The 72,089-nt window shown below is 35.0% G+C and overlaps 1 protein-coding gene and 2 long non-coding RNA genes across 3 annotated transcripts; 1 reads left to right on the top strand and 2 right to left on the bottom strand.

Annotated features, from left to right (window-relative positions):
* Window positions 1-3,594: 3,594 nt before the first annotated feature.
* Window positions 3,595-13,175, bottom strand: LOC149415084 (uncharacterized). The gene is made up of 5 exons (XM_089642990.1): window positions 13,086-13,175; window positions 8,663-8,815; window positions 5,491-5,628; window positions 5,021-5,394; window positions 3,595-4,414 (listed from the first exon to the last, which is right to left on the bottom strand). Exons 2-5 carry the CDS (start codon window positions 8,730-8,732, stop codon window positions 4,169-4,171), a joined length of 828 nt encoding a protein of 275 aa, XP_089499116.1. The 5' UTR covers window positions 8,733-8,815; window positions 13,086-13,175; the 3' UTR covers window positions 3,595-4,168.
* Window positions 13,176-18,788: 5,613 nt separating this feature from the next.
* Window positions 18,789-22,252, top strand: LOC149415085 (uncharacterized). Its single transcript, XR_016303926.1, has 4 exons — window positions 18,789-19,069; window positions 19,767-19,910; window positions 20,692-20,841; window positions 20,941-22,252. It is a non-coding gene; the product is annotated as an uncharacterized LOC149415085 (long non-coding RNA).
* A 13,467-nt stretch (window positions 22,253-35,719) lies between these two features.
* Window positions 35,720-41,190, bottom strand: LOC149415086 (uncharacterized). Its single transcript, XR_016303927.1, has 3 exons — window positions 41,114-41,190; window positions 36,197-36,346; window positions 35,720-36,105 (listed from the first exon to the last, which is right to left on the bottom strand). It is a non-coding gene; the product is annotated as an uncharacterized LOC149415086 (long non-coding RNA).
* Between the last annotated feature and the right edge of the window lie 30,899 nt (window positions 41,191-72,089).

Genomic DNA, 72,089 nt, shown 5'->3' on the forward strand with positions numbered 1-72,089 from the left:
CTGGAGTTGCGGTTTGTCCAACTAACCCTCTAACATCTGCGCATTGTTTATTGTTATAATTCTAATCATGTACCTAAAAAACCCTGGATAGAGCATAAGTGCGATTTTTGAATTATTTTATATGCCATTGAAGCAAAATAGGGGATGTTGTCAGGCAGCCACCTTGTATAGCAAACTTTTGAAATGATTTGTATGTAAGGCGGTGCATATTGAACTGTTATTTTATTTTTGTGTTGTTAATGCAGTTATAACGATCGGCTTATGATTTTTGGGGTGTTTGATGAGACGGGAAACGGGACATGTAATTAAAAAATTAAGTACGTTAAGTCATTTTGCATACATCTTCCCCCTTTCCCCGCGGCTTCTAATTGTTTTCGAATAGCTCCATTCAGGGCTTTTAAGGTTCACGGTTTTAATAGTTAAAATATTGCCAAAACGCACCAAATCGTCACCAGGAGCTTAATTAAATTTCGACAGGGTAAATTCAGTTATTACTCAGTTTAGTACCGAGACGTTTTTTATAAAAAAATAAACAGATTTTAATTAAAGAACACCATGTAAAATGTGTTCTGACATCTCGTCACTACCGTCATTGAATTGTAACAATGCGTTAAAATAAAACCATTTCCACACTCAATTAAATTTTTCCGTTTAGTTAACTTATCGGGTATTATTGTATACTTTACAGCAACGTTTCCCAACAACTGCCGGTCCGCAGAGAATTCCTGTCCGTCCGCGAAAAATATGGCCCGTCAGATAATCAAACACTGACTAGCTTCGTGCAGACAGCCTGCACAACGCACGTGATCAACTCTCAACAATTAGCTCATAAATAATTATAGGAAAAAGAGTTGCAAGATGATATGTTAATTGTGATTTTGAAATATGAAATCAATCAGCTCAAATAAATAGATTTTTTCCGAACGTTTCCGGAAACTAAACACTGTTTTAGAAGGGATATGAAAAACGCATTCAAACTTTATTTTAAGAAAAAACTAATCATTTTTTAAATATTAAAATTTTAAATCCTAACTAAAAAGTTTTAGAACTCGCTTACATTGCGTTTATTCGAACTAAATTACTGATAACGAAAAAGAAGAAAAACACGCACTTTTTATTTGACAAACGTATCATCAACGTTATTGTTAACTCACTTATTTGTCGTTTTATATAAACATAATTAATAAAACATCCACAAAGTTAAAATTTTTTTCTAAATTGCGGTCGGAAACATAGATTTTACTGAGGTGCACGAATTGATTCTTCTGGATTTGAGGTGGTTAACTTCTAGATTTGAACATAAAGCGTGGCGTTTTTTCTTTCTACCGGTACACGGTTTAGATCATATTTCTCACCATGACAGTAAGAGAGACAACGAGAGCTGTTCCCAAAAACAAACAATTTAGCCGAGGGGATAAAATTTGCTTTGTCAAAAGCTTATGAAAAGTGAGAATATATTGAATCTACTTTTGTACGAGACGAATATAGGCTATTATAATAAAATAATGGTTGTGGCAGATAGGCCAGTTACAAAACCGTGTTGTTCTGGAATAATCAGTTCCATGATAACTCAACAGATTGACAATTCAACACACTTTGAAAAAGTGATGTAAAGTCATTAGAAACGATGAATTTTTTTTTAACCTAACCTAACGTAAGTACATCTCTACATCCACAATCTGCCAAAACAGTCAAAAACAAACAGTCGCGATCATTCTTTATAACGCCTGTAAACAGGGAGGAAATTATTAAAATCATCGCAAAACTGAAAAATAAAAGCAGTGTCGGCACTGACAAAATCCCTATAAAAATTATAAAAGCATGTGCAGAAGCGTTAAGTTACCCGTTGGAAATATTAATTAACAAATCTTTTGAATCAGGAACCTTCCCAGAACAATTAAAACAATCTATTATTGTACCTTTGTATAAGAAGGGTCCTAAACAGGAAATCTCAAACTACAGACCGATATCCTTATTACCAAACTTTTCAAAAATATTTGAAAGAGCCATGTACAATCGCATTTATAACTTTCTCGAAAACTTTGAGATAATATGTCCACAACAATTTGGATTCCGTAAAGGCCGTTCAACAACACAGGCAGTTTTCAATTTTTTGAACAAAATTCTAGAAAATATTAATATTAGTAAAAAAACTGTAGGTATCTTTCTCGACCTCTCAAAAGCATTCGACAATGTTGATCATGAGCTTCTTCTAACTAAACTTGAACATGTGGGTATTAGAGGTTTAGCATTAAAATTGTTTGAATCGTACTTAAAAAATCGTCAGCAGAAAGTTCAAATTTCAAATATCAATGAAAAAATGGTCCAGTACATGGTAGAATCCAAATGGAGAACAATAAACAAGGGTGTGCCACAAGGAAGCATTCTTGGGCCTCTCCTCTTCCTTATCTATATAAACGAACTTCCAATAATTGCTGGCACAGAATGTTCAATGTTTGCTGATGACACCGCTTTGTTGTTTGAATGTAATGGAGACGTTGACGAATTTAACAAACAAGTTAACGAGACTTGCCAATTAATAGCAAATTGGCTGTTATCGCAACATCTATCACTCAACACAAACAAAACCCAAATTTTAAAATTTTGTCCAGTGCAAGCTACACCTATAAATATAAATGTAAACATTAATAATAATATTATCGAACCTTCCCAAACCTGTTCACTACTGGGAATGGAATTAGATATAAACGTAAACTGGAAAGAACATGTCTCAAAATTGTAGCAAAAATCAGTAGTTTTTCTTATGTTCTGGGTACCTTGAGAAAAATATTAAACACCGAATCAGTAATAGCCGCATACTATGGTTAGGTATACTCAATAATAAAATACGGTATTATTTTTTGGGGAAACTCGGTAAACGCTAAAGATGTTTTCATCATACAAAAGAGATGCATAAGAAAAACAAACTCTGATCGTTTAGATTCATGTAGACCTATGTTTAAAAATCTGAAAATTCTGACAGTCACAGACATATATATATATATATATATATTATACATATATATATTGGAGTTATGCATGTTAGTGCGATCATCTACAGACAAGTTCCCACTAAAAAACTCAACACATAAATACGCTACAAGGCTCACAGAAAACTTACTAATACCAAAAGCAAACAAAACTATATTCCAAAAAGGACCATACTACATGGCCATTAAAGTATATAACAACCTACCACATAACATTAAACAAATACAAGATACACACAAATTCAAATCGTTACTAAACACTTTCCTTGTTAATAAATGTCACTACACGTTGAGTGAATACCTCACGTAAATGAAACGCCTATTTTTATTGGTATATATATATATGTATTTTTTTTATTTTTTCATTGGTATATTGTTATTTTATCTGTATAAACATTGTAATTAAATAAATGTGGTTAGCTGGAAGAAATGGGGTCTACCCATAAGCTATACCTTTTGTTATTTTAATTTTACAATAAATAATTTTTGATTTGATTTGATTTGATTTTAAGCTACTTAACCCAGTTAATAAAGTTTTTGTTTCATCACTTTCCATGACTTTTTAAAGATGTGATGAATTATCATTGTGATGATTTATCCGGTCACCGGAATAATCATATGCCTAATTTAAACAGCAATGTTATCTAAGACAATAATTTTTTCGGGATGGTAGACAGTATAAAAATTGGTCTTTAATTTAAAACACAAATTTTATCGCCCGATTAAACACAAATATGTTTTCAAGAGGAACATACAATGAATACATTCCTTTATGAATTCCGGTGGAATTTTGTCAAAACGTAATCCCATTTTATATTGTAGAATTTTTTTTTCTTAATAACACCTAGAGAAATGTGACGTGTTGTATATTGAAGATTGAATTTCAGGTATTATTACAATATCACAATTTTGTTCATAAGCACTTAAAAAATACTAAGTAATGAGGTCAACTATTTCCTGATCATTGTCTTCATGCTTACGCCCCGAGTACATTGATCTAGGACACACATTGTGTTCTTTGAGACAATTTACATAGTTATAAATATATTTTGGATCGGACATTTTTAATCTACGCTTTCGTAAACAAAAATCAGATTTAAAGAAGTAGTGACAATGAGATTTTCTCCACTATGAATGCGTAAGTGAACTATAAATGTGTTTTTTTTTATCAGGAGTAGTTACAGAGGGGACACTTCTCGAGTATGGATGAGAATGTGACTTTTTAAATTTACTTTTTGAGAATATGAATAGCTGCAGTAGGAACATGCATAAGGTTTTATTCCAGTATGGGTTCGTAAGTGCACGGTTAAACGTGATTTTTCTGAGCAGGAGTAGTTACAATAGGTACATAAATAAGGTTTTTCTCCAGTATGTATGCGTAAGTGCACTGTTAAATATGACCTGTTTGAGCAGGAATAGTTACAATGGGGACATGAAAAAGGTTTTTCTCCAGTATGTCTGCGTAAGTGTATTATTAAACGTGATTTGTCTGCGCAGGAGTAGTTACAATGGGAACATAAATGAGGTTTTTCTCCGGTATGGGTGCGTAAGTGCATTGTTAATCGTGATTTGTCTGAGCAGGCGTAGTTACAATGAGAACATGAATGAGGTTGTCCTCCAGCATGGGTGCGTAAGTGCATTGTTAATCGTGATTTGTCTGAGCAGGAGTAGTTACAATGGGAACATAAATGAGGTTTTTCTCCAGTATGGGTGCGTAAGTGCCTAGTTAAACTTGATTTCTCTGAGCAAGAGTAGTTACAATGGGAACATGAATGAGGGTTTTCTCCAGTATGGGTGCGTAAGTGCATTGTTAAACGTGATTTGTCTGTGCAGGAGTAGTTACAATGGGAACATGAATGAGGTTTTTCTCCAGTATGGGTGCGTAAGTGCCTAGTTAAACTTGATTTGTCTTTGCAGGAGTAGTTACAATGGGAACATAAATGAGGTTTTTCTCCAGTATGGGTGCGTAAGTGCCTAGTTAAACTTGATTTGTATGAGCAAGAGTAGTTACAATGGGAACATGAATGAGGTTTTTCTCCAGTATGGGTGCGTAAGTGCATTGTCAAACGTGATTTGTCTGTGCAGGAGTAGTTACAATGGGAACATGAATGAGGTTTTTCTCCAGTATGGGTGCGTAAGTGCATGGTCAAACGTGATTTATCTGAGTAGGAGTAGTTACAATGGGAACATAAATGAGGTTTTTCTCCAGTATGGGTGCGTAAGTGCCTAGTTAAACTTGATTTGTATGAGCAAGAGTAGCTACAATGCGAACATGAATGAGTTTTTTCTTCAGTATGGGTGCGTAAGTGCCTCGTTAAACGTAATTTTTCCGAGCAGGAGTAGTTGCAATGAGAACATGAATGAAGTTTTTCTCCAGGATGCGTTTTCAGGTCCGTTAGCATGTCTAAAAAAGATGGTTGAAAAAGTTCAATAAGTAGGTATCTAAAATGAAGACAGAAAATTATGAAAACGAATTAAGACAAATAAAAATATATTTTACCTGCAGCAGTCTCGGTAATATTATCATATTGCTCTAAGCATTCCTTTTTAATATCCGGCACATCTATGTCTATTTCCGTATAAGAGATTCCACCTCCATCTTCTTCTGGGGGTGTCTTGATGGGTACACTCTCCACACCTGGAACAACAAAACAATGTGTATTCATAACTTTCAGTGATTTTAAGTCTGTAGATTGTATGAAAACGCTCTATATTTCATTTCATAAAAGTCAAGTGGAATATAATTCAATTATTTGGTCTCATTTATGTAAAGTTTACTCTAACAATAAACGACGAGTTCAGCACAAATTTCTTATATAAGTACAAAAATTTTGAGCTCAAAATTCCAATTGAATACATTTATTAGTTTGAGGCCCCAATTGTATCTAAAAACGTTGTCTGAATTATGGATGTTAACATGTCTGGTTGTAACACAGAAGAGTCATTAACAACTTAATTGACAGCCATGCCACCGTCCCCATTATTAAATGCCATGTACCGACTAGGAATACAGCCATGCTATCGTCCCCATTATTAAATTCCATGTACCGACTAGGAATTCAAGGCAAAATGAAACATTCTTCTTGCAATACATACACAACCAACTATGAGACACACTCAATAACCAATAGGATGCATGACCAAGGCAACAAGTTTGGAGTTCTATTGTTATATTTTCTGAGACCATTTTTAGAACCAAGCGTTATCCAAACAAGCACTTTGTTAAATGCTACTATTATAGTAGCGTTTTTAATGTACTTTGATTTTTCTTATATGTTGTATTGTTCAAGTTACTGTTACACGTTTTACTGATATTGTTTAATGTTATTTTATGCTTTAAAACCATTGTGTATAGTTTTCGATAGCTCATTAGGTATATTTTGATTTCATAATACATATTAGAGCCTAGCTCGGCGAAAAACTAAATAAAATAAAGACTTGCTTGCATTACACTAAAAATTCGTGTTGGGTTGGTTCTATGTGCATGTGTTTATTTGTATTTTTTGTTGGATTGAATTTTATTGTTAAACAAAGCTCCTCCTGAAAAACTACTTGCAGTTGGGTGTCTTAGATAATATTGTATACAAAACAAAATATTGGACAGGTATAATAATATCGACATAAATTTATACTAAATGATTTATTTAGAAATAATACCAGGATTATTAATTAAATGCATAATTTTAACACAATCAGTCTTCATTTTTGGGTAAAATCAATTTGCAGGTATGTCATGTATTTATAGGCAGTTCAATAAGTCAGACAGTGTAATAAACGTTAGCAACCCCTTCATGGGTTCACTGAGGAACAGGCTACACCTGTATCGATCGTCCGAACGAAAAGTAATATGTTCCGTTTCACTCTCTGAGTTAGCTGATCTTTGAAGCGAATAAAAAGTGTATAATTATAATTCTTCCGGATTTTAATGTTCGTATAGATGTTGCCAAGCCTTTGGTTGTATATATTCAAGTCATTAAATGTAAATAATTATTTTTCCATTAGTTTGGTGATGTCGTGTATTTTGTTTGATTGTGTCTTTTGTGAAGTTGATAGAATAATGGCATGTGATGGTAGTCTCAAATATTACAGGTAGGTGGTGTTTTTTTTAATCGTTATTTTTTTATGCGGTTGAGGCACCTATTTAGTATTCACTTTTTTTTAATGTGCAAAAATGTTAACAATTTCTTTGTTATTCATTTTTTTCTACTAACGGACTACTGTTCAATTATGCAATACATATAACACGAAATGATAAAAAATAAAAGTTACAGAAAGTGAAGGGTATATACCCAATCAATGAATGAAGCAAAGCAAAAGTATTTATTTAAAATATATATATATATATATATATATCATTTATACCCGCTAAACTGCCAAAGCAGTTTGTCAGCAGAGCAGTTTGTCAGCAGGACATATTATTTATAAATTACAGAGAATAATCAAGTAAGAGCCTAAATATAGTTGCGTTAGATGTAATCACAGTAGAAAACATTATTCAGTAAATAAAATCTCAATTAATTTGATTTTAGTAAATATTTGTTACTTTGTTTAAAAATGAAAACAAATCTTTTACCACAAGATTCAGGATAAATTGTAGAAAATCAAAAGGGTCCACAATTTTTAACATTTTAATTTTGAATGCTGGTGGCTTTCTAGTGTTACTTCAAACTTTTGAGACCTAGAAACAGTTTCGAGACATTCTGTTGATGATTCCGTATGTGTATTACCAAAGCACGTTACACTGACATTACGTTGACTGAAGGTGAATAGTTACATATAGAGGATAAAACAAGTCTTCTGAGATTAAGCATACGACGCTTTGAAGATAACTTTAGAGTGAAAATGAATAGATGCAGTCAGGACATGAAAACGGTTTTTGAAAACATGAAAACTCATGAAAACTGTGGGTAAAAATCAAAGTCGGGAATGCTAAAATATCTGAATAAAAAAAACATCGTGCATCAAAAAGAAAAATTCTCTACTGTGAGTCAGTAAATGATTTTTATAAACCACTTTGAGAACATGAGAAGTTGTAGTTCGAAGACGAAAAATGTTTTTCTCTACCGTGAATCTGCATTTGTTTTTTTAAACCTCACCTTTGAGAACAAGAACAGTTGCATTCGGAACATGAAGACGGTTTTTCTTCACTTGGAATCGGCATTAGTTTCTTTGAATTTCCCCTTTAAGAACAAGAAAAGTCGCAGTCTGGACATGAAAAAAGTTTTTTACATATGTATATGTGAATTTTTAAGTATCCCTTCCCACAACATGAAAATTTATAGTCGGTCCACGAAAAAGGTTTTTCACTACTGTGGGTAAGTATGTGGCTTTTTGAGAACACAGAACAGTTGCAGACGAGACACGAAAGAGGTTTAGCTCGACTGCGAGTCAGCATGTGAAGCCGTGTTTCTAGCACATGAAGATGTACAGTTGGATTATGAAAAAGGTTTTCTTCTAGTATGCGAACGCAAGTGCTGTTCTAACGTTAGTTTATGAGAGCTAAATTAATTACAATGGCGACGAGAGTATCGTTTTTCCCCAGGATGCTTCATCAAGTTTGTTAATAAGTCTGAAAAGGATAACAGATAAGCACAAGTACAGTGGATTTACATAAACGCTAAAATTGGGAAAGCGCGCATTATTAATTTAAATAAACAAAAAATCTGTTTTACCTGGTGTCTGGATAATTCTTTCAGAGCGCTCTAAGAATTCCTTTTTAACATCCGAGAGTTCTATGTCCATTTCCGTAAAAGGAATACTAACTTCACCCTTTACACGGCTACCTGGTTCTGCTTTGATCGGAACATTCTCCAGATAAATGCTACCTGAAAAAATAAAAGAATAATACTTTATTGAAATACCGAGTCGAACTATGCATTACATTAAAAATTACAGTTGTTTCTCTCCGAGAAAGTATAGTTATACCACATTGTTTTAATTAAAAAAACTTGCTTCGCGATCGATCGGTTTTAACTGAAGGCTGATCATGCATAAGAGCATTCAACAGGATTAAATCATAGTTAACACGCGGAGCAAGCAAATAAAAGTGCGCTTTACTAATAAAGTATTCGTGCAATTACAGCCGTGTAGCAGCATAAGTGATCAAATATATTTTTGGTTTTATTTGGTTTTTTGCTCAGCTAGACTTTTAATAGTACGTTGTAAAAAAACATGCACAGGCAACCTTCGACTTCCAGCTATTAGCAAATATTTACGAGCCATTTGAACAATTATATCCACATCGTCTATAATAGAATAGAAGATATTTTTAAAAAATATCCAGGAGAGGCTCGAAGGTCTTGGCGTGAAGTGTAAAACTTCCCTTTGAGTAGCCTATTACTACTAATGAAACGTCTAAGCTATTCGTGTTTTTTTACATTAACTCTAAAAAGGATGGAAATTATTTTCCCCGGGCCTATGTCATATTTAGGGATGCTATGTAGTGGGTCTTGAGGACAGAAGAGTAATATATATTTTGATTAAACTTTTATTTAAACCTGTAGCTAATACTGTAAATACGAGTTAACAAAAATATTATTGAGGAAATTTGGCTTATCCATCGTTTCATGAATTCTTTCAGAAGGCTTAAAGCTAGTTCCTTTTTAATACAAGGAACCTTGAGATCCATTTCAGAATATGAAATTTCAGTTGGTTTGTTAGTGACCACCTTGAGATTTGAAGGCTCCGTTGAACTCCAATTCACCTGTATAGAGACAATCTGGTAGCAATTTTGTGAAAAGAAAAGGTTACTAATGAAGTGTACTTATTGATGCAGTTAAGACGAGAATAGACTAAAACAAAAGTAGATGATAATTGATGAAAATATTTATAAACACTTGGAAGTAAATTAAAAACATCATACAGAACCAATCGAATACGTAGAATACTTTTTTGTAATAAATTAATCGTTAATAACAAAATAATCACAAACAACGTAGAGATATGCAACCAGTTTATTAATTTAAATTGTAACATTGGCTCCTCCTCAGCTGACAATATAGGTACATAGCAAAATCACATGATAGTATTGAATCGTTATATCTTCAACCTTAAATAATAAAATCCATAAAAAATGTAGGTTCTGGTCTCTCGACAGAATTTGTTCATATTTTATCAAAATTAATTAATCAGTGTTAGATATTAAATTGAGAAGGAACTTTTCCTTTTTGAGGGAAGGTAATATCAATTCAAAAATATGGGTCCAAAACGAATACCTCAAACTCCAATTCGAAGGAATAACACAATTCGTTTGCATCCAATAATCAAAATAGCAAGCACCTTCCAATAAACTATGGAGTTCCGCAAGGATCAATTCTAGGACCACTATTGTTCCAAATGTATATAAATGATATCTCCCAATTAGATTATTAAATAGGCTGTGCATTGATACACACTTAACATTTAACCAGCATATTTAAGATATTAAAGATAAAACTAAAATGTAACTAACCGTCACGCCGTTTCGCCGAAGGGGTAGACAGAGAGAACAGACCTCCAAACAACTCACACACCTCTTGCCTCATTCACATTCATATATCTTCTCATACATACTCTTCTATTATTCTGACTCTTGACATGGCACGACTCAAGTATCTAATTCACTCAATCGTGCCATGTCTTCCTCGGACGTTCCCGACTTCTGCAACCATATAAAGATAAAATCTGCCTGCTAGCCGGTTATAATATATGTTACCAAATAAAATTTTAAAATGACTATATTATAGCTTCGTACATTAACATTTAAAATACTTGATTGAAATTTGAGAATGAAACATAAATGAACTACAGGTAACACAAAACAAAGTAAACAAAAAGCAATTTCTGTCTCCTTAAATACAAAATAAATAATAAACACATACATACAAATACAGAATGCATTAAAACGTCCCAAATACATACACACTTTACACGGCAACAGTATTGGTTACGAGGTGGGCGACATATATAATTGCCTTTCAGACAAAATCAAAAACGAAATAGTGTAGGTACATTTAAAAGAAAATTGTTCACTTTTATTCACAATAAGCAAACAATTGAAGTGAAAAATTACTGTTATTTAATCTGTTTACGTGTGAAGTAGTTTAAACATATTTATTTTAGTTATTTATAGTTAAATAAGTGAAAATGTATTTTTCTTTCTAAATGCGATGAAACTCAAACAGTGCTCCTCACGAGACCCGGAAACAAGCTCAAAGGAAGGAGGAAAAATGGCAAAAGCACAATGGACACATGGTGAGTGCTCGCGTAAACTATATATATACTGACTCCGCTTTGAAATAATCAAATACATCAACGAATGCAGACCTCCTCAAGGTAGGCATTAAAGAAGTCCCTACCACCACACTCTTCCCAAACCCCCTTCAAAACGTTGCTCAACTTTAGGTTAGAGAGTCTCCCGTCTGCCTAGCGCACAGAAAAGGCGTTCCCGTGAGATGTCAGGTTTATATCATAAAACTAAAATAACATAACCCAGCAGAACAGCGAATTTTGTAGAATCTAATTATAGGTATGAGCAATACGAGAATGCAGATACGGCCTGAAAATAAAATACACGAAAGTAACATAATCCAGTAGAATAGCGTATTATGAAGAATCGAGATGTAGGTATGAACATGATGATACGTAAAAAAAACCTGCAGTTTTATTTGCAATTGAATTTTGGGTCTGTATAACAATAATTGTTGTGTTCCAAAAAAAGACAATTAAATACCTGAATTCGTTTCGGTAATGGATTCCGGGCTTTCTTTTTTCATTAAAGGATAGTCTTTATCGATTTTCGTATATATCATAGCAACACTTTCTTCGGCACTTGTGCCTGGCTCTAACTTGAGGGCGGTGGAATTCATGATTTTAACCCTAGAACCGTACCCTGGGGTACAAATTTAAAAAAAAATTGAAAATTTGCGATAACTTTTTCGTTTCACAACGGACCTTTTCTTGCCGCCGCGTATTTGCAAGTGGGGGGGAGTCGCTTCGAAGCATCAGTCGAGCGGGAGTCCTGCTAGTGTGTGGTCGTGGCAAAACGTGCGTGGGGCGCTCCAGTACCCCAGGGTACGGTTAAGGTAATTATTTTCATTACTATGATTTTAATGTTTTTGCGAAATAAAGCATGTTATTGTGCTATTTGATACGTGTTTCTTTATTTGAATGTTATTTTTATTTGCATAATAACCTTACACATAACTTTGTTTTGGAAAAAATGTGTAATTATTTATTATATTTAGGTATTTTGCATTTAGTTGCGTGTAACTTGAATAATTCTTTTTTTTAGATGGCTTTACGTCAAAATCTATCGCGAGATGAAATTTATCGCCTTCTTCTGTATGCTGATGATGAAGAAGATGTGATTCTTGGGGATGAATTGGAAGATGAACCTGATGAAATTATTGCTGACTTTTTGAATACATCAAAGTTTGCTTTTCATAACGAACTTACTTTACTATCATATGTGCCTCCAAAGCTAAACAAAAGAAAAAAGAAAAACGTGCTTATGCTTTCCACTACACCAAGAAAAATCTGTTGATTTACTAGAAATAATAAGTTTTTACAACCAAACCAAGGGGGGTGTGGATACGTTTGATCAACTTTGTCATACATACAGTGTGTCTCGTAAAACTCGTCGCTGGAGCCTTTGTGTCTTCTATGGAATTTTGAATATCGTCGGAATCAATTCTATGATATTACTGCATTCATCTAACGCTACCGGAAAACAAGTTTTCAAGAATAGACGAACTTATCTGAAGACTTTAGCTTTTGACCTTATAAAACCTCACTTGGAAGATCGATTTTTATACAAGACATTGTCGATGCATCTCCAAGAAAGTATTAGCGGAATAAAAAAGCGGTCTTATGATGCTACAACCCCTTCAAAATCAAAATCTGGAAGATGTTCATTTTGTCCCAGGTCAAAAGATCGTAAGTCACGCGCTCAATGTCAGAAATGTAAACGTTTCATATGTTTAGAGCAACAAACAAAGATTTGCCAAAATTGTTAAGAAAAGTTACTTTTAATTAAGCCTTATTGTATGATGTAAGACTGAAATAAGTGCCATAACAGTCTATGTAAGTTTATTTTGAATAAATGTTTTTTCTCACCTAAAAAAGATGTTTTATTTGACGGGGTACTCCAGTACCCCTGGGTACTGGGTTTACTTTAACTTTAATGAGGATTTCTTGAGAATAGGGTTCATTGTTTCAGGTCAAGACGTACAAATTGATTAAAGGAAGAAAACTAAATGACATAACCAACAAAAAAATGACAAGCATTCAACGGAAGTAGTTCCATAGATAATACGGAAAAGAAAATAATTTTTGGGATTATGGTGAAATCTAAGTGTTGCCATATCTTCAGTAATATTCAAGTATTTTTTTTGAAGAATTTTTTTACGCACGTACGTTTTCGTACGTAGAATTCATTTGCAATTTTCGTCGGCGGCATTTATTTTTACTCGGGAGATATTTTCAATTTGTATTGATATTACAGGCGACTAATTATTGCTGATAATAATTTATAATACAAATGAAGTTAATACAAATAAATAAATAATGGAATACAAATAATATGAGAATACAAAAATTTATAAAAAAATAATGTAAAAAACTTGCCCTAGAACCTTTCTTAAGTTTATTTTATTTCCAGAACTCTGACAAACTAGTTAAGTGCCTACTAACTAGTAATGTGCAGCACCGAAACATTTACATGTTTGACCCCCTTGCGGTGATTTTGCACAAAAACGGCGCTATACAAATCATCCAAATATTATTATGTTTATTATTATTATTATATTGAGAACGAAACATCAAAAGAATCGAGTGATTAATTGATGTAATCGCACGGGGTTCAGTAGCTGTGGACAGAGGCTGCTCTTTTTGTTCTCGGAAGATGGTGGGGGGGATATAAATATTGTACATCCATTGGGCCGCATTTTGGTAATAATGTTCTTAATAAAATTAGTTTGTAATAAATGGGAAAAAGCAATGTTTTCATACTGACAATGATATTTTTATTGTTTACTCTGTATGACCATTTTCTTAGACTATGAATTAAAATAATAATATTTCAGTGAAATCAATAGTCGATAAAAGAAATACTATAATGTTTCGTCTCCACGGACATAACCCAATATCAAATGAATATATCGGGCTGATGACCGAGGTTTTTCACAACATTTACTAAAATACGTACTAACTCAATCTAGTTCTTCATGCTTTTTTCGTTTTTTCTAAGAAACGTTACTATATATTGAAATTATCGATTTATTTGATCAAACATCGATGATTCATACACATAGATTCTAATACACATAGATTAAATCGTAAAAATGTCTCTTCTAGACAGTGATGCACTATTTCAAAAATAAATAAAAACATGTTTCTCGTAAGCTTTTTACTAAGCATTTAAATAAGAAAACAACCGTAGGTACCTGAGCATATTATCTATATTTTTTTATTAATAAACAGCTATTTCTTTTTAATAACAGGAAAAAACAATAAATCACCACACCAATAAAATCATTAAAAATATATAATCGCTAAAGGCTCGTTCGCATTGGTCGAGTAGTTTAGTCAAGTAGCTCGCTACTCGCCATTTGACTGACCAAAAAGCGTTCGCATTGGTCGAGTAGATTTCACGAGTGAAGTGTCAAATTTTAAGATGAACGGGCTGCAACGCAACAAAGTAAATAGGCTAATTAAGCTGATTGTAATGGATATTTTAGAAGAGGTGGAGGAAGAAATTAGTGAGACGAAAGTGAAAAAACTATGGATACGAAAATGGATTAATAGAAGAGATGCATTAGGAGCTACAAATTCTCTTCTGAAGGAAATGGCATTTGAAGATCCGAAAGAATACTTCGCGACTTTGAGAATGACTGAAAGCTGTTTTAATTTCCTTCTAATGAAAGTGCAGTCACAAATTCAACGCACGGATACCCTTTTCAGAAGTGCAATTCCCGCAAAAACCAAATTACAGGCAGTTCTCTACTTTTTTGCTACAGGATGTAGTTTAAGGACAATCACACATCTCTTTCGACTTGGAAAATCAACTGTTTCGGAATTCATTATAGAAGTTTGTGAAGCTATCTATGAATCATTAAAGGAATTTATCAAGGTAAGATTAAGAGCTGTTTCACACAGCTACAAATATAGTAGATGGCTTATTTCAGCATATCATTCGCCATAAATTCCCAATGGAACGACCACTGAAATAGCCACTAAAATAGGCCATCCCGCTATAATTATAGCTGTATCTAAAACGGTTCTAAATAAATTATAAATATAATTTGAGAAACATTTATTAATTTTCACATGGTTTAAATATTAAAATTTACATTAAAGTTATTCGATGTCATGGTTTTCATGTGTTTCAATTTCATATGTGTCTTCTGGGGGCTCATCTAAATAAATTACATCATCATAATACGAAGTATTACTACATGGAGAGTCTTGCGAATCATTTGATACTGGTGTGACTATCCTGGTGAATCTATTTTGCTCAGTTGAACTTTGAAGGTGTTGGCGTCGAATTCTGTTCATGTACAGTTGAATATATTCCTGGGTTTCAAGTGCCAATAGCAAGGGCAAAGATTTCAGTTGTAAGCCGACGTGTCTGCCGAAGACCTCAAACTCGTCTTCTTCTGTAGAGTTGGCAACCTCAGTTATCTCCTTTAGTTGACTCACCATACTCGAAAGTTGGGAAAGCCGCTTTTTTTTTGTAGGGGGTTTAGATACGGGTTCACGAAAAGAATTCATAGTAATTCTGCTTTCCTCAGTATCTGTATCCGTGTGTATGATGTCTTCCTGAAAATAAAGTAGAATTTTGTTTATATCGAATGTATACATTATTATAAATATTTTTTCAGGTTCCCGCCACCACAGACTGGAATATCATTGAGAACGGATTTCGAAAATAATGGAACTTTCCTGGATGCTGTGGAGCAATCGACGGCAAACATGTCGTCATTAAAGCACCTCCTGAATCAGGAAGTTTATACTACAATTATAAAGAGACAAACAGCATTGTCTTAATGGCAGTTGTAGATCATAAATATTGCTTCAGTTATATAGACATTGGATGTAATGGGCGGGTTTCTGATGGAGGCGTATTTCGAAACTGTAGTTTGTATCAAGCATTAGAAAACGGTATTCTGCCAGAAGGGCATGTACTAGTTGGAGATAATGCATTTCCCTTGAAAGAATACCTTTTAAAACCTTTCTCAGGAAATCGATTAACATCAAAGCAAAAAATTTTTAATTATCGATTGTCTCGGGCCAGAAGAATAGTTGAAAATGCTTTCGGTATACTAGCTGCCAGATTCAGAGTGTTTGAGAAACCGATGCCCTACAGTCCTGAGAAGGTTGTTTGCATTGTAAAGGCGTGTTGCGCTTTACATAATTGGCTCAGAGAGACAAAATTACAGAACAAGCAGTTGGAATATACAGTAGACAAAGACAATTTTGATTCAGGAACTGTTATCCCTGGTAATTGGAGGGTGGAGCCAGAGCCTCAAGGATTGGAACCACTACCAAGTTGTCTGTCCAATCGTTCATCCCGAAGGTCTACAGATCTTCGAGAAAGATATGCAGATTATTTTGTGAACGATGGATCGGTACCTTGGCAGACAAGAATGGTACATTAAAAACTGATGTATAAACGATAGAATAGAATTGAAATGTACTTGCCAAGTTGCTTTCACTTTCTGTTAACATTGTATTAATGTTTCTGAGGGATCCATCTAATAGATTGAACCATTTGACTGATGGTGAATATACTGCGTCAGTTCCGGCACCGGAGGGTTTTGACTCCTTTATTTTTTTTAACTCCTGTGAGTAGGTAGATCTGAAAAGAAATTATTAATGATTAATGACTCTGCTACTACTTTAACATAAATTTATAATAATACAGGCACTTGTAATATACCATATAAATAAAAAAAACTTCACTAACCTGATGCTTTTAATTTTCGCTCTTATCTCCCTATCACCAAATCCAGGAATATTCATCCCTTTTTCTAATTCAGCGTATGCTGATTCCCTGATTTGTTTGATCTTATATCGGGGCGACTTTATATTCCACAAGCATTCGTGTTGTAAATATAACGTCACGAATTTGACAGTAGCGTTTTCGCTCCAACGACAAGACATTTTGGCGTGTTTTGACGGCTACTAATGCTATACTCGCTATACTGATCACTGACTTATGCAGCCAGTGACAATAGACCATCGATAAACTCTATAAATCTGCCATAGACACATGATGAGGGACGCTACTCGCCCGAAAAAATAGAACAGAATGGATTGACTTGACTAAATCGCTGACTAAACTACTCTACTAAATTTATGGTGTTCGCACGTGTCCAGTTACTAAATTACTCGCTACTTGACTAAACTACTCGACCAATGCGAACGGGCCTTAAAGGCCCGTTTATAATAGGAATAAGCGGTAAGAATAAGCCGTAAAGCCTTAGGCCGTAGAAGTTGGAAGATCGGAAACCTGTGTATCTGTTTATAATAGATGGCAATAATCTCTTATTTTTTTCCATAACCGAAAAGATGGTCCAACTTTATCTTTTACGGTTACGGATTACAAAAAGTTGAGATATATACCGAGATTTATGTATTTTCGATCGATACTCTATGGTATCTATTATTTGACAAGAGTGGTTATTTTATGTATTTGACAATCGAACAATAATATTTGTGTTGTAGAAGTCCGAACAATTTATAGAAATTGGTCTTTGACATTCTTGTATATTTCTTAAATTGATCGTTATCTACCGTCGTCATGTCTTTAAACAAATTATGGAAAAAAAAAATTGGGTTTTAGGCATTGCACCCTGAAATTATGGAAATGTCCTGTTTTCTTCCTTTATGGTTAATGGGACGCACACTCCAACGTCGTTTTTTTTTTTTTTTTTTATTTTTCCTTATTTACTATATTTTTCGTCAACTGTGTGTCTCCTATTGCAGCGTATGCTAGCCTCATAATTGACAAAAACATTCTACATGCAACAATATCTGATGAATCCATCGTTTCAATATTTATTTATATAAAACAATATTACTTTTATAAGATGGAAGAAGAATATACTCTCGGTTGACAGTTGACATAGACAAGTGACAGCCGCATAGTCACTTCTATGGACGTTTTCTATTCTATTCCTATTTCAATTATAAACGACGATCTAAAATATTACGGATAACGGATTACGGCACCGGCCTATTCTTACCGCTTATTCCTATTATAAACGGGCCTTAAGCTCCCAGGTGTAGTTTATTTATGCATGTTTCATAAACGTTTTCCCAGGTTTCAATCAAGGAGTTTAAATGTGAATGTACGAGGCAAAACTATAGACCTTTTTTTAAATTTCATTTGGTAACAGATATGATTACTGGCTAAGTACGCTTATTAGGGGGGTGATTATTTTATTTATAATATGCTGTTTTAATGTAAGATGTTTATCAATGCACATCCCAAGATATTTTTCCAGTATCAGGATTTGCAAGTTGTTATATTTAATTAAAAGATTAAACGACGAGCAACGTCGTTTAATCGTTTTTAACATTCATAGTTAGAATATTTGATGGGAGGCAACTGTTATTTTTTTCTAGTACACATCTGCCAGGCGTCCCGTGACAGCTTTATATTTAATTATGTGAGATATTAGTTTCGTTACAAAAAATCATCATTGTATATCTTCAGGCCAAATCAATAACACAGTGGAAGATTTAAATTGGCAACACTGAGATTTTATCACAAACTCGAAGATTATTTTCTGCAGTATCTATGGGTAACTTTTTCCGAATGCTTGCTGTCATCTTTTGATGGTTATGTTATTTGGCTCTATTATTTTCACCATTTTGTTGACCTTCGACAAACGCAATCTATTCTTCTCCCAAGAAATACATCAATCTCCTTAAAGTAAAACAGAAATACCAGATCCTTACTTAAAATATGGATTCCACCGCCATCAAGTTAGAACCTGGCACAAGTGCAGAAGAGAGTGTTGCTGTGATATTCGATATAGACTATCCTTTTATCAAAAAAGATTGTCCGGAATCCATTAACGAAAACAATTCAGGTATTCTTTTGTCTTTTTTGAACATAACTGTAATACATTCACAAATTTTAATCATATTTGCTTGGCTGTATAGACATGCTCATACCTACATATCGATCCTTCATACGCAATTCTGCTTGTTTGTGTTACCTTTATGATTTTTATGTGATACGCGAAACTTTACGACAGCGCCCATTAATGTGCAGTGTGCAGACAAGTGAACTATCGAACCCTTAATCTGGGTGACCGTGAGATATTAATACAGTAACTCAAAATACTTTATTTGGGTTTTCGATGATATTTTGCTACTCTATAACCCCGTTTATTGGTTCCAATTTATTATTTATAATAATAATGTTTGGATCATACCTATAGCGCTGAGAAAAATTTCCTCGATTGCGCTTCAATTTAACCACTCGAACGAGAGTGTTTTCCTTGTTTTCGGTTAATTAATATCATACCTCCATTTGTACGGAAACATAAATATAAACTCCTTACTGCAGGTTACTGCCAATGAATCCATTTGGATTTTACTGCTAATCCTATATTTTTAGGTTTTATAAAAAATAACATGTAAAAAATCGTTAAATTTATAATTTACTTTAATTCATATAAATCACCTTCCTTAATATGGGTAGCCATCGTTCGAGCGGTTAATTTCTATATTATAACCTAGTCATATCAGTAAAACTTATTAGCAAGTATTTTCTCCTAACAGGTAGAATGGGTTTACCGGAAACTTCAACGCAAGGGATTGTCACAATCGAAGCAAGTGAAATTTCTTATTCTAAAAGTACTATTGAGGATCCTGGTATTAGAAAGGAAACCTTTGAACCCTCTGAAAGAATTCACCAAACGACGGGTAAGCCAAATTTCCTTGATGTATTTTTTTATAAACTCGCATAACCAGTACTCTGCAAGTGAAGGTACGTCCCGCGTGAATTGGCGCACACGAGAAAATTTACTTGCGAGCAACAGGGTGATCCGTTTGACACTTTCCCACCACAGACGTCAGGTGGGAATGCTGTCTTTGTACGTTGAATTTTCTAATTGATGTGTTATTTTTAATTTTTGAAATAACTTAAAGAGTAAAACCTCAAATATTCATCCCAGAGAAGTAAAAAGATATATCATATATTATTCGTTCATGACACTATCCAGATTGAATTTAGTTCGAGAAGAGTCTTGCAATCATACATAAAAAGATAGCAGCCTACATAAATGTGCGTTAAGAAAAATTATGATATTGTTGGTACTTTTAGGTACTGTTAGGTCGAAGTATGGTACGGTTTAAAATATTACCGAAGGAAAAAGGGTCGGATTAGTTTACTGGTAGAGCAGCGCCCCGGCAAGGCTAAGGTCCTATGGTCAATTACAAAAATGTTTTGATTTTATTTTTTTTATATTTCTATTTGGAAAAAGGTCAAAAAGTCCCCAACTCTTTCTTTGAAGTATATTTATTTTTTGCATTTTTTTTATTAAATAAAAATTTTGTACCCGATAATGCTTAGCTATTGCAAGAAGCAGGAGCTTGGTTAAATAATTTTATGTTATCAAACAATAACTTCAAAATAGCATACCGACGACGATGATTTTTTATGCCATACCCATGATGTCGAGATATATCTATTTTGTTATTTCAGGTAGCATTTATGTGGAGACTGTACCCATCAAGACAGAACCGGGACCCCAAGCAGAAGATGGCGGGATTCCTTATATGGAAATAGAGATAGACCTGCCAGATGTTAAAAAGGAATGTCTAGCGCACTCTCAAAGTGCTATCCAGACTGCAGGTAAAATCGATGTTGAATTGTTTGCATTCGTTAAATTTTTCATAATTCATCGTAAATACATATTTATACTTATCGAGCTTTATCCGCTGTACTTTTCAGACTCGATAACGGACCTGAATAAGCAACTTGGAAAAAACATCTTTTCATGTCCCGTCTGCAACTATTCATGTTCTCAAAGGGGAAAATTAAAACTTCACATACGTACACACACCGGAGAAAAACCTTTTTCATGTTCTTACTGTAGCTATTCATCTTCTCAAAATCAACATTTAAAACGTCACATGCTTACTCACACTCGAGAAAAAGCTTATTCATGTGCAGACTGCAGCTATTCATGTTCTAGAAAAGTATATTTAAAACGGCACATGCGTAACCATACCGGAGAAAAACCTTTTTCGTGTTCCATCTGCAGCTGTTCGTGTTCTCAATCGGGACATTTAAAAAGTCACATGCTTACCCATACTGGAGAAAAACCTTATTCATGTTCATACTGCAAGTATTCATGTTCTCAAAGGGGATCTTTAAAACTTCACATACTTACCCACACTGGAGAAAAACCTTTATCATGTTCTTACTGTAGCTATACATGTTCTCGAAATCAATATTTAAAACGTCACATGCTTACTCACACTGGAGAAAAAGCTTATTCATGTTCATACTGCAGGTATTCATGTTCTCGAAGGGGAACTTTAAAACTTCACATACTTACCCACACTGGAGAAAAACCTTTATCATGTTCTTACTGCAACTATTCATGTTATCAAAAGGGAAATTTGAAACAACACATGCTTATCCATACTTGAGAAAAACGTCTGTCGTGTTTCGTCTGCAGTTATTCGTTTTCTCAAAAGGGTACTTTAAAACGTCATATTCTTACCCACACTGGAAAAAAACCTTATACCTGTTTGTTTTGTAGTTTTTCATGTTCTCAACAGGCGACTTTAAAACTTCACACGCTTACCCATACCGGAGAAAAACCGATTTCATGTTCTGATTGCAACTATTCATGTTCCCAAAAGGAATATTTAAAAAATCACTTGCTTACTCACAAAAATAAACAGCCTTTCGTGTGATTGATTCATTTGCTTCGAAACCTTTCAATGTAAGAACTTAAATCTCAACATACGAATTTATGTTTAGTTGATGAAGGACGCGTAAAAACCGTATAACTAATTCATATCGGAGTTATGAGACGTATTCCATAGGAAAGAAATGCATATTCAAAAATAAATCAAATAAGAATTTGTTTGTACTAATATTAGTTTCGTTACTAAAACTTCTTCTTTCTTATATCTTATCAATAATTCTGTGGAAGATTTAAAATGGCTACACTGAGATTTCATCGTAAAATCGAAAATTATTTTCTGCATTCTTGTTTTTTTAACTTCGTTATTTATCCTCTCCACCTAATACCAACTAATCCTTGACTTACGCAAGCTTTAAACGTTATTATCTCGGTTTTTAATAACTATTTACGTACCAAAGCAATTTTTTATGAATGTTATAATTGTCAATACTCTGTATATGTTTCACACATTTAATAAATTGATAAATTACCACGAATTGATCTTTTTTATTCTTCATTACATTACATTACCCGCCAAACTACCAAATGTTCATAAGAGTTTGTATGCAAATCTTTCATGTGAACTAACTCAATAAATAATTTTAAAAAATACGATAAGAGTTCTTGGTATTTTTTGGGGCATAATATCATAATTAAACAACCTATTTTTGTCATTTTACAGATTTGTTGTTTAAAGTTTTATTTTAGAGTTCAAATAATGATACCTACCTCTATAAAGTTGAACCATAACTATTTATTCAACAATTTTAATAAATGGTGGTTAAAACAAAATTATTTTTTCTTATAAATATTATTTGACATTTTGATTGAGCAGCTTCCTCGTTCGTGACTCCAGAAGCCTCCAGTCAGGTTGTAAGGCTGATCGGCTTGTGTTGGCTTCTTTCGTTTCACGCCAAGTATTGGCTTGCCGTTGAGATAGATTGAGATTCGCTTCTCATTAAAACACTTGTGTTTTTTGTTGATACGTTTAACATGTCACACAGAAGAGGGTAGACATTTAAACTTAGAGAGAGAAGCGAGAGTTGGTTGATAATGAATGTTGAAGAATACTAATGTAGAATTGAATTGTATCTCGATCACAACAAGCTATTTATAAACAAACATAGATTTCATGTGACTACAGACACAAGATATTATAGACGCGAAATTATGACAATATTACACTATGACGTGCCATAAACAAAAATATTTAAAATAAAAGGTGGCATAGACAGAAAAAGATAATGTAAAAGACTCTACACATCGAGATTATAAATTGAAAAAGTGAAAGAGTTTGGGCTTGACTTAAATAAAACAGGACAATCACAAGATACGACACGCAACATACTCCCGGCTTTGACAAACTAAGTTTGTTAACAAAATCATGATGAAGTCGATGAAAGTAAAGTTCACTGGGTTTCACTGTGGGGAATGTCACTGGAGAGTCATTGCATAAATTTCACTGGAGAAAGTTATTATAGGAATTCACTGGAGAAGTTATTGTAGGAAAGTCACTAAGGTGACAGAGATGATGATGATGACGATGTTGTCTGGTCAACGGGTAGTAGACAGAGCCGGTTGACAGCCCTTGTTAATGTTGATTTAGAGGTAGCGACAGTAGCTGCTCGTGTGATGCCATCAGTGCCAGGGTATAATGTCAGAATGCGACCAAGAGCCCACTTGGTAGGAGGTAAGTTGTCCTCAAAGAGCAGCACCAAGGAGCCTGGTTGCAGCACGTCTGGCTTTTGGTCCTCCATTTAGCTCGTTCCTGCAAGAGAGAGAGATACTCCTTAGACCACCTTTGCCAGAAATGTTGAACGAGCTGAGTGGTTCGTTCAAATCTGGAGAGCCTTCCAGAATTCGTAGCGGTCAGGTCCAGTTGAGGTGCAGCAACCAAAGATTCGCCAATAAGGAAGTGACCCGGGGTGTGAGGAGTGAGGTCAGATGGATCGGTGGAAAAGGGAGTGAGCGGAAGAGAATTGAGGCATGCCTCGACCTGCGTTAAGACAGTATACAGCTCCTCAAAAGTCAATGACAAGTTACGGAGAACTCTAGTCAAATGATGCTTTGCTGACTTCACTGCGCTTTCCCATAATCCGCCAAAATGAGGAGATCTAGCTGGAATAAAGTGCCATAGAATAGAATGAGAACCAAAAAAATCCGAAAATTCATTCTGAGTCGAAGAGATATGCAAAAAAGAGGTTAAGGACTTGAGATCATTTGAAGCTCCTGCAAAATTCCCAGCATTGTCTGAGTAGATATGAGCACATTTTCCACGTCGTGCGATAAAGCGATTGACACATTTGAGGAAACCCGTAGTAGATAAATCCGTAGCAAGCTCAAGATGAACTGCCTTGGTAGAAAATACACAAAGATACACAAATAAACCTTGAGAGTTGTTTTACTACGAATATTTCCAGATTTAATGTAATAAGGTCCTGCGTAATCAACACCACACGTAAGAAACGGGCGCGGGCGTGTTGGTTGCAGTCTAGACTGCGGTTGGTTCCCCATTAATGGTTGAATTGTTGTAGGTTTTGACCTGAAACAAACTATACATTTACGAAGAACACTGCGTATGGTGCGTCTTCCACAGAGTGGCCAAAATTGTAAACGAATGGATACGAGTAAAGCTTGCGGTCCAGCATGTAATAATTGACGATGAAAATGATTTATAATTAGGTTAGTAAACTGGTGATTGGAAGGTAAAACTACAGGATGTTTTTGATTATAGGTGAGGTTTGCATTTGATTGACGTCCGCCAACGCGCAGTACGTTCTCCGAGTCTAAAAATGGGTTCAATGAAAGAAGTTTACTATTTGACAAAAGACATTTTGATTTTGACTGTAATGCCTTTATATCTGATGCAAAGCATTGCCTTTGAACTATTTTTACAAGCGTTGTCATTGCAGTAGTTAGTTCAAGTACAGTTAGTGCGGTTGTTTGAGATTCAAACTTGCGGAGAGCATTAGTTTTGAAACGAATACAATAAGCTACTACTCTTTGCAATTTATGTAAAGTAGAATAACGATCAAAGATGTCAGTGTTATGTATTTGTGTTATGAATGCTTGAGTAGTGGTTTTCTGTTCCGGAAGTTCTGGTAAATCTGGGATGACGGTAGTTGGCCAATGTGTTTCATTTTGAGATAGCCATAGAGGACCATTCCACCAAAGGTTGCAAGATGCAAGATCCATTGGAGAAACGCCTCTAGATATGAGATCAGCAGGGTTTAGTTTGGTTGAAACATGTCTCCATTGTCCATGAGAGGTTGTGTCTTGAATCTCCGATACACGATTGGCGACAAAGGTTTTCCATCGTGCGGGCGATGCGGCGATCCAAGCGAGAGTTATCGTAGAATCGCACCAGTAAGAGGTGGATCCTTGAAATGATAATGAGTCTGTTACCTTCTTCATGAGTTGAGATAATAAAAGAGCTCCTGATAGTTCTAATCTAGGTAAGGAGATTTTTTTCAGAGGCGCCACTCTTGAGCGAGCGCATAGCAATCTGCAGATCCAGATGCCGTTTTCGAATGTCCGTATGTAAATACATTCTCCATATGCGCGTTCTGACGAATCGCAGAATCCGTGTTATTCAGAATATTCCTTAATTGTAGGTACATGTCTAGGTATAGATATTAGATTAATGTCTTTCAACTGATGTTGAAAGTTGAGCCATGAAGTTTGAATATGACTTGGAACGTCTGAATCCCAGTCAATTTTTATTTGCCATAAATCCTGGATGAATAATTTTGCAGTGATATTTATTGGAGCAATTAGACCGAGAGGGTCGAATAGTTTCGCGATTTGTGACAAAAGATTTCTTTTAGTTATAGATGAATTTACAGATGATGTAGCAGGTTGATATCTAAGGACGGGTTGTTTCGGAGAATTTGAACAATTCATCAAATTTCAATGTTCATTTTCAAGTTCTGTGAAAGATTTTTTCAAGTTCTGTTTTTATTTCAGTTTTGTCGAGCAACTAGCCTACAATGATATAATAACAGAACTTGAATAAGTCTTTCACAGAACCCGAAAATGAACGTTGAAATTTGATGAATTGTTCAAATTCTCCGAAACAACCCGTCCTTAGTGTATCCAGAGTAGAATTCCAACTCAGACCGAGTGTTTTAGAGGTTTCAGATTTTCCCAGTAATGTCGAATCGACAGACTGATTGAGGGATTTTTCGGCTGCGATGAGATTGTTGTCATTGGATTTCCATTTTCGTAGATTCATACAGGCAGAACTTAATATAGAATTAATACTATACTTGAGTTTTAGCGTTGTCTCAAAATCATTACTTCCTGTAAGGAGATCGTCGACGTAAAAGTCATGTAGGAGGTGCTGACTTGCGTCTGGCGACGATTCTTGTGAATCCAGTGCTAGTTGCCGTAGACATCTTGTCGCTAAATACGGAGCTGATGCCGTACCGTACTTAACTGTGTTGAGTCTGAAATGAGACAATTTGTTTGAAGATGGGTTTGACCAAACAATTCTTTGTAAATCACGATGTTTGGGAGTTATTAAGATCTGACGGTACATTTTTTCTATGTCCGCGGATATTACATATCTGTAAGTTCTGAAACGTAGGATTATTGAAAGGAGATCATCTTGAACGGTCGGTCCAACCATGAGGATGTCATTTAGAGAGAGCCCTGAGAAGGTTTTCGCAGATCCATCAAACACGACCCTCAGTTTGGTGGTTTCGCTGGATTCACGTAGAATAGAATGGTGAGGTAAGTAGAAATAATGGTTAGAGGATGAAGTGTTGTCCTTAATAGATATTTCAGACATATGGTTTAGGTGAATATATTCATTCATGAATTCAGAGTATTGCAATTGTAGTGGAGGTGAGAGTTATCGTTCAACGGAGAGCCATCGTTTTGTAGCTGTGTTTAGCGAAGAACCCAAGTCTTGTGGGTTTCCCTTGAGCGGAAGCTCCACGATGAATCTACCATCTTCATTTCTGTAATGTGTGTCAATGAAGTGTGATTCGACAGCCCTTTCTTCCAAGGACTGAGGTGGATGAGAAAGGTTTTCTTCCATATGCCAGAATTTAGTCATGAGATCATGAAGGGCATTGTTGTCTTTAATGGAAAATAAAGAAATACCTTCGTTAGCTGGTGTGTCGGTGTGTGTAATTACCCAGCCGAAAGCGGTGAGTTGAAGTTGCATTCCTGAGATGTTTGTTCGCCTTTGTTCTAGGCAACTCCAGAACATGTCGCAGCCAAGAAGGATGTCGATTGATGCAGGTTCATGATAGGTTGGGTCTGCTAGCTTCATGTGAGATGGGAGCGTAGCTGTTGCGTTGCTGGTTATCTTGTGTACTGGAATGTTTGGAGTAATTTCATTTAAACAGATGCAAGATAATTGTTTTTACAAAACGTTTTTTATATTGTGAAGCAATGGTTATATTAGTTTTGAAATTACTGTTGAATGATGCGCCGGTTATTCCAGTAATTGGGCTATCTGACTTTATTAGCTGAACACCTAGATGCGAAGCTAATTTTGTGGTAATGAAGTTGCTTTGACTGCCAGAATCGAGTAAAGCTCTGGCCTGGATGAAATGTCCTTGCGCATTCTTCACATTGAGAATAACAGTAGATAGTAAGGCATGAGATTCGTTCGCCATGGATGTAGCGGAGATGATTGGACCTTGTTCAGATTCAGTTTGAACTTCTTTGTGAAACAGAGTGTGATGTTTTTTGTTGTGTTTCGCAACGGAATTTGCTTTGACATTGTTCGTAATGACGCTTTCCTAGACAGTTGTAACATAATTTAAAAGTCTTAGATGCATTTATTCTGTCTTGAAGAGTCATTTTCTGAAGTTTTGAAGAACAGACATTGCAACAATAATTTTGAGATGTTACAAAAGTGAAATTTGTTTTTTTGCTATTAATGTTATCAGATTTATGAGCTGTTGCAGATGACTTTGGTATAGATTGAAGCATATAAGATTTATCGGTTAAAAACTTTTTGAATGTTTCCATAGAATGAACGTGAACGTATGAAAGTATTTGGTTCTGGAATAGGAATTCGTTCCCACTCACGAGATGTTATTGGATCAAGTTTATTTGATAATTGATGATTTAGTCAGGCATCCCAATGTTCTGTAGGTAGGTTTAAATTTTTCAAAGCCCGTAAATTAATTAAAATTTGATCTAAAAAAGCTTGAATTTCTTTGGAAGATTCAAATTTAATGATTGCAATATTGTATATAGCTTGGATGTGGTTTTGAATTATTAAGCGTTTATTTGCGTATCGATCTGTTAATAAATTCCATGCAATATGATAATTATTTGATGAGATTTCCAGAGATGTTAATAATTTGGAAGCGTTTCCGGTTAAGCACGATTTAAGATAGTGAAATTTCTGAATTGCAGATAATTCATGGATTGTTTTAATTAATGATTGAAAAGATTCTTCGAAACAAGTCCACTCAGAGAATGTTCCGGAGAAAGTAGGTAGTTTCAAAATTGGTAATTGGATTTTGGAATTTATATTTACTTGTGATTGATGTGAATTAAGTTTGGAATCGATCGTCAGACGCGATTTTGCTTCGGAGATGGCCTTGAAATACATTGTTTCAAAGCGATCGGTCTCATCATCCGAATTGAAATTCAAACTTTCATCACACATACTGATTTTATGTTGAATATCCATGAATAAGTCATGCAAAGGTTCGATTTTTGCCAATCGGACTTGGATGATTGACGGATCCGTTTGGTCTTCATCTAACAATGACTGAAACTTTGTTATCAGCCCTTTGATCTGACCCCTTCTGGCTATGACAGCCTTCAAGTTGTCCGCCATTGTCAGATGACTAGAGATCCGTGCCTGTTATGATTGAGAAACAGCAAAAGTATTAACACAGTAAGGAGGGAAAGTTGAAGGGATTGACTTAACTTTCGTGCTTGCTGTGATGATTGCTGATTTCTCCTGTGGTGGCCTGGGTGATGATTGCTGGTGCAATCCGGCGAAGGACCATGAGCAGCGTCCTCGTGTTGACTCCAGAAGCCGTTTGTAAGGCTGCTCGGCTCTTGTTGGCTTCTTTCGTTTCACGCCAAGGATTGGCTTGCCGTTGAGATAGATTGAGATTCGCTTCTCATTAAAACACTTGTGTTTTTTGTTGATACGTTTAATATGTCACACAGAAGAGGGTAGACATTTAAACTTAGAGAGAGAAGCGAGAGTTGGTTGATAATGAATGTTGAAGAATGCTAATGTAGAATTGAATTGTATCTCGATCACAACAAGCTATTTATAAACAAACATAGATTTGACGTGACTACAGACACAAGATATTATAGACGCGAAATTATGACAATATTACACTATGACGTGCCATAAACAAAAATATTTAACATAAAGGGTGACATAGACAGAAAAAGATAATGTAAAAGGCTCTACACATCGAGATTATAAAATGAAAAAGTGAAAGAGTTTAGACTTGACTGAAGTTAAATAAAACAGGACAATCACAAGATACGACACGCAACATTGATAAAATTTTCATTCAAAATTTATATTATAAAGTAACAAATTATATTATGTATGTTTAATTTTCCGACTTTATGTCCGGATTAAATCTTCCGCACAGGAAAAAACTAAACCCTTTCACACACTTTTCCACAGATGATCATCTAGTCAATCCACATTATGCAAGTGCATTATATAAATAAATAGTAGTATAGCGCCCTTCGTGGCAGCAGGACGCGTCCTAACGCTTCCTCCAACCGCTTTGTGTTTTTTTTAGTATTTTCAAGGGAAATGAGGCAACATCCCTTTGATATTATTTTTAAAATCAATCAATCAACATTTGAACTTAAATAAAAATAATATATTATGTGATTTGAGTGCAGTGTTTTAAAAAGGAATAAATAATCGGAAATTTGCTCAAAAATATTGAACATTCGAAACGAACGGCGATCGGTAAATGCACTCCAGATGTTTTCAACAAAATTCTCGGAAACTGGGCAAGCTTGGATCCTGCAAGTTTTTTACTAAGCCCAGGGTAATTTATTACCCCAACCGTCGATTTTTATTGCGGACAGAATGCACCACTTCAACAATTACCAGGAACAGGATTGATTTTTATTGCGGACAGAATGCACCGCTTCAACAATTACCAGGAACAGGATTACATGGAGATATATGATGGACTTGCCGAAAGTCACGGCGGCGCTGCCAGGGTCTCTTATCTATGTGAGGTGTCAGCGCTGTATTAGCAGCAGATACATACCTGGACGCTGTTGTTGGACGCGGTGGACTCTCTTACTGCAGCAGCTGGTCCAGTTCCTTCACCACATAGGATTCTTGCAGCAGAGCCTCCATCTTCTATCTTCGTAGAACGTCACAGCGGTGCTGCCAAGGTCTGGTATCTGTGAGAGGATAGTGTGTCAGCGCTTTATTAGCAGCAGACACATACCTGGACGGATGACGAACCTCGTGATGGCACTGGTGGTGGACGCGGTGGACTCTTTCGCTGCAGCAGCTGGCCCAGTTTCTTCACCATCTAGGATTCTTGCTGCAGAGTCTCCATCTTCTATCTTCGTGTCACCTGTTCCTATACTTCATTTTACTTAACTTAACTTCACTCTATTTTTGTAATATTTATATTTTCTGTAATACCTGCATCAACTCTAAAGCGCTCCTGAGGTGATATCTCACAAAAGTGGCGCTATACAAATTATCCAATAATAAATAAATAAATAAGCATAATACATACAAAATAATTCAAGAACAACACGACAAATCACCAGAGATCAAATGGAAAAATAATAAACCGACTCCAGATATTTTCATATCAAAGGATCGGCACGGTAGAACTTCTAATTAGGCCTATAAATCCTATTGATCCCTCAGTAAAAATATTTTAAAAATCTTTCGTAATCCTACATGTATTTAATATGATGGATTTTTGAATTTTTCAGTATAAATTTTTTGATAGATCTAATACGCCTAAATTTTTAATGAGAGAGCTAGGTATAATTCCAGTAGCTGAAATAACAAATGGTTATATTTTTATAGTCTGAGAATGCCAAATTCATTTTATCTCATTTCCTAAATCTTCGTATTTTTTTTTATTTTCAGCTAACATATTTTTGAATATTACAGGAATTTGGAATAGCGACATCAATAATGTAAGTTGTTTTTTTAAATGTTGTCATGTAAAACTATATCGGGTCTATTGCGACTAATCGTTCGGTCTGTTAGTATAGTTTTATCATAATTTATTTTATAAAATTCATTTTCTTAAAATGAATTTGGTTCATATTCATAATATTATGGAACTTTATTACGGCAGTCAATCAAGATATGTTTAATTACTAAACTTTGGTGAATTATTTTTAAAACTTGATTATGCCTAAATGTAAACTTGGGCGGTGCTAATACAGAACATCCCGATATAATACGTTCTATAGATTCCAGAAAAGCCAAACATTTTCTACATAAACCATTAATTTGATTTGAATCTTTGACTATACGCTTCCTATATTTTTTAGTATTAATGACTCTATCCTGAATGGCAAGCATAAATCCTTCTATTTCTGCGCTCAACTCTCCAATACTCAACCATTTTTTTGACGAAAATTTGTCAACATACGTTTGGTTGAGATAATTGAAGTGTTTTGCGTGAATAATTTTATTTGACCAGGAATCTAATAATTCCTGGCTGGGATTTTATTTCACATTTTTATTTTGTGTATTTTTATAAGCGTTCTTAATATATTCAGACTGAAAAACAAACAAAAAAAATCTTAAAAAGTAATTCACTTTTTATAATAATTATGATTTTTCTGGAATATAACCTGAAACCTATACATCGTATATTCCTTATTTCTAGATTCCTGAGCATCTTCAGATAACTGTCCAAGTGGTAAAATTGAATTACAACTAATAATATGTTCACCGTTAAATAATATTTTATGCATCGAAGCTGGCCTGTAATACCAGTTGTACTTTAAAACATACAACTCTGCGGTTTCGTATAGGTACTCTCCAAATTTATTTGCATTTATGTCTCTTCCGCATGCCATGGTCTGTAAAATTATAGAAAACCTTTCAATTATTTCTTCGTCTACTCCAGTTATATCAGCAGTTCAAATAGAATTAGCATTAAATCTTCTAGCCGTGTTTCCGGCATTACTTTTTCCAGTTCATGGTTTATCTATAATCAAACCGAGCTATTTGCGGAATCGTTCTTGAATATATATTTCTTTGTTAGCCTTTTCCCTCTTGTTTTTTTTTCATTTGTGGCGGACCAGTTCATAAATGATGAATCATATGATATGTGGAGTATCAATTCCATACAGCGAATCCAAGCACGTAACGTAGATAAGCCATATCTGTAAGTTTCCTCTCGGTCAACTCTTTGCCTTACACGTTCAAGAACATTAATTTCTTTGGGATTTGCAAGACATACAACGCACGTAGGAGAAGATGGTGTGTCTGTTAAAACTTGGGCAACCTTCCCGTCAATCATCGTAATAAATAGGGATGGGATGGCGGAAGGGAGGGGTATGGGATGGATCTAGTCTGTGTAATGTGTAGCATGTACGTAGGTATGTGTATTGTTAAAACTTGGGCAACCTTCCCGTCAATCATCGTAATAAATAGGGATGGGATGGCGGAAGGGAGGGGAAGAGAAGAAATTATATCCCGTCCAGTCGAATATTATTAATTTCTTTAGCATATTCAACAGGTTTAGGTAGAGATACCCATTCATAGCTTTAATTTTTAAGAAATGTTGCATTAATTATCGAAAAATAGCTTTTATAGCTATAATTTCGCGTTTTCATAGCGTTTATAGCTAAATAAGATAACGTCAAGGAATGGGAGTCAGCAAGAGGGGAAAAACAATTAAATTAGCAAAATCACTTGAAACATGTTTATTGTATTATTGATTGAAACTCAACATGTCACATGTTTCTATAGTAGGGTCTGTCATGTTCGTTCTACGATCTTTCAATACAAGATTAGAGCGACTAAAAAATCTTTTTTATTATCGCTAAAATCACCATTTATCGCTTTAATTTACGAAAATATCTTTAATGCTATGAATTGGTGTCTCTAGATATAGGCCTGCAAAATCTTGTAACAACTTTTTTTTAACAGGTTTTCCCAATACACAGCTTTCGTGTCTTCATTTGTAAGTTTAAGTGGAAACAGTGATGAAATTATTTATTTATTTATTCTTTCATGTTCTCCATAAAACGGTTATACACCAATATATCATGGAGAAGAATACAAATTAAAAAGTTTACAGAGGCAGTTTTACTATTTTGTGACATGTGTTAAAAGATAGTTACTGAATTGTCTGTAGGTGACATTGAAAACGTCGATGGCTAATGCAGAATCGTTAAACAGTTGAGTCGCTCTGTTTATTGGCGCGTTCTGTTAGGCAGAAGTTCTCGCTTTCGGAGCATATAGGAGTGCCGAGGATATCCCTCGAGTATAATTGTTAGGGACATAAAAGTTAACCTCTTTCAACATAGGCGGATTGTGTATTGTACCAGAGATTAACTTAAAAAAGTGTTTGCCTAAAAATATTTTTCTGCGGGCTTCTAATGTATTGAAATCGAGCATTCCTGTTAAGAACAAGGTTGGATACAGGAATGGATAGTATGTATATTCCCTCATGTACAGGTAACGCATAAACCTTTTTTGTACTTTTTCCATTTCTAAGATATGGATTTGTTCAGAAGGGGCCCAAATAATGGAGCTATATTCCAGGATGCTGCGGACAAGTTCTTCATAATATGTTCTCCGTATTGCAATTCCATTAGTAAATGATCAAATCCAAGCATTTTGTTGGCGCGGGAGACAATGTCAGATTATGTGGGATTTGAAAGAGAGATTTGCTTCGAAGATCACCCCAAGGTCACGAATCTCATTTTTGCCTGTTAATTTTCTGATAAGACAGCTACAGGTAAAAAAGGTGTAATTATCGATTGCCGATTTTTTGCCTTTTTTGTGTAAAGGCGTGACTTTTGTTAGTTTCCACATTTCAGGGAAGGTATTATTACGAAGTGAAAGGTTAAAAATGTGCTTTAGAGGTTGAATTAAATGTTTTGAGTATCTTTTGAGTATGATGGGTGGAATAAAATCTGGACCGACCGAGTATTTAGGTTTTAGCTTGTGAAAAGCGGCAACAATATCATCATCGTTAATTTCGTGAATTTGAACAGATAAAGCATTGTGTGACGAAGAAGCTATAGAGGAAATGTCAAGTTTGGGAATATTAATTCATTACAATAAATAGATATTTTTCGTAACAAAACTGCCCAACTCAATAGAGGTAGGGAAGTTAAGATATGATATATTATTTGAAGAACTAAGAAATACTAAATTGAAATATAATCATCAAACTTGCAGCTGCTTTATTAGGAGAATGATTGAAATATTGGTGTTTATATTGTTAAAAAATTGTAACCTTGTTTATATGTTTCAATAAATAAAAAAAAAATAAAAAATAAAAAATGAACTTATAACATAATAGTTGGTAAACTATATATAAAAACAGAATAATAGAAACAAAAGGAAGAACATAAATATAGTAGAAAAATAATTAATTGTAGTAAATTTCCTTAATATGTTTGTGTTTTGTGAGGGAATTTAATCTCAAATAATAAATATAATTAAAAAAAATGTTTTTAAAAACAAAACTATTAAGAAAAAGTAAGATTTATGGAAAACAGGAAAAGATTTTTTTAAATAATAATGAAAAATTAATTCTTTAGGTAATTTTTCAATTTTAGTTGAAATTCATGAATTGATAATTTTTATAACTAAAGGATGATTTTTAAAGGTAAACATTTTGATTATGCTTAAGACGTGTGTTTCAGAGAATTTTAACAATTCATCAAATGTCAGAGTTAATTTTCATCTGTGAAATTCCTATTCAGATTCTCTCCAATTCGAAATATTAACAGAACTTCAATAGAACTCACATGACCAAAATTTTATAATTTGTTCAAATTCTTTAAATAATATATTTGCCTCTAGTAAAAAAAATGCTTAATTGAATATTTTTTTTTAATTTTGTACTATAAATATTTTTAAAAATGGTTTCAGAAGAAAATGTTCATGGTTTTATTGATTGCCTAGATTATGAATCACTGATTTATTGTAAGTGGATTTACAATGTTGTCAAATGTGTTCCTCTTCAGCCAAAAATTCCATAATATTGTAATAAAGTTTAAAAAATTTCATATTGACCACTCATTTTAGGTTTTCTAGTCTAAGAAAATTAAGACTTATAATTAATGTATAAATAAATATCCTAATTCGTTTGCCAATTTCATAAATGTTGATTTATATTCTATATACATCACGATATTTCATTTTGGAAATTGGACTAAGTGATTCAAGAACATGCTTGATTGCAATTAGTTCTCTTACAAAAGAGAACTAACTGACAAAAATTAAAAATAAAATTATACTAACTTATAGGACACAAGTCCTATAATTTTAATTATAGTTTTGATTTAAATTTATTGATTGAGAATGGGTAAAATTTTATTTATCGGCATTAATGGATAGATTTTAAAAATCTAATTTAAAGAAAAACTTTTTTCTTTAGAATGGGTAAGCATGTGATATTTTAAAGTTCCCTTTCGAGAACATAAATAGCCACAGAAGGAACATGAAAACGGTTTTTCTCCAGTATGGGTTAGCAAGTGAAGTTTTAAAGTTCCCTTTTGAGAAAATGAATAGTTACAGTAGGAACATGGATAAGGTTTTTCTCCAGTATGGGTAAGAATATGTCGTTTCATAGTCCCCTCTCGAGAACATGAGTAGTTGCAGTAGGAGCATGAAAAAGGTTTTTCTCCAGTATGGGTAAGAATGTGAAGTTTTAAAGTTCCCTTTCGAGAAGATGAATAGCTGCATTTGGAACATGAATGAGGTTTTTCTCCAGTATGTGTAAGCATGTGACGTTTTAAATGTCCCCTTTGAGAAAATGAATAGTTGCAGTCAGGGCATGAAAACGGTTTCTCTCCAGTATGAGTATCGATGTGATGTTTTAAATTATACTTTCGGGAACATGAATAGTGGCAGTAGGAACATGAATATGGTTTTTCTCCAGAATGGATGCGTAAGTGCCGTGCTAAAGTTAGCTTGCGTGAGCAGGAGTAGTTACAGTAGGAACATGAGAAGGGTTTTTTTCCTGGGTGCGTCTTCAGGTTCGTTATAAAGTCTGAAAAAAGTGGATAAACCTCAATAAATAAATCTGTAATAAAAACTGAAAATTATTAAAATGAAATCGAACATCCAAAAAATTATTGTACCTGCAGGTTGGGTAATACATTCAGAGTGCTCTAAGCTTTTCTTTTTAGTATCCGACAGGTCTGAGTATATTTCCGAATGAGGACTTTCCCTTCCATCTTCTTCTTGTGGTTCTGACTCTGACTTGATGGGTACACTCTCAATAAGGCCACCTGGAATAACAAAACAACAAGATATAATGTTGAGAAGAACACGACATTAAAAAATACGGTCGTCGGTGGTATTTGTATCGTGATGGCTGGATTATATAATATTATTTAACCACGCTCCTACTGATAAGCTACTTATATTAGCTAGCCTTACGGGCACAAATTTCCGTGGCATATATAAAAAAAGATATTTCGTCTTTAAGTACCTTCCCGAGAGAGTTCTACAGAAAAAAGATTAACTTTGTAAAGTCTTTCTAAATGTTATAAAAATTTACAGTAACATACAATCGAATAACAATAAATTATTATTAGCTATAATTTAATTCAATTCAATTTTTATTATTTTGAAAATATTACAAAATGTCTATTAACTTTAAAGCGTTTAAAAAAAAATATTATTAAGGACAAGGAGGCCTTAACCTTGTGAATGACGTTAATTTTATTTAGAACGACGTTAATTGAATGACGTTAATTTTATTTTTGACGGCCGGCATAGTCCAGTGGTAACGCATTGGACTGCCATTCCGAAGGTCGCGGGTTCGAACCCGGCGTGCGCATATAAATTTTATTTGATTAATTTGTGTTATTTCACAGTTATTAATTAAAATAATATATAGTATATTTGCGGCACGTTCCAGAGTGGAAGATACTACCAGTATCGCCCTGGTGTAAGACCACCATTCAGAATTGAAACGTTGCTCCAAATGGCTTTAGCCGTGCTTAGTGACTAGATCTGAATAGCCAGGTACTTCCCCACATTCCTCTTTCCCTTCCCCACTTACCTTCAGCCTCACAACATCCCCCAATTGGGGATGCCATAGTCTCACTGGCTCCAGACGGGAGCAGTTGGGACTCTTGTGAGGTATTCACTATAAAAAAAAATAAAAAAAAAGAACTTCTGGTGGTTTCTGGAAGGTTCCGTGGGCACTTTTTTTTATTTTTTTTTTATATTAACTCCACACAGGAGGCCCTGAAGAAAATAATTTCCCTCAGGGCCTATGTCATCTTTGGGGATGCTGTGTGGAGGGTCTTTTTGTGGAGAGGAAGGAGTGAACATGGGTCTTGAAGAGTCCCATGTTGTAGGAGGGAGGAAACACAGAGGCCGGCAGTTCGTTCCACAGCCGAGCTGTTGAACTTAAGAACGAATCGTAGAAGCGACCCGTTCTCATGTGACAAATGTCAACCGTGTACAAATGTTGGGCGCGCGTTTGGCGTGTATCCCGACTACGCACCGGTGCCGAAGGGATCAATGACGCTAGTTCCTCAGAGCATCTTCCATTGTAATACCGATAGAACAAGGACAGCATACCAACCTGACGCCTGTGCTCTAAAGATTGCAGTCCGTCTGTTAAGATTGGGGAATCTATCAAACGGACCGCCCGTTTCTGCACAGAGTCAAGGGTTTTAATCAGGTATTTAGGGGCTCCGGACCAGAGATGGCTGCCAAATTCGACAGTAGGGCGCACTTGCGATTTGTACAGGGTCAGCAGTTGTGTACTATTAAAGTATCTGCGGGCCCTGTACAGTACGCCCAGCTTCTGAGAGGCCAGCTTTACTCTGGCTTCGATGGAGCCCCCATACCTGAACTGGTCACTTATAGTTACACCAAGCATATCAATGGAAGGCCTGTTCGGAAGATTGCTTCCGTTGAAGGAGACTAGGTTATCATTTAGATCCCTTTTAGACGTAATCAGACAGGATTGGGTCTTTGAAACATTAAATTCGACGAGATTATTTTTACCCCAGGAGGAAATACTCTCGAGATAACCGTCCATTCTCTGCTTCAAAGCCCTCCGAGCCGTTGGAGTTTGTGTGCCCTTTGGGGGCTTGTCAAACAAAAAACTATCATGAACTGTACTGTCATCCGCGTAACAATGAATCGGTGCACATGTCAAAAGGTCATTGATGTGCAACAAAAACAAAGTCGGAGACAGAACCGATCCCTGTGGGACGCCAGCATTTATAGAGTGCACTAATAATAGTTTATAAATATACATGTAATAGGCACCGTTGTTTCCACAACATGAACTGTCTTACAATCACCACACGATACTATTTAATCTTCGGATGATAATTTACACTATTTTGCGGACTTTCTCGAGATTAATTGTCGCGAGGAGCGAAATAATATGCAACTTTCAATGACAACGAATAGTCGAACATGAAACAAAATAACATTTGCGTTCATCTTATTTTGATTAAATTTTCTTTCTTCTCAGGCAAGACTTATAGGAAATTCACAAAACAAGGGAAAAGGCAATGAGGGTAGGAACTGGAATGTGAAATAATTATAAAACTTTTTAAATATTAAACAGGTATTGTACAAGCAGCAACAAGGCATTAACTATGAACTTAACTTTTTACTTTAAGTCCTTCTTCGAGGAGAAGACAGGGGATTAGGATTTGATTTTCATTTATAAATTCACTTGAAATTTTCGCAGGGCGTTTTTAGCGATGACATTCTATTCTTGAAAATCTTCAGACACAATGACTTGTATCTTAAAGTCAATAAAGTAAAAGCCCTCTGGGCGTTAAATAAACAAATAAATAAAACCAGTGAATTCGGAATAATTATATCAAACACACAAATTAACGTAACTTACATTATCTTATAATCCAAAAGAGTATTTGGAACATAATAAGTTAAGGCGATTTAACCAGCGGACGAGAATTCAAATTTCGTTAAAAGACGATCTCGCGATCGGACGTTTTTTTAGACCGAGACAGAAATACCGAATTCATTCCGCTGCGAGCCGTACACTCGCGCGGCAGTGAAAACTACAGCATGGTTCCGATGAAATAACAATTATTGTTGTTTAATTCTTGGTTGTAGCTTTCTTCCTTATAAGTAGTTACATACATATTTGTAAATTATACGTCGGAGTGCGTAAACATAAATAAATACAAATGCAGTTTGTTGACATGGTAGATATAAAATATGTAGGTATATAAATATACATTAAAAAAAATTTCAAATATTTGTTTAATTTGTTTTTTTTTTTAAATATTTTACACGAGTTTTCCAAAGGTGAGTAAAAATCTTTTGTTTTACTTATTTATTCGTTTGTCCGAAAGGTATTACCGGTAAGTTTTATTTCTAATACTTATCTTCAAAGTATTACTTGATTTGATATGTATGACATTGAAAAGAGGGTTTATTCCTTACAACTGAAGTAGTTTATATATTAAAACTAGGTTTTATTTCCAACTATTTTCTACGGTACCTACCTACATATGTAGTTATGCGATTGCATAATATTGTATCGCTTTCATGTATTTGTTTTCATAATTAACGGAGCGACCTGACTCGTCTAATTTTCGAAATGTTATTAAATTCACGAGTAAAAATCATAGGTTTGTATGTCAAAAATAACCTTGTTTTTTTTCCTAAAACAAGAAGCTCAATTCACAATATGACATTATGAAACTGACAAAAAGTAACACAAAAAACATTAAATATGTTGAATTATACCAACGTAATAGTGAATTGGACAATAAAATAGAAATTATGAACAAAAAAATTATTTGAATCGCACATCACGAATCGAAATTCATTTGTTTCGTGTCACTTTTTGACTACCAATCACAAACAGTTTCACGTACTTTGGCATAAGTTTTAACATTTATACATGAAAAAACGATAACAGACATAAACTCCTGTCCATAGTTGATTCTTTTCCCTGGAAATTAAACAACACAAAATTATCGCCAAATGTTATAAAAAATATGTGCTTATTCTGACTGATTCTTTCGAACGACCCTGTAGCATATAAGTACGAACAATGTACACGGATAATTAAATATCACTAACCTTTGTTTTTTCTGAAAATATATCTCCCACGTACGTTTTTGATGTCGTAATTTGTGCTATCTAATATAACTTTTTTTCGAGGGTATTTTCCTCCTCATTTTTAAGCGAGGAATTTCTTTAAAATGTTATCAAGTAGACTGGCGTGGAATAGACGTCCGCTCGCCGCCCTGTCGCAGCGGGGAATGATAAAATTTCGGCTTGCGCCGGGGCAAGACACAAACAACAAACGCGAATCGAAATTAATTACTATTATATACTTTAAGAATATATTTTTTGGTCATAAATTATTTCTAATGTTTCAATTATGTCTTGGTAAATTATTTTTCTAAAAAAATCTGAACTATACCAATTTGTAAGACCATAAATAAATAGTCCAATTGAGGGATTTTCGTCACAAAACGCGTGCTCGGATTTATTTATTAGTAATTTTATTTGAAATAAAAACAAAATTCTTATACATACATATGATAGATAATTTATTGATTGTTTATACATTATTATTCAATGATTTGAAATATTTGTTGTATAATACAACTTCACATTTGAAAATGCAACAAATCTGCGCATCGTCCAACGGTAACACTTTATTATGATATGAAAATAATATTATTTTTCAAAATTTTACATCTTACTTTACAAGATAAAATAACGATCTTTCGAAATCAATTTGTGTTTTTTTCTAGAAAAGTGTCCATACGTCTAAAAGTGGCCTCAAAAATGCCAAATTTCAGGTCAAGTCTACCTATTTCGCCTTAAGCAAGATAATTAATGTTAGTAATTAAATGCTTGCAAAGGAAGTTCAACGTTTTCTTAGTTCGTCAGTTCCTTTAAACTTTAAAATAATATATCAAAGGCAATATCAAAAGTACCAATGGACTACAAGAGGGGAGTAGAAAACAAACAGCTGTTCTAACTGCGTCCATCTGAAACACCTTTGTGATATACGCAAAGCAACTTACTAGTTGGTAGAACAGTGTCGACAGCCTTGATGGAAACACTCTCTGGGTTACAAATATCCATGCCACTGATGAAAGCGTTGTTATGTGATAGTAATTAGTCTCAACTAAATATAAAGCACACCTGTAAACATTAATTAATTAGTTATATAGAAACATTAAAAAGAACAGATGTGGAAAAACTTAACTGAAGTGAGGTGATATTTTCACGAAAACAGCACTTCATATATTATGATAATATTTTAAGCAGTACGCTTAAGCAATAGACCAGAAATATTTTACCAATGAAAAGTGACCGCTAAGTTAAGAATTTGACACAAACAATATTCTCTTCACAGATGTAACGGATAGAAATAGCATTATCAAACGGTATACTATCACTAACATTGAGTTAATATCGTGTATTAATCAACACTAAGTGCAGAACTGTCAATTTTGACGTCTCATAACGTATGAAGCATATACTGTATCCTTATTTACAATGACAAATAAAATACACTTGATGACGTCTATTGCTGACATTTAGTTTAAGTGCAAAACAAAACAATACAAGGGTAAAATTCGGTTTATGGGAGTCACTCTAATAACCGAAATTGAACTTGATTTAGACTAATTTAGGGCTGGGGAATCCAAACCTAGCGTAGCCCACAAACTATTTGAAAACTGGGATGTAACTCTAAAGGGGACGCGAGTAGGCGTTATTAAAGGGGCAATTTTTTGTAACAGGAAACAACATGGAAAAAAGGTATTAGAATTAAATCACAAACCAGTCTATACAAACCTAGCGTAGCCCACAAACTATTTTAAAACTGGGATATAACTCTAAAGGGGACGCGAGCAGGCGTTATTAAAGGGGCAATTTTTTGTAACAGGAAATAACATGGAAAAAAGGTATTAGAATTAAATCACAAATCAGTCTATACAAACCTAGCGTAGCCCACAAATTATTTGAAAACTGGGATGTAACTCTAAAGTGGACGCGAGTGGGCGTTATTAAAGGGTCATTTTTTTGTTATAGAAAATCACAGTTAGGTTAGGTTATAAATATATATAAATTTAATATTTACAAGATTTTAAATAATAAACTACAAATCTGGCAAATGATATTTAATTTTCTGAATTTTCCATGCATTGATATTATTATTATATGGCAACACTTTTTATTTTTTGATTGGCACTTCTGAAATGTCAAAGTATTAAAAAGTCTTTAATTTGATTTTCTTATTAAGTCATAGTTGATAATAAAAACATGGTTTCTATGTACCGCGTACGAAATTTCAAAACCCTATAACTCAGTTAATAGTGCCGACCCCCACCTAATTCTTCAGAATCAGATTCGGATTCCCCAGCCCTAAATTAGCCTAAATCAAGTTCAATTTCGGTTATTCAAGTGACTCCCATAAACCGAATTTTTTCCCAATTCAATATATGTTTTGGAATGAAATTTACTCACACAAATCGGATTAATTCTCTAGTTCAGATTATATTAACTTACTTAATGAACTTGTTAGGTTTTAATTTGTAACCCTGCCCTAAATCGACAATGAACTAACTCACGTACTATCTGTCACTTGTTGGTAGCTAGTTATGCTGTAAACATTGAGCTTAGGTGTTACTTAGTTAATATACCTAGAACCGACCTATGTACTAGGTGCAGCGCGGCGCGGTCAAGTCCAGTGTTGAAGAAACGTCACTAGTCACGACACGTCACGATGACTTTGCTTTAAAAACGTGATATCAATTGAAATAACTTCGTATAAGATATTTCTCAAAAGGTATAAATCACTCTAAACCGTCTCACTTTAGAAAGACAGAGCAACCATAATCATGATGTTACATAGAAGCAAATTAATGAGTAGAGACGTCGAATTTAGTGATGGTTCCTGCAAACGTTAAATGGAACCGGCTCCTTTGCTGTCACTGGAACCAGCAATATTGTATTTAATAGGCTTGGTTTTGATTTGATTATTTGTTATCTAGGTGATGGATTTTTGATACCACTGTGTTTCTAAAGGTTAAAGACATTATTTTAAGCATGGACCTAAAACGCCCTGGACGGAACAATTCGAGAACTATTTGAAGCCGCGGGGTGAAGGGGAAGATATATGGAAATGCCAAAATCTTGTTAAAAACTTAAATGCCGTATCCAAATTCCTGTCTCATAAATACACCAAAAACATAATAATAAAAGTTCATTATCCACCACTTTGCATACAACTCAGTTCAAAAGTAGTCATACAAGATGGCTGTCAGGCATTTTCCTCTCACCCTCGATTTGGGTTCAATGCCATTCATACAAAGTCGCACTAATGCTTTATCCTGGGCTTTTAAGGTTAGGTTTTAAGGATTCAAAGAATGATAAATATGGTGGTTGGAGTGACAAGAAATAATTAAAAATGAAGTGAGAAATATAAATGAAAAGTAATTGGGAAACAAAAACTTGGTTGTTTGTAGTTGCAACCTATTTTAAATTGTTTTCCTATAAACGTATTTATCTGCACATACTTTTTACAGAATAAGATGAAAAATAAGTGTTGACCTTTTTTCAGATTTGCGGCTAGCGTCAGAAATAACAATTTTCGTACGATTTTCTGAATTAAAATTATAAAATCTGAAGTTACTTCAAGTTTTGAAGTCATCTATATCTATATTGCTAATTAAATAGCTTTATGCTAAAATAAAGCCATACTTACGTTTATAACAGATTCAAAAGATATCGCTTAGTCTAATAAAACAGAATTTTTATAGCAAAACGACATTTTTTAATTCATTTTTTTTAAATTTAATTAAAATCAAATTTAATAGTATAATTATGAAGTCCTGCGAGAATTTTTTGTTTTTTGTTATTTTTACAGCTATTTTTGTTATTGTTACAGCAGTTTTAAAATAGCCTAGAGAGCGGAATAATTAATAAATGGATTTCTACGAATTAAACACAAAAACATAAAAATATTTCTATATTAGTTTTTTTATTAATTTATTTGGCACAATTCACTTTGTTATCACTATACTTAAGGGAAGTTAATAATTTTAATAACCACATCCAAGTGTTAAGTAATAACCACATCCAAGTGTTACCGTAAGTGTTAACATTCCACATGCAACAATATCTGATGAATTTATCGTTTCAATATTTATTTATATAAAACAATAATACTTTTATAAGATGGAGGATGAATATACTCTCGGTTGACAGTTGACATAGACAAGTGACAGCGGCATAGTCACTTCTATGGACGTATTCTATTTTATTCCTATTCCAATTATAAACGACGATCTAAAATATTACGGATTACGCACCGGCCTATTCTTACCGCTTATTCCTATTATAAACGGGCCTTAACTCTAGTTTCAGCTCAATACAACACAAAGTTCGTTATCTAATGTGGCGGTAAATTGACTATTTACAGAACCAATGCACATTCGAAATAAATTTTACCGTGACATATTTATATGTAAGCCAATTGAGTACAATCTGCCAACATCTGTATTTTCTAAGGCGTGTTCGCTATTTGAGATATTATGTTCTGCCTTTATTTGGAGGATTTCAAATTTCAAGTCATTTAGTTTATTTTAACGACAGATTTATTGTTCATCTCAGAACAACAAGATTTCACCTGACATTGGATGTCCTAAGAAAATGACCTAAGAAAGATACTTTAAGCTCATTTTCGCAGGACAGCACTTGTCAGATGGATCTTTCTTGTTGTGAGGGAATAATTCGACGTTTCAAAATTTTTTATTATTAAAATAATATTTTAGGCTAGTGAATGGGATAAGGCACCGAATGAGAATTAGGTACAATGCCTATTGCTGGGCCTTTTTTTAGTTTCCTCTATCCTCGTCGGTGGTGTGTGATGTACTTCTTGCGCAGGAATAAAATTTGTCTTAAATATTGGCATATCTATGGTTAAATTTAGGACCAATTTGCTCAGTACAAAAATCACGAAGATATCGATCTAGTGAGTGGTGTATTTACAGGTATATCTATGATTCACGTCTTGCATCTTGCAACGTTGAACAATACCATTGTTACTCCGCTTATCTGAAGTAATATTGTATTAACTGTATGATATTTGTGTTCCATTTATACAGTTTTGTATCACTTCAGTGACCATCACTTTTATATCCTAAAGTTAATCCAATTCTTGCATTCTACTTTTCTAGTGACGTTTCTTCTAAAAGTTTGAATTGTCGCCTTGTACGTAAGTAGGTTAATGTTATATTGACCAAGTAAAACCTAAGCCCCTTAATTGGTGCATGTTCATTTTACAAATATTTCACATTTGAAAATATTCGCGATATAATATACTTAGTTACCCAAAACCAAAAAAGTTTTCATGGTACATGTGTTTGTTCATTGTAAATTTACAAACGTCACAAATGCCAACCGAACGATTATTAAGTTTTTCTGTTGACACTGAAGGGTACACTTTTACTTTTTCCTATTAGTCAATTCCATTAAGTATTACATCACATATTTTTTCTCGCGTTTGCTTATTGTCAATATAGTTTATTTTACTCTACACCTTGAAATAGAAACCAATGTTGTACATTTAGTTATGATCTGGTCACAAAACACCGCTAAAACCATTTAAAGCATCCTTCCTGTGCTGAATGGTGATCGAGAGTGATACTGAGGCTGTATTTCTCTCAGATGACCTTGGAGCAACTGGTTCGACTCCCTCAAAAGTACACCACACTAAATTTGACAGTTCTAAACTTGTACTGAACCTGTAGTGTTACGATAATAACTCATTTAATTAGGTTTTATTAATCTGGATAAGTATTTTTACTGCCAGTCAAGCTTGGCATTTGTGCAGTCAACATTAGATTGTTTTCTATAGGAACTGCGCGGTCTCTGGTCTGTTGTTTTATTGGTGAAGGCGGCCGTGAGATATTATAAATTTTGATCCTATTTTTACTATGCATATGTTTTTCCCGCACGGTTATTTATTGCAAACATAATTCTAGTTTGTATTCAAATCACCATGACAAGTAAATTCATAATATATAATGCTTTTGTTTATGTTTCATTTCATGTAATTGCATGACTCGCATAATAAGCGTAATAAAAAACTGTCAACAGGACACTTGCAAGCATTGTTTACTTTATGCAATAACATTTTAACTTAGTCGTAAGACTGACAAAACTTTTGTATATGTGTTCGAGTTCACCACCGAGGTTTTGAATATGTCGTTCCAACTGAAAGTGATTACTTTTATGTAGTTTTCTCAATATACTGTTTCAGGTATGATTTATTTTAAGCTGGGACCAAGTAAAAGAAGGCCATGGATCTTCCGAACCCAGAGAGTGTTTCCATCAAGGTGGAGCCAGGGTCCCAGGAAGAGTGGGGAGGTGAAATGTCTTATACACATGTAGATATCCACCTCCCGGATGTAAAAAAGGAATTTTCGCAGTATGCGGAGAGTACTCCGTCAACCAGTAAGATGAATTACGGAAATAAGAAAAATATATAAATAAATACATAATAGAAAAATAAACGAAGTATGTTCAAGATTTTGTGGAATTTTTTCCCCTTTTCTGAATGATTAGCAGAGAGAAATTGTATCACTATTTATGGAATCCTATCGTGAAGTTCATTGGTTATACTGGTATTTCCTTTAAAATGCATCTTCACAGTAAACTGTCAAACTAAGCAAATTTATAATGCTGACAAAATCTCGATTTCTAAAGTTAATACATTTTCCACGCATGATATAGGTTATGTATGATCGTCCATTAAAATATGTGTACTTCATGCACAAACATATTATTTCACTGACAATATAATGAAGCAAAAAATATCCATTTTAAAGGAGTGCAGGCAAATACCTTTATGTTTACTTCTTGATGCATCAGTCCTTAAGCGGACATCTGAGGTCCTTTTTAAATAAACTCCCAGTCTTGTTTTCCGCTTCTACAAGATTTATCAATGATTTCTTCAATCGAAAATATTTTTTTTTACTAAAACAATAAGTTTTCTTATTACTTCTCTCGGAGAAGGAAGGTAGTAGTTTTTAATGTAATAGGTTATTCGTATTTGCTTGTCTACGTACGTATTGTTGTTTTGTTTCTGCAGGTAGCATTAATGTGGAGACTATTACCATCAAGATAGAACCTGGACAACGAGAAGAGTTTGGAAGGGGAATTCATTACTCAGATATTGACGTAGACCTCCCGGATGTTAAAAAGGATTGCTTAGAGCGCTCCGAAAGATTTTCCCACACAGCAGGTATAAGCGATTTTGTTTTGTTGAAGTTAAAAATTCGTGCTCTCCTAATTTATGCGTTTTTTTATGAATTTACCGAACTCAAGAGCTGTATTAATAATCTTTTCAGACTTGTCAAACTTGAAGACGCATCCTGAGGATAAAAAAATTTTTGTTCCCATTGCAGAAAAACTTTTTTCATGTCCCGACTGCAACTATTCGTGTGTGAGAAAGGATATACTAAAAAAGCACATGTTTACCCACAGTGGAGAAAAACCTTTTTCATGTCCCGACTGCAACCATCTTTTTGCTACAAAGGGGAATCTAAAAAATCACATGTTTACCCACAGTGGAGAAAAACCTTTTTCATGTCCCGACTGCAACTATCGATTTTATAACAAGTGGCATCTAAAAATGCACATGTTTTCCCACAGTGGAGAAAAACCTTTTCCATGTCCCGACTGCAACTATCTTTGTTCTACAAAGTCGGGTCTAAAAATTCACATGCTTACACACAATGGAGAAAAACCTTTTTCATGTCCCGACTGCAACTATCTTTGTTCTATAAAGGGGAATCTAAAAAGACACATGCTCTCACACAGTGGAAAAAAACCTTTTTCATGTTCCAACTGCAACTATTCGTGTGTTAGAAAGGATTTACTAAAGAAGCATATGCTTACCCACAGTGGCGAAAAACCTTTTTCATGTCCCGACTGCATATATTCATGTTCAACAAAAGGAGATTTCAGACGTCACTTGCTGACCCACAGTGGAGAAAAACCTTTTTCATGTGCCGACTGCAACTATTCGGGTGTGACAAAGGATTTACTAAAAAAGCACGTGCTTACCCACAGTGGCGAAAAACCTTCTTCATGTCCCGACTGCAACTATTTGGGTTTGAGAAAGGATTTACTAAAAAGGCACATGCTCACACACAGTGTCGAAAAACTTTTTTCATGTCCCGATTGCAAATATTCGTGTATGACGATGGGTTTACTAAAAAAGCACATGTTTACCCACAGTGGAGAAAAACCTTTTTTATGTCCCGACTGCAACTATCGATGTTATAATAAGGGGCATTTAAAAATTCACATGTTTACACACAGTGGAGAAAAACCTTTTTCATGTCCCGACTGCAACTATCGTTGTGCTAGAAAGGGATATCTAAAAATGCACATGTTTACTCACGGTGGAGATAGACCGTTTTCATGCCCCGACTGTAACTATTCATGTTTAACAAAGGGACATCTAAGAAGCCATTTGTTGACCCACGGCGGAGAGTATGGAAGGGGAGTGTACATAAATGCTGTTGTTAGTTAATACGTAAATAATTCATTGTACATAAATGTATGTTTGCTGTAGTATTTTTTTGATAGTAGTGAAGGATAATATATTAATATATTAAATTTAAAAAAAGAAAGGAAGTTATGGAAAACTAAGGATATTTGTGAGATTAATTAAGTGACAGTAGTTTTTTTTTTCAGAATATTTTTGAAGTGTCTCTTGACAGAGAGAATAAATTTAAAAATTCGGCTTACAATAATTTACACTGAATTTTCAACAAAGGTCGTGCAACAATAATTAGTCAACTCGCACATATCAAAATTAATTGTTCTCTAATTAGTTTTCTATTATTGTCACAAACTACCAATACCAAACTGAATTACATAAAAGTTTCAAATATGTTTGCTTCCAACTTATCAAATAAATGAACCTTTCGAAACTTACCTTAAATGTACATACTTATTGTTAAAATAAAATAGTTTAAAATTAGCTAGTAAAAATATGTGTAAATACTGCTTCCATAGATATGCAATCTATATAAATGAAAATGTTCGTTTGTTAAAAATCTTAAATCTCCGAAAATTCTTCACCGATTGCTTTGAAATTTTGATACTACGTTGCATTCGAATACGCGTCTGTTTTTATTTACCAATATTATAAAGACTGACACCTGTGATAGATAAAAAACGTTTTTTTTTAAAAAACAGTGCCATCTGTTGAACGTAAAGTAAAAACGCGCTATTGTTTCTCTATCTGCACAGACAGAATTAGCCACATCAACTCGTGATGGAGTATAGCTAGTAATTAAATGAATATATCTTTAAATAGCTACTAAACACAATTATTTTTTAATGATAAACTAATGTTTATAAGACAAGGTTTTATGCATAGCATAAAGGATAACAAATAATCATTAGCAATAAGTAGTCGGCCGAAATATTAATACAAATTGAAAATATCTCCCGAGTAAAAATAAATGCTGCCAACGGGAATTGAACCCGTGCCTTATGATTATCATTAAAAAATAATAATATTCGAAGAGTCAAAAATATATCACCAATAAATGAAGATATCATATTTCTCGAGGCCATCTAGTGAGAAATTTAGTACTAACAAAGCCTTTCCTATAAAAATAAAGTTGGTTGTTTACAGGTGGAAAAAAATATAAAAAGTAGTAATTGTTGATTGAGGTACTTTTACATATTGAATCGTTTGGCGGGTTGGAAATAAGCAGACATAGCTCAGTGGATACAGAGCACCTGACCGGACACCAGAAGGCACGGGTTCAATTCCCGTTGGCGGCATTTATTTTTACTCGGGAGATATTTTCAATTTGTATGAATATTTCGGCCGACTAATTATTGGTTATAATTATTTACTAAACACAAGTTATTCACTTTTAAGCAGTTTGCGCCAGGAAAAACAACTTCCTTGACAGAAGGCCTGAACACTTTCTTTTACATGAGTATCTACACCATCGTTTTGCAAATTGTTTATCCAGGGATCTAACGAATAGGGTAGGCTCCGAATGAGAATTATATTGTGTATGGTCGCGCCTTTTATTGTTTCCTCTATCCTTATCGATGATATGGGACGTACTTGGGAGTCGCTATATGCACAGCGACTAGTCGACAGGGGGCGCATCCAACATATCCGAGTATACCCGAGCTGTTCCGAGTAAATTGTTTCCCACTGCCTGTGATGCAAAATCAGTGAAACGCGGTGGGCGATGAAACGAAACGTCAGAAATCATCAGAAGTGGCGTCTTTGAGTGCCGTCTTTTAGAAGTTTCATTAAGTAATTTCAAAAAGAATTCAGAGACGGGTGTTATCAGTGGTTACATTGACAATGAAGCATTTCTGTGTTCTGTGAACGCGTTGGGGCACTCTTTTTCAACGAGAGACAGTATGAAAAAGAAGTTGGGAGGTAAGTTCTAAACCTTAGGGCCTAGGTCTAGGGTAGGCCTTCCCATTTCTTCAGTTCATAAGCAGCTGCTGATATTTACGAGTTATTCGAAATTAACATTTCCAATCTTTCAGATGCAGTATACACGTTCTGCCCGCCTACAGTGGAGCTCTTTGGGATGCCATTTACATTCGGTATGAATGCGTACAGAGAGTGCGCCTAAGGCCCCGACTACACCGCCCAAATAACAGCAAGAAGAGAGTTGAGTTGGTATGTTAATACACCCTAGAACCACATCAGCTAGGCCTACTTCCCTTCGTCTTTCAATAGTAGCATTGACAGAGCACCGAGGACTCGGTGGTCCAAGATTAAGGTCTATAACCCCAAAATGATCACCGTATCGTCAGTGATGTGTTTAAAATAAAAATAACAGCGATGGGCCTAGGCCTAGGTAAGTTAGGACTAGATTACACCAGGGGCCTTCCTAATATGGCAGTTGGAGCTCCGTCTCATTTAGATTAACACGACAATCACACCAATCACAATTCATCTTTGTGTGTCAAAAAGTGTGCCGTGGCTCGTAACACATCCACATGTCGTGGTAGTCTAAAGAAGACCGTGCTCAAAGTGCCAAATTAATTAAAGCCCCTGCAGCTATATCTCATTTCACAATTTTAATTCATATCACACTGGATTATAACCACACTTGTAATTTTATACTAATGTCAACATTGCAACTTTTGTAAAAATTAATCATCTGCGTCAAATAAGTTAACCATGGGCAATTTATTTGCCCCACAAATAATAGGCGTCTTATACGTATAAGCCTATTAGACCCTATACCTTGAATTGTTCTTTCAGGCTGATCACCCAAACCATGAAGAAGAGGTTCCGGGTTTTGGACTCCAAGAAGCTTTGTTGTCCCGCAATGATGAGTGTGAAACAAATGAAATATTTTCCAGAATTTCCTGTTCCACCTCAAATTGCAGAAAGAGCAAAAACGAAGGTATGATAGTTTCTTTTCTCTGCTTATCCCTTCATGGGCAATCACTTTATAACATTATTTTAATGTTTTCACTATAGTTAGATGCAGCGTAGTGTCAGATACTTTTTAAAAGTATCTAGATACAGATACAGATACTTGGCAAAATTTGTAGCTAGATACAGATACTCAGATACATTTCTTCTTTTTTGGGGGAAAACTTTAAAAAATATATATTATCGAAAACAGCGATTATTTTAATTTATTTAAGACGGTAGATGTAAACACTTGTGATTATTTTACATATTTTCACTTGCTTGTTTTATTCGTTGCCCAAAAAGATATTGGCAAATTGGCCTGCAAGCGGTGATAACATAAATGCATTAGGGGTCCTCGCGAGTACCCGGGTAGCATATTACTACCCGGGTACCCGACGCCCCTTGGATAAATATATAAAAAATACGTGAACTATGTGCAACTTGATTAGGGTTCTGATGGAAAATTAAAAAAAATTAAATTATTCATTAATTTTATTTTATTTTTTAAATTCATTTTTTTTATATAGGGGGGTACCCGGGTACTCGGTTACTTGGGTTAGGATCCCAAAAATGCATGTATATAAACTGCTATAAAATATTATACACTATATGGACAAAAGTACCCACTAGCTGAATCTGTGTCGTGAATCTGTGAAATCATGAAAATTAACTAGAGAAAATCGGTAAAGCAGTTCACTTCCAACATAAAGTATCTGAGGTGTCAGATACAAGTAAAAATGTATCTAGATACAGATACAGTTATAGAAATATAGCTAGATACAGATATACAAAAATGTATCTAGATACTGTATCTAACCAATAATTACTGTTTTTGTAGGGTTCTGTTATTTTTATTTATAGTAAAACATTGTGGCTTGTTTTCAGATTCTGAAACAAGTGAAAGCAGCCCTTCAATCCACCAGCCCACCTAAATACGTTATTACGTCTCGGCAACCGGAGAAGCGAGCCACAACCACAGCAGAGACAGGAGATCAACAGGCTTGTTGAAGCTGGAGTTTATCAGTACGAGATGTAGCTCTATTGTTGGAGCAATTTATTAAACATAATTTTCAGGATGGGGCAGAACCTGATCGGCTCAATTCAGGGTTTATCTGTCATGTTTTTAAAGGGGTTGTTCTCTCAATGTTTATATTTTCTTTGTGTTGTGTAATTTATTATTTTCCAGTTATAAAATAATATCAAATATGTATCAATGAATTGCCCGACTTCCTTCATTGCTCACTTATCCTTCAACATGCTATATGGCATCCAAATTTTCACAAAGACTCCAAATAATGCTAGTTTTACTTTCCCATAGGTGTACTGTTTTGTAATGTAAAAAGATTAGATACTTTGAGTATATATAGGCCTAGTACGAATCTGTACAAAAGTTGAACATAGGGCCTACCACAAATCTTTTACTGTCCAAAAGTTAATTATATTTGCAGGAATTAGAATGTGGTTGCCATACCAAACAGTCTTTATTAAGGCTTTGGAATCGACTTTATGATATTGGCCCTATAGTAATGTAATCTAACCAAATGAAATCAAGGTGCAAGAATTGTATGAAACGAAAGATGAAAATGAGCTATTGGCTGCTCGGCAGTATTCGGAAATGCTCGGCCGTGACGTCACAAAAAATATCTGAGCGGAGAACCAATTTCAAATAAAGCGCCGAAACACTTCACTTCGGGTATGCTCGGATATGTTGGCCACGCCCCCTGTCGACTAGTCGCTGTGCATATAGCGACTCCCGACGTACTTATGTTGCATGCATAAAATTTGTCTAAATATTGACATATCTATGGTTAAATAGACCAATTTGGATCGATTTAGTGAGTGGTTTATTTATGATTGCTTCCCTCTCATCAGTTACAGTTGCACCGTCTTTCTAAAGTAATACCATATAAACTACATAACAATTATGTAAAATTTATACCACTTGAGGTTATTTCAACCACCAACACAATTTTAAAGCAAAGATTTAAAAATTGAAGTGCTTCTAATTCTTTGTGACGTTTCTTCAACGCCTTGAAATTGACTACCGCGCTTTGCCGTGCATGTAAGTTAGTTCTAATTATGTTAACAAAGTAACACTTAAACTCGTAAATTGGTGCTTGTTTATTGTAAGAATATATCGCCAAGCACTCGATTGATTAGTTTTGACAGCGTTATAACATACTAAGCTACCCAACACTTACCGTGTAAACACGTGACAGATGAGGTTAAATGTGTTTGTTCATTGTTGATTTACGGCCGCTGTCACACATTAAAAGCAAGTGACTAGTAAGTTCATCTAATTACCCCGAGTGAACATCATATACATTTTCAAAACAGCAAACTTATTTTGTGGCACAATTAGCTTTTAGTAAACTCTAATGAAATCCGAATTACTTAAGAATCTTATTGGTTTTTTCAACAACAAAAGTGATTCAAACTCTCTGATAAATAATTTTTATGATGTAGATAAGTTTTGATACAGACGTTACTTTTTTTCAGCTGAGAATAATTACTATCACATTAAAGGACCCTATCACAGTAGAGCCATGGATCTTCCGATCCCAGATAATGTTAGCTTCAAAACTGAACCATGGTCGCAGGAAGAAGGCTCAGGTGAAAAACAGGCATTTACTGATATAGAAATCCACCTCCCTTATGTGAAAAAGGAATGTTTGCCGTGTGCCGAAAGTGTTCAGCAAACCAGTAAGTGGCATTATTCATCTGTTTGTGTTTCAGATGGGCGCAGTCACAACCCCTACTTGTGTTTGACTCTCCTTTTTATCGCCTATAATACAGCGCGGTAATTATAAATTTTTCCAAGTGGCAATGTAATGTTCCAAGAAAACGTTTTACTTATTATGCCCATAAACAGTTTCTTATTCCTGAAGCTATAAGCTGTAACACAAAATCATCTCACTCCTTAAATTCTTTTGGATTATAAGTTAATGCATGTTATAAGTAAATAATCATTTTCTCAATTCAAAACCCAAAATTTTGCTCCCCGGGAAGAGATAGAAATCTCTTATCCACAACCGCTGTTAAGTCACACAATTCAGAATACTCACAACAAGTTAATATATTTACCAACAAATTTTTAATGTTTGTGCAACAAACTACGTCAACATTATAAAATTACTTTACCATGCTAGTTTAATATAATAAATTATATTTGTAATATATACTGACGACGTATATCAGGGATATTTGAAATTTTGTAGATTACTTTGTTTTTACGGATATTCCCGCGTATCTCCATGCATAACCTTAATAGGATTCTTCAGGCATCGTCAAGCTGCGTGTACGTCTGGAAAAATCATTTTCAAAATACACTGACCTTGGTATTTTAATGGAAATATCTCACTGTTGATAACAAGAAAACTGTAGTCTATTAGAAAATAACAATTATTTTCTCTAATTGCAACGGCAATTATAGTTGTATTTTATCTTGTAACTGCATGTTTGACGTCTATTTGTTTATAGAAAAAATAACTTCTTTACTGTATCTCTATCTATTCGATATAATAAACCTATTACGGATTTTCATGCATCAGAATGTGATATCCGCTTATCAACCGTAAGTAGCATATCAATTTGTTATTATGTTATTATTCCAGGTAGCATTAATGTGGAGACTGTATCCATCAAAGCAAAATCAGAACACCGAGAAGAAGATGGAGGGGCAATCACTTACGCGGAAATAAACATAAACCTGCCAAATATAAAAAAGGAATGCTTAGAGAAGTCTGGAAGTATTCTTGAGACTGCAGGTAAAAACGATTTTCGTTTTTCTGAATTCGTTTTAATAATTATCTAGTTATTATAGATACGTACATATTGAGCGTTATCTGCCATCTTTTTAAGACATGATAACGGACCTGAAGACGCATCCACAAGAAAAACCTTATTCATGTACATACTGTAACTACTCATGCTCATGCAAATCACATTTAACAGCCCACTTACGCACCCATACTGGAGAAAAACCTTATTCGTGTTCTCATGTAACTACTTATGCTCACGCAAGTCCGAATTAACAGTGCACTTTCGCACTCATACTGGAGAAAAACTTCATTCATGTTCTTATTGTGACTACTCCTGCAAAGGAAAATCACATTTAAAAGTGTGTAACAATATTAGCCAATGGATGGGTGATGAAAGGATTAATTGTATAAATTAATGATGGATCTTACGATTGTGACATTAATTGGTAATTACCAAATACAATAATCTAGTCATCTACGCACACGCACTGAACGCATTGTATGTAGGTAGTGATGAGATCTGATAAGGAAGTTAAATAATAGAATGATTTAAATATCAACAGACGCTAATTTATTAAATTATTAAAATACTTAACAATTATTAAAATACTTGATCAATAAAAATAAGCATGAGACTCTAACAACATCTTATCTCCGGGCGTGTCAAGTATGTACGTGAGTTTAACGCCATCTTGATAAAATTTAGACTAACGTGCAGGAACATTAATAAATTAAACACTTAAAATCTTGTAAGGAATGTCTGAGCGGGCGCCAGCGTGTTATAAAATAACAACGCAAGAAGTTAAATAAGTAATCCCTATTAGAATGATAAGTTACATGATTAAAAAATAGTTAAAAGTGAAAAAGACCTTCCGTGACTTGCAAAGTAGTCCCTCATTGTTCCAGTGTCGCACGAACCACACCGTAATCCCTTGAGTCCAGCCAGCAACTGAGCTCGACGGAGTGCGCTCCGCTTAGAGAGCTCGCAACAGTCTTGCCAATCGGAGAAAATTGACCAATGTTTATTCTAATCGAGTAGGAACTCCGCCGCCCAGAAGTACGCACTGCTACAAGTGCACTTACTCACCCATACTGGACTAAAACCTTAATGTTCCTACTGCAGCTATTCAGGTTCTGTAATGGGAAATTTGTAAATTCCATTTGGAAAAAACCTTATTCAAGAGTTCCCATTATAATTAAACCTGCTCATACAAGTCAGCGTTAACAGTGCACTTACGGGATTAAAACCTTATTTATGATCCTACTGCAAATATTAATTTTCTCAAAAGGATTAAAAAGTAGACGTAAACTTTAAAGGCACGTTTTTAACCATACTGGAAAAACTATATCCATGTTCCCATTGTAAATTTATATAGTCAAGTTCTTACCCATACTTGACATAAAAACCTTATTCATGTGTCAACTGTAACCTCTCCTGCTTACTAAAGTCACACTTATCATTGTGTGTGTGTACGTATATAGCGTGCACCCATACTGGAAATTAATCTTATCCATTTTCTGACTGCAGTTATTCATGTTCACGAGGAGTCAGATTTTGACCCGCTAATGAGAAAAATCATTCATTTTCCGACTTTAATATAGATGTTTTCAGAAAGAATAATTAAAGCATCACATACGTACCCATATAGCATGAAAACCTTTTTCATTTTTCGAAGAAAAGTTCTCTTAACTGCTTATCGCTTTGTGAAGTCATTTTTATATGCTTCTTTGATTTACATTTGTAACAAATAAGTTTGGTTATATGTTTTAGTTTTATTTGACAGTGTTATTATTTTGGATAAAAGTGACTACATAAATAAGACTATGGGCTTTTTACAAGGGGATAATTTTTAAAATAATCAGAAACACCCTATTAATAATTTTCAAGAGCTGGTAAAAGAAGTGGTGACACATTTGTTCGGTTTATATCGTATCAAATAATAATAATATTTGAATACGCTACGTGCTAGCTCTTCGCTCTTCGATCGCCGCAAGTAGTTAAAATTAACTTACCACACTTAATTCTCGCCATCAGCGTTCCGCACGGTAAGAAACAGAACTAATCGCCCAAGCCGTCAGCCCTCGCTCGCCGGCCTCGTCCTCTTTCGGAATCCTGACCTCAGCATGTCAATACGCTGCTTCGGGTTGTGGTCCCGTGCCCCAGAAGCAATCCGGATTCAAGGGAATATGCAAACTTACGTCTTGAAAATTACACTAAAATCCTTGCCTTTTAACAAGACGACAAAGTTTAAACTCCTGGCCGAACTTCTCAGCGAAATTAACTCGCACGCACATGTTTCAACGTTTACGTTGCACGTGGACAAAGGCCGCCTAAACTTCGCTCACCGACTTAAGAACCATGTAAGCTTGACCATCTTTTCCCCTTTCCATGTGCTTTAATAAATTCAGTTCCGATTTTGTAACTTAAATTTAGATTGAGAGATTGAACTTAGTTAGGATTATATTTTGTACCCGTAATATTTTCCATGCCCCTTGAGTATAAGATGTTTTCTAAATGATAATTATTTGTATGTTGTAACGTTGCCCTTTGCTATAATATAACCCGGAATTATAACTCCCATGTCTTTACTTCTTCTTCTTTCGTATGGTGGGGGGTCAGAGGGGGACATCTAGATCTGCGAGCCATATTAGGGCCTCAGGCGTCGCCATGTGAACCTCATCAATCCCGCCGGGGAATGAATGGAGCGGGCATTCGTTGACCACATGTTCGGTAGTCTGCACCGCACCACATTCACACATCGCCGACTCTTTAAGGCCCTATCTGTGCATCATGTGGGCACAGCGGCTATGGGAGCACCTTAACCTATTGATGGCGGACCAGGTTTTGCGAGGCAGTGAGAACCCAGGCTGTCTCTCGGTGGGGTCCTGTATGAGATGGGCATTTCCCACGTTGGCCCTTTGCCACTCAAGTTTCCACCTATCTTCTGGGGTGAGAGGTAGTCGGAGGAGCCTCTCTCCTTCCGCCCAGAAGGGCTTTCGGGACTTCAAGCGGCATGCCGGGTGGGAGACGACATCTTCGTGTAGAGGTATTGCGCTTTTTTGCAGCGCCTTCTTGTATTCCCTCAGTGTTGCAATTTCTCGCCTGATGTTTGGCGGGGTTATGTTTGCAAGTACGGGGAGCCAAGGGAGAGGAGTAGATTTTAAAGTCCCGCTGATGGTTCGCATTGTGGCATTAAGCTGAACGTCTACCATGGAAGTGTGGGCGCTTCTAGCCCATACTGGAGCACAGTATTCAGCCGTTGAGAAAACCAGGGCAATGGATGCTGTTCTGAGCGTGTTGGCGTCGCATCCCCAGCTAGTTCCAGCTAGCTTATTAACTAAGTTAAGCCTTGTCCTGGTTTTTTTACCCACTGTTTCCATGTGTTGCCGGTAGTTCAAACTCCTGTCCAAAGTAACTCCGAGATAGCGGGGGTGGGGGTCATGGTAAATATTTTTTCCATCAAACTGAACACAGAGTTTGGCATCCGCTTGTGAATTGCTAAGATGAAAAGCTGTCGCAACTGTTTTCGACCCATTTGGCTTTAGTCGCCAATTGAGGAAATATTCTTCCAAAGCCTTTAGGTCAGAATTGAGGATATCTTCTGCTGCTTTAAGGGTTTTGGCTTGAGCTGTGACGGCGATGTCATCTGCGTAAGCAAATTTTCTTCCTTCAGTGTGAGGGAGGTCTCGAGTGTAGATGTTAAATAGCGATGGGGCCAGCACTGAGCCCTGGGCAAGGCCATTATTGAGGGGTATTTTTTTGCTTTTTCGCCCTCCTAGAAAAACCCTGAAGGTACGGCCAGTTAGCAGTTGCTCAATGAGTCGTACTGTGTTGCCATCCTCTATGGTTTCGTACAGTTTAACAAGGAGGCCTTTGTGCCACACCGTGTCGTAGGCCGCAGAGAGATCAATGAACGCTGCCGCAGTCTTCAGCCGTTTCTGGAAACCAGATTCAATGTGTGTTGTCAGTGCTAACACCTGATCGCAGCAGTTACGGCCTGGTCTGAAGCCAGCTTGCTCTTGTGGGACCACTTTCTCCAAAATTGGAGTAAGTCTGCGGAGCACAACTCGCTCAAGAAGTTTGTACATGGTACTTAAAAGTGAAATCGGCCGGTAGCTGTTCGGATCCTCTGCTGGCTTGTTGGGTTTGAGGATCGCAATAACTTTAGACTTTCTCCAGGTATTTGGTATTTCTCCAGTTTTGAAAATTTCAGTAAATAGTTTTGCGATCCATATTTTTGTCCGTGGTCCAGCATGTTTCAGAAAGTCTGGTAGAACTCCATCACATCCAGCTGCTTTCCCAGCTTTTGTTGAAGTGAGGGCGATATCTACATCGTCAGCTGTAACGGCGACCACAGTGTTGGGGTTCACCGGCCATTTTAGCCGCGCCGCCTTCAGAGATTTTTGGACCTGGTGGTTTATGTTAGACCTTGTTGTCGTTTTTGAACTACGGAGTAGTTGCTGAGCAACAGCATTTGGTGACACTTTGGGCATTGTTTTAGTTGGCTGATCTGCAGCTCCAAGTCGCCTTAGTGTTTGCCATGCTTTTCTGCTCGAGTGCTCGAAATTCATTTCCTCCATTAATTCATTCCACCGTTTCATACGCCCGTCGTCCAGAGACTGGAGAAGGTCAGAGGCAGTGTCTGGGTCATTCGTCCTCTCGAATTCGGCTAGAAGCTGTTCACTTTCTGAGCTCCATGTTGGAATATACACTTTTCTGTAGCCTCTAGGTATAAATTTATTTGCGGCTATAAATAAAAGGTTTGAAAAACGGTCGTAGGAATTCGGCTTTGGTGGTATGTTATCCACAACCCTGTCAACATATTCCGAGAAGTCTCGCCATTCTGCCTTTCTTAGATTCCATCGCGGCAACGGATTGCTGGAAATACACGGAATCTGTATGCCTATGCTTAGCATGACTGGCCTGTGTTGGCTATGTGGGAAAATATATATCGCGCAGAGAAAAATGTTCCCTTTTGCTTAGCATCGTAAATAAGTTGGCAATCCTGTGCTGACGCCCAATCCGTGATCTGCTCTCCAGCTTTATCGGTCGTCGAGTAGCCCCATAGGAAGTGGTGGCTGTTGAAATCTCCCACATACACCGCCGGGTGATTGTATGCAGGAAGAGCTGGTGACTGCCATAGTTCATTGGGAGGTTTGTAGATATTAAATACAGCGAGTTTTCCAACCTGAATTCCGATCGCGTGATATCCATCAGTGATTTTTCGGGTGATATTCTGCAACTCCGGCTTGATTTAGGTTGCAAGCCCATGTTTTGGGTGTCCCCGCACTGCCGCTAGAAGGTAGCCGGGAATATCCAAGCGTGGTGAGTCGGTTTCTACGATATGAGTTTCCTGGAGTAGCAAAATATCGATATATCTGTCAGTGAGTATTTTTAATAAGAAATCCACCTTTGATCGAGAGGTTCCCTCAATATTCAGGGACAATATTTTTAATTGTTCCCCGATATTTTTTGACTCCCCTTGGCCGGGAGACCTATCGGTCTTCGGCCCCTTAAATAGCGGCATAGTTTGTAGTTGGAGGCCCACTTAATTTGGTATCCGCTTCACTCACTGCACTACCTGCACGCGCGGTAACAATAACAATGTCTTTACTGAACCCCTTGCATGGGTCGGAATGATAGTAGCAAAAAATGATAGCTGACTCCACCCCTTGAGAGATAATCGATATGCCTTTATAAGAGCTACCCTGAGGTTATACTCAGGGATAGAACCCCTGATGGCATCTATGTCGATTGTCTTATATTCAATGTTCGTATTTAACTTGGTCACCGGTCTTTCATTCTTAATTTTAAGTATATTACACATAATAACAAAAACCAAAACTTTGGTCTTTTATGAATAAGTAAACCAAACCTAATATCTCAGTAGTTTATAGTTGTAGACATATCCAATAAAGCTATTCATATGTTGGACTTTATTTTAAGAGTATTTTAATGAATTCCATAATATCAAAACTATCAGTATAATTCCATAGTTTGCTCATATAATTACGAAGTTCTTTCGCACGATTGAAATAATGCTAAATAAATTCTCAAGATATTTTAGAGTTGGTATTTATAGATGATTTCTAAATAACGGCTTCCTACTTTGCTCATTAAATCGATTAAAATTATCGAAACCACGACTTTTTTCCGATTTAATATATTTGTTTAAAATTATAATAAATAATAATTAATTAATTATTGTGCTACTTAGTAAGGAGTCATATCTATAATTCCACAGTTTAAAAAGCTTAGAAAATTCTAATGATATATAAGAGTTGCCATTACTAGAGAATATCTTTATTTCGTCTACCTACTGTTCTAATTTTATTAATCAAAAAAGATTGGATCGAATAATTATTTCCGATTTAAAATTACATATTAATTCGAAGTTGAATACGAAGATGGTTGATATCTGAAATGAGATGTTACTGCGGCTCTGATTACCAGATACTTATGCGGAACGTTAATTTAGTAACCGGTTCTTCAAAAAGAAACAAAAGAAACCGTGGGTATGTTTCAAGAGACTAGTGACTTTTTAATTTTCGATAAATAGTGCAAGAATGAACCAGTTCCACAAAAAAATATCAACGATTCCAGTGACATAAATGTAGCTGGGAGCTGTGACAGGAATATCGATCATCTCTACGAACGGAAACGTCAGGATTCAGACAAGTCAGACTAATGTGTCACAGAGTCTCCTTTGCTTCCTTCTCGTTTGTAATTATTGTTCGGTCGCTCTAAAGTAATATTATACAAACTACACAATAATTGAAATTGAACTGCTTTTACTTTTTTGATGACGTTTGTTCAACGTCTTGACCCTCATGCTTTACCCTGTATGTAAAGAGGTTCTATTTATACTAACTAAGTAACACTTAAACTCTGAAATTGGTGCTGTTAATTGTAAGAATATATCGCTTGACACCTGTTAGATCAATTTAAACTGCATTCTCGATATAACACTAGAGCGAGGCTGCCCAACCTTTTTAACAGTTGGGCAAAATTGACGATTTAAAAGTCATTGGCGGGCCACTGACTACTGACGGTTCCTATTTTTGTTACCTAAGGTTTTTAATGTCTCGTTTTATGCAACAAACAAATAAACATATTGAAATTTTATTGTCGTTTATTGAAATAATAAAATAATAGCATCTACTGCCAAATAACGAAACAACATTTTATGTAACAAAAATCTAAATCCAAGTAATTGGTACAATGAGTGTGATTTCTGACATTGTTTTTGTTTTAATAATTCTCCTATGTTAGGAGTCAGTTCAGATGTTGACAGTAGCAACAAATCAGACATAGGTATGTTGCTCAGTTAGAGATGTGCGGTATTTATTTTTTACAAAATTAAGATTAGAAAAAAACTTTTCACAAACATTCGTCGATCCAAAACTACTTAAAATTTGAAACTCCAGTCTTCCTTTGGCACCAATTTCCAGAAATCTCTAAATTCTTTTGAAGAAGTTTGTGACTTTGAAAATATTTTTTCTGCAAAAAGGTACGCAGAGTGATTTTGCAGTTCAGTGAGTTCCAACTGGATATTGGCAGGATAACTAATTATTTCAGTCAAACTGATTGTAAAAGGATTAAAAAAAAATTGTTCATTTGGTTTTGTACTTTCAAAGTCCTGGAATCTGCTTTCAAACGACTGTAATAAGCTTGTAATTTTAGCTTCGTACTTAGTAAAGTTTATGGTGGCAATATTGAGCTTCTCTTTCAAATCTTCGTATGGGAAAAAGGTCAATATTTTCGTTGGCTAAATATAGTCAGCAGTGCCTTGTAATTTGAATTTAAAATAATGAGATAATTGGTGATGTCAACAAGAAATGCAAGATCAATAAACCAGTACTTATTCTTGAGTAAATCACTTTCCAAAGGTAACGCCCCTTTTTCATAAAAATTCCAACACCTGCTCTCTCAAGATGAAGAAATGTTTTAAAATGTTGCCCCTTGAAAGCCATAGCACAGCGCAGTACAGTTGTAACTCTCCAAATTCGCTGATTTCTTCTTCAAATAAAACTCTGAATTGACATCTGTGAAGAGCTTTTGAATGTCTGTAATTTATGCAGCGTAGGTACTACCGGCTCCATTATATCATTCAACTGTATGTCTTTAGCACACAACGCCTCCTGGTGGATGATGCAATGATCCTTGTTTTAATGTCCAATTTTCCTTTTATCCTACTTAAGAAATTAACCTTTTTCGCCATTTTTTTATTTAAAATTTCAAAGTTAGTGTTAAATTTTAACTTGTTATCTATTATGATTCCCAAGTATTTAATTTCTTTTACTTCTCCCATATTTTGATTGTCTATATTTAGGACAGTATGTACGTTTAGTTTTTTCCCTAATACCATGAATTTACTTTTAGTTACATTTAATTTCAATTTATTTATGTTTAACCACTTAGATAATTTTTGTTGTTTGTTTTTGGGGTGTTATGCCGTGTTGCGCTAACTCCTTCTTTAGCCGACGTTTCGGACAGCGTTGCAACGTCGGCTAAAGAAGGAGTTAGCGCAACACGGCATAACACCCCAAAAACAAACAACAAAAATGCTTTTGGCCGTGAGAATCTAAAAACTCACTTAGATAATTCATTAAGTTCATTTTGTATTTTTGACAACGCATCTTCAATATTATTTGCTATAATATATAAAAGTGTGTCATCTGCAAAAAGTTTGATGGAACAGTACTTTAAGCACTTCACTATATCATTAATATATAAAATAAATAGGAGCGGTCCCAAAACAGATCCTTGAGGAACTCCAATGTTGATTTCTTGTTCTTCAGAGATAGTATCTCCAATTTTGGTTTTTTGTTTTCTATTTTTTAAGTAATCAATAAACCACTGCAATTCATTAGCACGGAATCCTATGTCCTTCAATTTCATTATTAGTCTTTCTCTGTCTATCGTTTCAAAAGCACGTCTAAAATCCAAGAACACTGCTATTGTGATTTTCCTCTGATCCATAGCTGTTTTCCATTCATTTATCACATAATTTATTGCTGTTTCACAGGAATATTTATTTCTAAACCCAGATTGTTCTTTTACTAGGATGTTATTTTTTTCTATAAATTTACTCATCTGTTCTTTCACAATGCATTCTAGTAATTGTTCATATTTAGGCAATCCATTTATTGGTCTGAAGTCTTCGAAATTTTTAGCATTTATTATTTTGGGCACTGGTGTTATTATGGAGGTTTTCCATGACTGCGGAAAAATTCCCTTAGTCAGAGATTCATTTATTAGTGCAACTAATCTGTCTCCTATAGCTGGCAGTGCATCTTTGATTATGCTTATAGTAATTCCATCCGGCGATGATTTTGGTTTCATTGTTTTAATGATTTTCATTAAATACTCACTGTCAATTTTATTAAATCTGAAAATATTTTTATTCTCTCTTTTTTCCGATGATTGAGAAGAGGTATCTGCGACTAATGGAATACTCTTATTTATGTTTTCGACACTAAGTACAAAATTTGTGTTAAATTTTTGGGCTATTTTAAGTGTATCATCTTCAACTCCATCTGGAAACCGAACTTCCTTAATGTTTTCCCTCTGTTTGCCGCTTATAATTTCTTTAAGTGTAGTCCACATTTTTCTTGAGTCACTTTGAGAGGTAATTATTTTTTGCCTGATATACGAATTTTTGGTACGTTTTATTTCTGTACTGTACATGTTTCTAAGTTTCTTATAAGTTTCCCACCTTTCTTCAGTGAATTGTATTTTACAGGCTTTATAGGCTGTATCCCTTTGTTTTTGTAGAATATGTAGGGATTTCGTATACCATTTATTTGTATCTTTTATTATAATATTAGTTAAAGGCATTAGCTCATTTACTACTGTTTTCAGATGTCCTACTAGTTCATCGGCTTTTCCGTCTAAATTTCCTTGGGTATCGCAGATCCATTTTTTGTTTTGTAATGCTGTACACAATGTATCCTAATTATAGTTATTTTTTTCTATACGTTATATTTCGTATTCCCTGTGGCTTCGGACTTGTGGTCGTTTCAAATATTGTTAATATGTTTTCTTGGTCAGATATTTTTGGAGTATCCATAACATTAACATTCAAGTAAAAATGATTTGTTATGACTAAATCAATAATGCTTGCTGATGTATTTGAGATTCTAGTTGGTTTGGTCACAAGTTGTTTCATTCCTAGATAATTCACTCAACTCTGAAGTCTATTACTGTAGGTATTCTTGACTTTCATGTCAATGTTAAAGTCACCGGTTACATAAAACATATCTTGATTTTTCATGTTTTTACTACACCAACTTTCGAAGAAATCTAAGAATTTTGAATGGCTTTGGTTTGGTGAGTGATATAATACAGCGTATGTTCCTTTAATAAAGTTTTTTCTTATTTGTACTGCCAGTATCCATGTATTTTTTTCATCAAACACTTCATTTGATATTATTTTAAAAGATATACTATTTTTAATAATCATTAGAACTCCTCCCGTATGCCGACTAAATGAATTGCATCTTACAGTTGAATACCCAATGAATGATCCTTCAGAATCGTAAATATCACTAGTTATACATGTTTCACTTAACATTAAAATTTCTGTTTTCAATTCTTGTAATAAAACTTCAATTTCATTTACGTGGGCCAAAAGACTTGAAATATTTAAATAGTATACGTTTGTCTTTTTTTTTATCCTAAAAAATCAATTTTTCTCTTCTCCGATTCTATGTTTCTTTTGTAAATAGGACACTCTTTGCTCCATGCATGGTGATTATCATTCAAATTTAATGAAAGTTTTTCATTTGTCAGTTTGCAATTTACTCATTTGATTTTGTCAATATTTTCCTGACAGTCTGACGTATCATGTTCATTTGAGCATCTTCCGCATGATTTATTATTTTTACAAACGCCTGCTTTATGTCTGTATCCGTTGCAATTGAAACATCTCAGAACTGAGAGATGATCAAAGACAGCACATCTATTCCATCCAATATTTATCTTCGCTTCCTCTAACATTTTTGAGTGTGTTTTTCCATCTACTTCTATGAATACAGTAAAGTTTTTGTTTTCACTCCTTTTTTTTATTTTCTTTTATAAATTTTACCGATATTTTAGAGTTTTCCTTGTCTATATAATCATTTTGCATTCTTATTTTATTTTCTATTTCTTCGGCGGAATATTTATCCGTCATTCCTATCACTTTTACTGTTGGATTCTTGGGTTTAGGAATATCAACATCATATCTATCCCCAAGCTTAGTGATAACTTCTTTTCGGATCTTTTTTGTTGCCTCTGTGTTTTTTAATTCCACTATAAGTGATCCTTTTTTGAAATTCTTAATTCCGGCCACGCCCACATCAACTGGATCTATGTTTTTCTTTATGTCCTCTTGTGTTTTTGTGTTTTTTTGTTCATGATTTTTAGGTTTAATTATAACAATTGGTTCATTTTTCCTGAATTTTTCTTTGGAATGTTGTTTATCATCGTATTCAGGAGATTTGCTTGCTTCATCAATTTTTTCTGTCATGTTTATGAGATATTGACGGCTGAGGTCAACACTTTTTTTCATATCTGATATATCAAATTCAAAAATTTTTCTTATGTTCAGTGTCTCATCTTCAATTTTTTTGAATAGTTGTTGTTTTAAATCCTCCATCTTTTTATCGACATACTTTATAAATTTATCATACTGCTGGTCTGCACAGGCATCAGTTCGATGTGGTGATTCGGTTTGTTTTGATCGTGTTTGGACTTTATTGATAGTTACCATTATGCCTGGTTGTGAATTTGGCTAAAAGTGATGTTGTCGATAATTAGTTCTTATTTCTTCAGATAGATGGTGTAGGATTATTTATTAAATTTAATTTAATTTATAAAAAATAAAAATAATAATAATAAAATACAAATAAAAAAAAAAATTAAAAAAATTTTTTAAAAAAATATTGCCGGCTTACGGTTCGAACCGAGATGCCACACAGATATACGTTTAATTTGGAAAGCGACGACGCATTAGCCTACTAGACCACGGGCCTCGTATGTGGCTTCGTGAATTACACTATTATATATTGAAGTAACGATTCACGTAGGCACAAAGCAGCGTACTATTTATTGACTTTATTGACACACTTGAATTCTTTATGTCTTTGTAATTATTACTTTTTTTTATGACAACACCGAAACTAGATTGTTCACTTTTAATCACTTTATTTGATTTTTACTTCCTTCAGTCTGCAAACACATCAGCGTTTGTATCTTTGAACGAGTTAAACTGTGAACTTTGGCATGTTTTTTTATATAAAATTTTTGAAACACTATTTTTTAATACTTCCGTGTGGAAAATATGAAAAGTAAAATACACTGGCGATAGCGCGCGTAAAACTACTCAAAACTGTACTGATTGTAGAGATGTACTTCACTTTTTTATCATACTTTTAGTTTGATTATTGTAGAGGCAAACCAAATACGTTTGACTTTTTGACGTTTTTTTTTGTTTCTATTCAATGTACCTGCGCGTTCAACACGCTCTTGTGTCCTGTTCAAGGTTGATCAAAGCAAAACAAACTCTAAGTAGAATTCTTGACTGAACAGAATATGCAATAATAACAATAGCGTATTATCCAAGGTTAAATTTTCAGTTAAAAATTTACCAAATACAAGAGGTCCATAAAAGAATATTTCTCTGATGGTTTATGAATAATGTTTATGTCTCTATTGTTTATACCTCTATTATGATTTTATTTATATCTGCATCCTCTCTCCACGGCTATAAATGTATGGCTTTGTAAATTGTTCGTTTTATATAATCTTTTGTTTTGCATAATTTTATAAATTCATATTCCTTTCTCATAAATTTAATTTACTTATTCAGTATTATGCTGTCTCAGAAGAGGTAAAGTCACGAGGAGGAAATCCATAATTCGTTTTATTTTACTATATAATACTTATGTACAAACTAATTAAATGTAAACTGTCGATTTCCCGAAAATGAATGAATATTAACATTTTGTTGATGTTCTGTTTCAGGTAGCATTAATGTGGAGACTGTACCCATCGAACAACCAGGACCCCGTGAAGAAGATAGTGAGGGAATCCCTTATACGGAAATAGACATAGACCTGCCAGATATCAAAAAGGAATGCTCAGAGCAATTTGAAAGTATTACCGAGACTGCAGGTAAAATGATTTTTTTTTCGTCTGAATCAGTTTTAATAATCTTATCGTTTCATTATAGATACCTACTTATTAAACTTTATTTGTCATCTTTTCCAGATGTGATTGTGGTCCCGAAGACACATGCCGAAGTAAAACCTCTTTCATGTCTCCACTGTAACTACTCCAGCTCAAGCAAATCACATTTAACAGTGCACTTACGCACCCATACTGGCGAAAAACCTTATTCATGTCCCCATTGTAACTACTCCAGCTCAAGAAAATCAACTTTAACAGTGCACTTACGCACCCACACTGGCGAAAAACCTTATTCATGTGCCCTTTGTAACTACTCCTGCTCACAAAAATCCTTTTTAAAGAGTCACTCATTCACTCATACTGGGGAAAAAGCTTATTCATGTCTCCATTGTAACTACTCTTGTTCACGGAAGTTTGTTTTAACGGTACACTTACGCACCCATACTGGAGAAAAACCTTATTCATGTTCCTACTGCTCTTATTCGTGTTCTCAAAAGGGACATTTAAAAAGTCACATTCTGACCCATACTGGCGAAAAACCATATTTATGTCCCCATTGTAACCAATCCTGCGTAAGCAAATCGCATTTAACCGTTCACTTACGCACTCATACTGGCGAAAAACCTTATGCATGTCTCCATTGTGACCATTCTTGCTCACGGAAGTCAGATTTAACGGTACACTTACGCACCCATACCGGAGAAAAACCGTATTAATGTTCCTACTGCAGCTTTTTATGTAATCAAATGGTATGTTTAAAACGTCACATTCTTACCAATACTGGCGAAAAACCTTATTGATGTTCCTTTTGCACTTATTCGTGTTCTAAAAAGGGACAATTTAAAAGTCACATTCTGACCCATACTGGAGAAAAACTTTATTCATGTCCCCATTTGAAACCAATCCTGCGTAAGCAAATCGCATTTTACGGTTCACTTACTCTTGCTCACGGAAGTCACATTTAACGGTATACTTACGTACACATACTGGCGAAAAACCTTATTCATGTCTCCATTGTAACCACTCTTGCTCACGGAAGTCAGATTAACGGTATACTTACGCACCCATACCGGAGAAAAACCGTTTTCATGTTCCTACTGCAGCTTTTCATGTACTCAAATCGAACGTTTAAAACGTCTCCATTGTAACCACTCTTGCTCACGGAAGTCAGATTTAACGGTACACCTACGCACCCATACTGGTGAAAAAACCTTATTCATGTTCCTACTGCACTTATTCGTGTTCTTAAAAGGGACATTTAAAAAGTCACATTCTGACCCGTACTGGCGAAAAACCATATTCATGTCCCCATTGTAACTACCCCTGCGTAAGCACATCAAATTAAACAGTTCACTTACGCACCCATAGTGGAGAAAAACCTCATTCATGTTTCTACCGCAGCTATTCATGTACATAAATGGTACATTTAAAACGTCAAATTCTTACCCATACTGGCGAAAAACCTTATTCATGTTCCTTCTGCACATATTCGTGTTCTAAAAAGAGACATTTAAAAAGTCAAATTCTGACCCATACTGGCGAAAAAGCTTATTCATGTCAACATTGTAACCACTCCTGTTCTCGGAAGTCAAATTTTGCGGAACACTTACGCACACATACTAGACTGATTTAATTTTTTTTAAATTTCTTATTAAGTAATGTATGTTTTATAATAAAGCACCTCTCTAAGTATCAAAGTTCCTACTTACAAATCTTAATTTTGTTTTGAATAATCAAATTAGCGAAAACTAGAATCGTGCTTTTTTTATATACTCGGCTCTATTATGGCTCGTATTAAGTCTACCGTTGAGAATATTCTTGCTTTTGTCAATTTATGCGAAAAATCGTGGATATGTTTAAAAGGGTATTTGTCTGGGATTGTAGTCGCGTTCAAACCTCTGTTATACCCAAAAGGGCGTCATTCTTCGTTGTGTTTCTTAACCATGTGTAATGGGCTGGCCCAACTACTCTTTGGCGGCCGACACATTCCATGCTCCATAAAGTATTTAAATTATTTTTTAGCTTTTCCAAAAGATCCGGTGCCAGCTTGCGGGCTTTATCTGTTACAGGCGGTGCCCTTGTTTCAATCACATGTGTTACATTATGTGAACGAACATCTGGAGTCTTCATGTCGGGTCGTGTACTGTCGACTACTTTATTTTTCCCCACATATGGCAATACTGGCGCGAAGAAATCCGCTACTCTACGCAAGTGAACACGACAAGACGAATCTTCATACCGGTTTTAGCGTTTGAAACTGCCAGTCTTACTATCTTACTGCCACCGTTTCCGCGCTCTGCGTAATTGTAAAAATCGTCCTCATGAATAAATCAAAACGTCAACCGTGCAGTCACTCGTTTCAATTTCCCATATCTCCTGAACACCATTTACGGATTTGAAAGGCGCCGTAAATTGGTGCAAAAGAAAAAATTTCAATTTCAGATAACCACCGCACCAGCAGCTGCAGACGCGACAAGAGAACGCGATAATTTCTGCAGACCAGCTAAAATAACACCGCAGAACGAGAGATAATAATCCCACAATGGATACAGTCATAAACTCTGGGTTAAACTACCCGTTTGCTGGCGCGATAATATTGCACTTTGGTTCGCACAAGGTGAAAGCCAGTTTTCAAACTCAAGAGTCAAGGATGACCTCACCAAATATAACATTATAGTATTTTTTTATTTATTGTTTCTGTGTTTAATTCGTAGAACTCCATTTAATTTATTTTTTTTTAAATTTAATTAAAATCAAATTTTTAAAAATTCAAAAAACCAAAAATACTAGCATAACCTATTATTTATATTATTAAATATGATTTTCATTAAATTAAAAAAAAAACTTTATTCTTGCCGCTTTGGATATGGATACCCTCAGAATCGTGAGCGACGTCGTCATAAATTCCCCCGCAGCGGACAAGTACACACTTCTCAAATCAGCACTCATCGAGAGATTACAAGATTCTGAAGAAAACCTACTCACTCGTCTTCTAACCGGACTACAGCTCGATGACAGGAAACCGTCTGCACTACTCCAACTCATGCATTAACTCGCTGCTCACACTTCGGCCTCAAAGGAAACCTCAACAGGTCAAGGCCACATTGGCCGCACTACCCGATGACAACCTGTTACAACTTGCGTCTGCAGCAGATAAAATTTTGGAAGGATACCAAAAACACAATGTGGAACAGAAGACGAGAAACAGCGTAATGAAAACATTCCGAACGTAGATTTAAACGTGTGTGCTGTACTCCAGAGTTTGCAAGAGCAAATTGCGTCACTCACTCTCGAAATCAAACAACTCAAAACGACTCGAAGAGAATGGCGTCATTCATCGACATCGTACCGGAATTCCGCGCGACGACCTCGTTCCAGATCAGGCGGTAGGCCAATATACAACAACAATACCTCAAACGGCTACTGCTAATATCATGTAAAATTCTGTGACAAATCGTACTATTGCATTAAACCATGTATTTTTAACAGCAACAAGTCGGGAAAAGATAACGGAAAACGCAGTAGGGACATGCGATTGACCTCAGCATACATGTCCTCTCTTCATCCATGAACTCATGAAGCAACAAATTTTTTTGATCGAAACCGGTGCTGACGTATCCGTA

The sequence above is a fragment of the Hesperophylax consimilis genome, chromosome 19, assembly GCF_061612785.1.
Source record: "Hesperophylax consimilis isolate HC1 chromosome 19, BYU_Hcon_1.0, whole genome shotgun sequence".
In the NCBI taxonomy this organism is placed as follows: domain Eukaryota; kingdom Metazoa; phylum Arthropoda; class Insecta; order Trichoptera; family Limnephilidae; genus Hesperophylax; species Hesperophylax consimilis.

What these genes read in the sequence shown, in the direction of transcription:
- LOC149415084 (XM_089642990.1), bottom strand. Translation starts at nt 8,732, where the DNA reads ATGGACATAGAACTCTCGGATGTTAAAAAGGAATTCTTAGAGCGCTCT. An exon ending in TATTACCGAGACTGCTGCAG is followed by an intron (nt 5,395 to 5,490) that starts GTAAAATATATT and finishes CATCTTTTTTAG; the next exon opens with ACATGCTAACGGACCTGAAA. An exon ending in GCACCCATACTGGAGAAAAA is followed by an intron (nt 4,415 to 5,020) that starts CCTCATTCATGT and finishes TCATGTCCCCAT; the next exon opens with TGTAACTATTCCTGCTCAAA.